At 39.8% G+C, this 60948-nt stretch overlaps 1 protein-coding gene across 3 annotated transcripts; it reads right to left on the bottom strand.

Moving 5' to 3' along the window:
- Positions 1–341: 341 nt before the first annotated feature.
- On the bottom strand, positions 342–44099 carry LOC134638376 (transducin-like enhancer protein 4). Of its 3 annotated transcripts, none has more exons than XM_063488887.1 (20): positions 43574–44099; positions 43146–43243; positions 40982–41045; positions 40787–40831; positions 23532–23594; positions 18661–18735; positions 17985–18186; positions 13990–14006; positions 9194–9316; positions 7162–7215; positions 6920–7072; positions 6438–6570; positions 6003–6190; positions 4554–4630; positions 4159–4408; positions 3800–4047; positions 3447–3594; positions 2418–2568; positions 2124–2200; positions 342–1305 (listed from the first exon to the last, which is right to left on the bottom strand). In XM_063488887.1, exons 1-20 carry the CDS (start codon positions 43616–43618, stop codon positions 1198–1200), a joined length of 2319 nt encoding a protein of 772 aa, XP_063344957.1. In that variant the 5' UTR covers positions 43619–44099; the 3' UTR covers positions 342–1197. The 3 variants fall into 3 exon arrangements, with proteins under 3 accessions (XP_063344957.1, XP_063344958.1, XP_063344959.1); XM_063488888.1 differs by having other exon boundaries at positions 17985–18183; XM_063488889.1 differs by having other exon boundaries at positions 43146–43231.
- Positions 44100–60948: the final 16849 nt, after the last annotated feature.

Here is a 60948-nt window from a genome sequence, read left to right as displayed (position 1 = left end):
GTTGCCTGAAAATCTCACAGCAATGAGCAGATATCTTGTAGTAGGCATAGTTGAGTATCCATACTAATCTGAGCCAGGCTTAAGTCCTCCTGGCTGCATCTTCACATCTAGCATTCAGAAAAAAGTCTTATTGATCTTATCTCTAAAAAAACTGAATATATGAACATGTTTAATAAGAAACTATTCTAAACTAATTCTTGATGGGCAATACTATTTTAAGCACAACCTTTTTAGATAGATTGTTATGAAATTTGTTGATGTTTTTCACAGGTGAAAGCTTTTTCTTACAGTTATTTAAAATAAAAAGAAAAAAAGAAAAAGGTGTGTATCTTCATAGTCCAAAGAAGGAAAAATCAGTATGATGAAATAACACACTGTACATGAATTCAAGCCATAACTAACAAATTAAAGATGAATATACTGCCTCACAAAATAATATCGATACTTTAAAAAAATGGAGCCTCTGATATATTTGCTTGAAAAACCCATTTACATGTGCGCAAGTGCTATATTTATGTGTGTCCTGCACCCTTTGGATGAATGTGCCATCGTCACAATTAAGGCGACACATCTGCAGGATGCAGTTAAGCACAGAAATAATGAGGGGATGTCAAAATGTGAAGAAAGCTCAGCTGCAGACTCAAAACACATGGCAATATAAATGGCAAAAAAGTAACTAAATTGTTGCTATTATTAGCGTTGCCCCTTTATTTACACCATCAGCATTAGTTGTGTGCAGGTTGGCTGTTGATATTCCAGAGTAGCCCAGAAGCACTATGGCTCTGATCTGCCACCTAGTTTGCATACATTTTAGCCTCCATGTATGTATAAAGTACACAGGCAGATTAGTATGTATGTGAACAGTAACGCTTGTTTTACAGTCTACACACTGAAAAAAGAAAAATGATATAAGAGGCTTAAGTCAAAGGTAACATAAAGGAATGTTAACAGCCCAACAGCATTCACTCATCCTCACAATAACACAAAGTCACTTAAAAGAAAAAAAAAGGAGCTGTGCTTGGGTCCGCTTGTTGGTTTTGATCCTCGACTAGCCAGAAGGTCAGGAAGTCATGGTCCAAGAAAATGTTTGGTTTGTTCCTTTTAAGTTTATCCTATACACATAAAAAAATGTACACAGATGAAGGAGACCTCACGGTTAGATGGAAGGATGGCCTTGTTGTTTAACAAGCACAGCTCTCAGTAGATGACCTCATAGACAGTTGCCTTCTTATCTCCTGATCCCGTCACAATGTACTTATCATCGATGGAGATGTCACAGCTCAGCACAGAGGATGATTCTTTTGACTGTCGGGGGAATAAAAGATGCAAGAAAATGTATAAAAAGGGCGAGAAAGATGAAGGCCACGCAGACACACGACTTTATTGTTATTGTAAAGCCACAGAAGGTTGTTCAACTCACAATAGCTGCAAAAGTTCAGTCATACAGACCTCTCACTGCTGTATTTTCATTAGGAAAGTAATTTCATCCAAGGAATACCCAAGAATTACTTGTTAAGAGTTCTTATTTTTCTTTATTAACAATAAGAAATAACACCCCCACTTGCGTGTTTTTTGTTTTTAATCTAGTAATTCATTCAGTCCAGTTTATTTATTCCCATAATTGATTCTCACCTGCTTCACTTTCCCACCTGCTGCATCACCTGTTCTTCCTTGTTCCTCTCCTCATATGTTTTCATACATCTAATCAGCCCCATCAGCAGGCTACTCCCAGTCTCACATTACCTACTGCTACTGCTTTAGCTCTTTGGTGTTCTGCTGCTCAATTCCGTTTTGCACCAGATTAGTCCCAATATTTTTTTTTAACCTTGGAAGTGCCCAGGATTCTGCATCAGCTGCTCCCTGTGCTTGTTTTTTTATAACCTTGAATCTCCTTGTGTGACTAAAGCTCACCTTTTGCTTTTTACCATCTGACTTTTGTGTCATACTCTTGGGTCCTCTATATAGAACCCTGATAGCTAAGCTTTACAATCAGTGAGCAAAAGCGGTGTTTGATATGTCTCCCTGGGTTATTTCTCTAAAATCCATAACTCTTGGCTATTACGCTGTGCTGCACTTGGCCTCTCAGTTGCCTTTCATCCATGGTTGTGTTCTTGCCCACTTACCTGGAATATGCTGGCTCCATATGGGGTTCTCCATGCATTTAGCAGATTGTCTTTTCCTGTACTTACAAACCACTTCCCTGCAGAGGATCGACAACTGCATTAGGCTACGGCAACGAAAAACGCTTTAAATGTTTAAAAGCCAAAGTAAATTATTTATGTGAAGGTTAATTTGCTCGCTCAGGTGCTAAACCCTTATCTCATCGTTAACATCTCAAGACCTGGCACATATATTCATTTCATGTTGCAAAATACTGGTGACAACAGAATCATCTCAATAAAGTTGTTTATTCTTACCACAGTGCGCAAATCTGAGTGACAGCACACAGCTTTCATGCAGGTGGAGCTGGTATTTGTCAGGTTTGGTGACATGCAACACCTCCACATTACTGTTCTCCATCCCAACTGCCAGCCACTCTCCCGTTGGACAGTATCCCAGTGAGAAGATCTGCAACCAACACCAACATACCCATTTTAATGACAGCTATGTCTCCCTGTATTCTGTGTAAATAATACTCAGTATATCTCTTCTATTAGGGTAAGGTATGCATCTGTCTATGGGAGGTGGGCACAGATAGATGTTCCAAAAATATGTCATAGTCCCATACCTCAACCTTTTACATTACAAAGAGGTAGATGAATAGTTAAGTCCTTATTGTTTTTTAAAAATCCCTTTTTTACACCATGGAAGAGCAAAATGCATGCACAGAATACAACTGATAGCTGAAAAATCTGGTAAACCATTACTTCTTTTCTCTGTCAAATGGTTCTAGATTTGCTCAAGCTGTAGCAGGGGGGAATGGGGCTAGACCTGACATTACTGGAAAGCCTAAGAACTCTATCAGCCATGACTGTCCTCTCTGAGCTCTCTTTACTGCACACTCACCTCCTCATGTGCACACTGAAATGGCTCTATTCAGGAAAATTGCAGTAATGGTCTATTATTGCTGCTTTTCTACTCACAAGGGGGAAAAAACTAAATTCTACCTGCACATATTATTAGTGTTAAAAGTATTTGAGGACAGGGCTCAGCCGGGCTTTTAGTGTGGGTTAAATGTTCTGAACTGAGCTTGTAAATGACTGCAATAAATCAAAACCCGAGACAGTAATCACACAAACTGCAAATGGCAGTGACTTGTCCTGGGGTGCACAATTTTCATCTGTGACATTTTACCACCAAATAATAATAGACGTCTGTGCAAAACCCAAATTTTTGAACCCTGAACACACACCTGAAAGCTGCTGGAGGAGTGGAACAAATTCCACACTGCTTCATTATGATCGCTCCCAATAGTCACGTGGTGCAGTACGTGTATAAATGTGTACCTGAGAGGTGAAGTCGTGCTGTTGCAGCTGGCGTCCCTCTCTCAGGTCCCAGGACCGGACAGTGTTATCCAGACCTCCGGTCCAAAGCTTGGTCCCATCATTAGAAATGTCTATACAGCTGGCTCCATCTGTGTGGCCCTGGAACTGCCTGCAGAGAAACAGACAAACCCATAACTAACAATACTGTTTTTCTTTCAAGTTGGCTTGACATCAACCAGATCAGCATCTTGACTAAACTAATGGGTAGCCAACATGTGATGCTGTTTTGGTTTAATAGCAGGTTCATTTTTTTTTTTTTTTTTTTTTGTTCAGCATAATTCAGTAACCTTAAATTACATTCCCCAGCTCTTTACCTAACCAGAGTCTGGTTGTGAAGATCCCAGACGGCAATGTTTCCATCAGAGCAGCAGGAAAAGCAGACTTTGGAATCCGGGCTGATGGCCAGAGCATAACATGCAGGTGCAGACGAAGTTAATTCCGCTTTGATCCGAGGAGTCGGTGTAGCCAAATCCCAGATTGATAAAGTACTCGCTTCTCCCCCAACGATAAGAGTTCGTCCATCAGGAAGTAGCCGACAGGATCGAATGTAGTTATCCCTGTTCTGATGTGCCAAAAGAGAACTGTCATTGAAATGTATACATGCAGGCAACTAGTGGCTGTAAAAGTGGTATTCTAAAAGTATGTTACATGAGGACCAATGTGTTGCACTCACAAGGCAGTCCAGCTGGGAAACAGGGGTCTTGTTGCCCGGGTGACTGATATCCCACACCTTGACACAGCCCTTGCCGCCGGTATAAACGTGACGTGTAGGGTTACTGATGGTAACGGCACACACCACCTCCCCGTGGGTGAGAGTATTGATCTGTCTAGCGTGGCGCGGGATGCCAGGGCCGATCAGTGCATCCGGAGGAAAAGGCACAGGCTGCATTTGTCCGTCAGCGCTCACATGAAAGGAATAAGCTCTGAAGCAAAATAAAAGGGTCGTGTGAGGTGATAAAGGGTGATGAGAGAAAAGTAAGAAAACATAAGCAGAGGGGAATATATGTGTGTTTCTGTGAACTTTTTCAGTATGATTATGCCATTTAAGAAAGACTAAAAAAGACTTACGGTTTTCCACCAGGAATGCCCGACAGGTTAGGAGGAAGTCCAGGAACACGTATGTGGTGGTGAGGATCAAATCCTACCTAAAGAACACAAGAGTGAGACATTTTTAAAATATACAAAAATGCTTAAACAAATAGAAGACTTGAATGAAGTCAGGTGTGCAGGGCAGGAAGGCATTTATAGTGACGTGACAGGAAAGGAAGTGTGTTTTCACATCCAGCGACCTCATTTATAAAATTAACAAATGATCAGTTTTATGACTTAAGCAGAAACCAAGCGCAAGTAGGTGTTTTAAAAAAACACTCTGATGTGGAAATTATTTTGTCTCTCAGAAAAGTCTAGACTTAACCTAAGTGATTTTCCCACTGTTTATGTTGGGTCATTACAGATACCCAGTAGGAATTAATTGCCAGACATCAAGGTGTTTTGAATTAACAGGAGGATTAAAATTAATTAAGAGAAGGATGTTTTATAAATAGCATGTCAAATTAGAAACAAGTGCCCTCGCCTGTTCTTGCATTATTGGAAAATCCTGGTAAGTGTGCTCTAGAGGCAGGAGATTTTTCAAAGGCTGCAATGACTTTTTTTTTTCGTGAATCATGATATGTGGTTAATAACGTCAGAAACAGTTCAGTCTTTATGCTCTACCTTGTCCACACTCCTTAGCTGCAGGTTTTGCTTTGCTCATCAACTCTTTAGTTGAGTAAATACCACATGTTGCCCTGCTTCAACCTCCTCAACCATCGCCATGAACTCCAAACAATTTTCATTTCTTTTTTTGCACAATGTTTTTAAGCATTTTTTGCTCATTGAACATAAGCATACCATTGAGATTAATCTTAAAACTAATCAAAAGTTGAAATGCTAAATACATTTTTTATAAATGAAGTTTTACTCCTAAATTATCTTGAAGTAAATTTCCAATTAAAATTTTTGGTACAAGATACATGCCAGCATTTCAAAGCAGATTTAAGCAACAGTCAATTGAAAAATAATAATAAAATCCTGGTGAGACCACCATTTTTAGCTTTTATTCTAATTCAGTTTAGTTTTCAGAATGAGTTTGATTATTTCAGTTCAGTTTTTAATCTCTCAAAAACGCTTGCATAGTTTCAGTGGGGATGGTAGTTAACGGTACTGTGTTTACCTGCTACCTGGTGAAAGATTGTCATCACACAGAGAATATTTGTTCATACATGGTTACCATTTTAGGACAGTTTCTCATTTCACAACTGACATAAACAGTTGAAAATACAGTCGTAAAAACGCACCTAAATGGAATAACTTGCAAAAAATTGACTAATTATTAGAATCCCCAAACATCACTACTAAAACAATATTAGTTGTTTTCCACTAAATCATTTTTGTCTTTAAAGTACATTTTTAACACTGACAGAATATGTAGCTAATGTTTACGTCTGCATCTGCACGCTTTTGTGAGTGTTCAGGTACCACTTGTGTGCGTCCGTAGGCTGCCACAGCGGCCGCGGCCACTGCACTCATCTGTGGGGAAATGTTATGCAAGCCAGTGTAGGCTGCTCCTGTTCCACTCAGCTCTCCATTCATACCAGGGTGAGGAACCATTCCGAATGGGCCAGGGTACGAGCAGGGCACTGCCAGGGGTGTGCGAAGACCAGGAGCTACAAAACAAGACAGCCAGATTGTGACACAAACATCTTTTTCAAATGTGGTGTACAAAGGTTATTCTTTTTGAAGCTTTAAAGCAAAGGTTTAGTCTTAAATACAGAGATTTTTTTAAGCTAGTCTATGGTAATAGGTTTTTTTTTTCAGTTTTCAAAAACAAATACTTATGTATTTGCACTGAGTCATATCCACCAACTGACAGATGCAGGCAGAGATGTTTTATGTTATGCTTGCAACACTTACTCAGTGCCTCAACTCCTGATGATTTACTGGGTGCAGACCTCAGGCCTGTGGTGGAGGCACTGCTGGGTGTGGGGGCTTCAGAGCGGGATGTGGGAGTGCTGGACTTGGACACGGGAGTTGTCGACTTCTCATTCTACCGGACAAATTAACAAAGAAAGATTTCTACATACAGAAGGGTTTTAGAGCTGAAAGACATGGAAATAAATCTTTATGCTTTTTTTTTCAAATATAATAACAGTGCAGGAGCATTCATGCATCAGATTATTCTAAGACTCATTAAATTGATATTCTATAAAAATGTCGAATAGTGTCCTTTATCTCTTGGATTTTATCTTACATCTTTCATGTGGTTTACAGTTTGCCACATTTACTATTTGATAATTTTTACTCAAGTAAATAAGCATTGTTTAACCCTCTAAATAAAGGGTTAAACAATGCTAGAAAAGAAATTAAATGAAAAGGAGGCTACACAAATGACTCACCAAATTAATATCTTTAGACTTGGAGGAAGGTGTGCTGCTGGAGGAAGCAATTGAGGAAGGACTCAGTGGTGGGTCTTTCTTCAACAGGCGACTTTTGTCCAACCCATTCTCCCGAGGAGAGTGTGCAGGACTTCCTCGGGGAGACACTGGATCCTGTAAGCATTAAACCGAAATAATTCACATTTTCTGAACAGGTAACACACAGGATGGTAGACTGGTAGTGTGCAGGTAATATTTTGTACCTCGTTGGAGACGTCGACGACCAAGTTGTCATCACTCTTTTCTCCATCACTTTCCTGGGTCAAACACAAACAAGGACCATACAAAAGTAAATAAAATAGACATCCCAGAATGTAGATTTGAGAATAGGCAACAAGCTAATTATTCTGTGTTGAAAAGTGTGTGTGCTCATGTCTGTGTGTCCACTTTTTTTTTTACATTTATTTAAATTAATTTATTATATGAACACAAATCAGAATCAGTTTATTGAACTCAACACCTAATAACAAATTCATGTACAAGTTCAGTTTAATGAATTTGTAATAGTGTAATAATATATTTTAGCAGAAGTCTGAGGCCACACCCCCCACATGTGTTATATTTCCTGATGGGCATCATTAGGTACACATTGCTAATACTGGGTTGGACTCTTCTGCCTTCAGAACTGATGTAATGGTTCATGAAATAGACTCAAAAAGGCGCTGAAAATATTCCTCAGAGATTTGGGTCAATGTTGACATGATAGCAACAAACAGTTGTTAGCTGCACGTCCATGATGTGAATCTCCACCATGTCCCAAATTTCCACCACGTCAAATGGCCATTTGATTACAGTGAACTCACTGTCATGAAGAAAACACTTTGATCTGAGCTTTGTGGCATGGTATATTATCCTACTGGAAGCAGTGAGAGGATGGGTACACTCTAGTCATAAATGGATAGACACGGTCAACAACAATACCAAGGTAAGCTGTTTAACCCATTAAAACCAATGGGGGCATCAAACTTTTAGATCAAACTACCGTAACTCTTGAACCAATCAGAAAATTCCAGTGGTTCCTGAAAGCAGCAACTCTGTGCTTTACAGTAACCCCATGCGGGGCGCCACAAATAACACAAAAAACAGCAAAAACAAAGCAATAAAATGAACCCAAATCCCTGATAAGATGTCTGTTTTCTGTAGAGCACCATCAAACCACTCACTCTGTCTTGTTTCAACCAACCATCAATGGTGCTGCGACGCGTGGGATTACCGTAATGACCCTAATATCACTGAAAAGCGCAGAGTCACTGCTTTCAGAAAGCAACTGTTACCTGTCTAACACCAGTGACGAGTTAGGCTTTAGAGGGTTAAACAATACCTATTTGCTACTGAGGGGCAGAGTTTGCCAAGAAAACATTAACCACATACCATTATACTAACAGCAGCCTGAACCATTAATACAAGGTGGAATGGGTCAATGCTTTCACATCATTGGTGCCAAATTCTGACCCTGCCATTCAAATGTTGCGACTCATAAGACAAGCAAACATGCCCGGTTTAGACTTCAGCAGGTCATCTTGACCATGTCTGCATGTTACTGACTTGTAATTGGTTGATCAGATATTTGAATTAACATGCAGCTGAGCAGTTGTACCTAACAAAGCGGCTAAAGGTGGCGTTTGTGGGGTGGTAAGGTTTGAAACAACAGGCAGTGCTGCAGGGCAGCAGCAGCACAGACATATCAGAAGATGACATGAGAAATTTTGCAGCTTAAATAAATGTGTTGATAGGTATGGTTGGTATATAACATGATGAGAGTGAGGGGTGTTCCATGTGTACAGCATAGCGCAGATTGACTTGCCTGCCTGAACTAGCTCACAGGCTACACGTCATTTGTAAAATATAATGGTCAAAACGGATTCACTAGAAGCATCCCAGTGGGTCATCTGACTGAGTTACAGGCCATAAACTGCATCATCCTTGGTTCAAAGACCTTTGGTGCGCCATGTTTCTACAAGTCTCTAGCATCAGCTGGGCAAACATGAAAAATAATGGTGGATTCTTTATAAAAATACAGCTCTCCTAATCTCATCTCTGAAATAAAGAACAAATAATCTCAGTTTACTTCATTTAGACAAAAAGTGTAGTTACTGTAGATATGACAGTACAGGGCCATGTAATCACAAGAGAACTCCATAATTGAGCTCTCCCTGTCCCTAATCCTTTCTAATGAGCTTAATAATAAATCTTCTCCGCAGCTCAAAAACTATTCATTTTATCATATTCACTCACATAGCGTGTGGAGGTCAGCTCCTTATCATCTGTCTTCTGTTTTTTGCTGTCAGAGGAATAATCGCTTGAACTTCGATGCTTCTCTCCAGTTCGAAAATTGGCTGATGGAGAGACAGATGAGCTCTGGAAGAAAAAAACAACCATTTACTTAACTGAAGCTGATTAAAACTGATCTTTTTTGTTTCTAAAGTACATAAACCCTGCACTGAAAAATCATAATAAAATCAGAAATCAGGCAGAATCAGACAAGAAAAGGCCAGTTTTCTAGCTCAGACATTTGTGGAAAATAGTTATTAGAGCACCGGTTTTTGCTATGCCAAACAGAAAATCATTCATTTCCATTGACTCAAGGCAGGAATTCCAGAAACACATATAACTCAAACTTGTGCTAATAGCACCAAAACACACTTCCGGACAGAAGGAAAATTAATATAAAATTACATTTGTTTGTATTCAACAAAAACATAAATTTAAAGATTCGGTTACATTTTCTGGGATGTGAAACCCAACCCAAATGGACACAGAAAGAATCATCCAAGCTCCACTGAAGAAGATGTGATTATCAAAGGCAAAAAAAGTTGAGATAAATTACTAATCTTCCCCAGGACAGACTGATAGGAAATATGTACGCTGCAGCTTTTACCGTTAGAAGAAACTTTTGGAATGTGTTGAGAGCCGTGCGGTCAGTCAACAATCTGAGCAAAAAGACAAAGCTGAGCGGTGCAGACACAACGTACGCCGCGGCTAGATTTCTGTATCGCTTTTAAAATATCCCCTGGCTGTCAAAACAATTTCCTTTTTACTGTATCACACAATACAAAAGCAGCACTGCAGCCTTGACAGTTTGACTACAACATCGCAGCTTTACGGGGAGGGCTTCGCTGACGTCTCTCTTTCTTAATCAAATATGGCATCCTTTAAATACCATTACTGAAGGATTAATCTTCTTTGAGAAGCAAGGATCAAAATAAGGTCAGCTAAACATTTCCCCTCCAGCTCTGCCTGCCTCTGCTGATCTCTCTCTCTCTCTCTCTCTCTCTCTCACTCACTCATTGGGAGGTCCTTCTTACCCAGCAGACGATGGACAGAGAAGAAAAATAAAGCAGGACCTTTAGCTCGACCTTTCCACTAACTCACGCTTGTAACCTTTCCGCTGCCCTTTGCCGTGCTGCAAGTGTTGATGACAAAGATTCTGTGGGGGAGGAGTGAGGGGTTCACTGTTTGTGTGTCTGTGTGCGTGAGTGTGCTGCTCAGGCAGCACTTGTACCTGTTTACATTTTAGTACTCCATATGTGCAAACAGTGTTAAGGAGTCAGGGTGTGTACAGGTGTGTGTCTCGTCTTGAGTGAGACGAGGCAAACTGAGCCCCTGACTCTGTGTCGCTCTATTTCCAGGCTGATTAGATTAATTAGCCTGCAAATTAGCTCTTTCAAAAACATCAAAGCAAATTAATTTTGCCGCAGAGACAAATGAAGGCGCTGCCGACAGCACGAGCATTATGAACGCGAGGACCTCTGAGGTGTGGTTGAGTGAGAGTATTCATTTTCATTCACATCATAATTATATTTGCCTCCCATTTCAAATTGATTCTGCAGGTCCTGATAATGATATCTGCAACCTCGAGTGTTTTGTATTTTTCAGCTTTACAAACAGTCTCGCTCCCTAGTGTCTCTCGGGTAATTAGGAGCACGGACGTCCAGGATGAGCTTGTTTCTGCAGGTTAGTATGCTGTTGTTAGGCACCGTAAATTTAAGACCGACAAAGCTCAGCGTGGATGTTTGGGATGCATCGCAGGGTTATAAAAATAGAGTTCAAATGCAGTTCAAATGCAGTTTGACACTGAGAAGTTGCTGCACCTGAGTCTGACACCTTTTCCAAAAAATCTAACTTTGTCTGTCTTCCGTTTCTAGTCTTCCACTGGGAGCAACAGGTCAATTTTGAGGGGGTTCTGGTGTAGCCAGTGGACACACAAGACTTTAGGTACAGTAAAGGTAATAAAAAGACTAAGCTTTTTCAAGATTGCATTTGAGCAAATGTGTTTTTTCTTTTGCTCTCCACAGAGACTGTTTAACTAGATGCAACCAAATCCTGCTCAGGATTAGGGCTACAAGCAGACGACCAGATGGAAGCCAGAAAGGTTCCAGGTGCCAAAAATCATACATTTTACTTACAAACTGCATATTTATAAGAAGATATGTTTTTATAGAGATTACACACAGAGCCACTTGTTCAATCAAATTATTTCCAAACTTTATCACAGAAAATACTAAATAGCATGCTATTTGAAAATCCTGTGTCATCAACACGCACAAAAACACAGAACCTCCCCAGGTGCAGCATGAAAAAAAGTGTGTAAATGTGTAAATCCTCTCATATTGTTCTCCAAAGAAACAACTTCTTTGTTCAGAGACATTTTAGCGACAACCACATTGCCCAAGTAAGTCCAATTTATCTAGATCTAAGGGTAGATTTACCTCACAGAGTGTCCATATTTGTGCTATGACTTCAAAACCAGCCTTTCAGTTTTAAACTACAAGGGACGTTCTTGTTCTCTGAAGTCATCAGCAAATCTGCACAGATCGAAGAATTGTGAATTTATAAACGAATAATTTTTTTCTACGCTGGACCACAGGGGGCTCTGCACAAATGATTTCTGTAAAAACCCCAAATCTTTAGAACTCTGGCTTGATGTAATTTTGTCTAATAGTTCTCTCACTCTGCTCAGCTCAATTTGTCACTTATTATTCTGCAGCCAACACAGCATGGGAAGCCAGACTGTACATTGTATGCAGAGCTTTTAAAGAGCATCCCGGCATAAACAAAGACGAGCAGACTGCATCTGTACAGCTTGTTTACCAGCGACAAAATTCAACACAAAAAGCATAGAAAGAGAAGACCACTGTAGCGATCACACAAACAACAAGCTGCACTGCATTTATACTTCAACAGGTGATTAACTGTAAAGGTCAGTCTAAACTTGAAAGCGACCTCATTAGAAATGCATTCCACCTTTTAAAAAAAGACAAGAAAAATCCCGCAGACAGACAAAGATGGTTACAATGTTACTATGTGATTCTACGAGTCTAATTCGATTTAAGGTAATTAAAAAAAAGAAAACCTGTTTGTGAGAATTTGCATTTCAAAAATGACTAAAAGAAAACGTCACAAACACCAAAAACACAGAATTAAAATAAAATTGTCATTGACCACTGATCCAGCAATTAATGTGTACTCATAATCAGGTCTGTGAAGTTGTAGTCCTTGAACACACCATAAAGTAACTGCATAACTGACTGCCTGTACTGGCGTCTATACACACATAAACACACACACAAGTAGCGTTTACATTCACGTAGCTTTATCAGTGTGTGAGGTGCTAACGCCAAGGACATTAAGGCACAGATGTTCATGCAATTCACACACACTGTACTCTGTGGACTGTTGCCAAGGCAACTGCAGACCACTGACAAGGGGCTTATTGGTTTCATGAAGTGACTGTTGGCCGCCATGTCAAAGAGCAGCTCTGCATGTGTGTGTGCGTGTGTGTTCTCACAGGGCACTAATGAAAGGCATCCATCATTCTGGCCTCTCTCTATCTTTATCAAAGCGTTCTTGTGACCTCACACTCACACACACACACACTGCTAATCTCTCCCATCATGGTGCCTACACCTCTGAGCGTATGTGCGTGTGCATCCAGGTGTGTTTGAACATGTGTGTGTGTGGAGGAGGAGAAAACTACATGGGGGGCAAGAGATAACAAACATACCTCCAGTTAGAGCATTCCTCCTGTTTCCGCCTACTCCAAAACACCAAAGAACACACACACACACATGCACAGGCTTCTAAACTAATGCATATTTGTGTAAAAGTGTGTGCGCTTGGGCTGCTGGTATAAAGAAATGCTAATCTGCTCATTGAGTATTCAACAAACCAAATGTTTGCCTTGGGAAAAACGCTGCGCTTAAGGGACTAATTACTACAAGCGCTGGATAGAACAGTGATCTGTTGCGCTGCCTCTTTCTGCTCCCTCCTTCCTTCACTAACCATACTGTGCTTTTTTCCCCCCACTTTCTTCTCTGCTCACCTTGGGGTTTCTCTTTCACACTGTTTTGTTTTTTCTTCCCGAGCTGTTACCAGTTTCCCATATCTGATATTTTTATTACACACAAAGCGCAAGTGAAGAATATGAAAATGACAATAAGATCAGAAGCTTCTAATGTTTTCTTTAAGCCTTAGTGTGGTCAGTTTCATTTCCAATTACATTGACATGCATAAAATAAAATTTCATAATAGCACATTTGTGTGAACATCCATCCATCCATTCTTTTTCTTAACCACTTATCCAATTAAGGGTGGCAGGGGGGCTGGAAACTATCCCAGCTGTCATTTGGCGAGCGGCAGGATGCACCCCGACATGTTCGGAGCTTTGTGGGAACATATTAACAATATCTTTTTACAGTAATGTTTTAAATCAAATACTACATGTGTAAATATTTAGGATCTTGGAAATGTCACAGAACTGTTTTCACTTTGTCTCCAACAGTCTCTTTTACATAAACACAGACGTGCACATAGACATCCTTAAAGCCAACATCAAGAGTTCATCACAGACAGGCTTTTTGTGTGCGTTATGAATAAAAATCAAAACTTGTCTATCCTTTTATATCAACAAAAAAAAATTTCAAAGTACAAAAATGATGCAGAGAAGTTGAGCGAGCAGAAGTGAAGCTATGCTCTAAACATGTCTTTTTTATTTTTTTTTTACAAAGGGAATAAAGAAAGGAAGGACTTACCTTGACTGAGTCTCTGTCTGAGAGGGCGGAGGGCATGAGATAGAAAAAAAGAATGACAGATTCAATGTCTGAAGCACAAGAACACACTGGAAAACACACAAGCACACACACTGCTGCATATAACAGATACAAAAGATACAACAAGAGAGCTAATGGCGAATTTATGATATTTTTGATGAGGATACAGGGGAATTTCATTAGTGTTTATGGATCTAGAGGGATACTATTAGAGTACTACTGCAAATAAATAGCACTTACACATCTTTTCCAAATTAACAGATAAATCTCTTACAGTTTTGCTTTCAATTAGCCATTCACGCATGCTTTCACACATTGATAGTGACAGGGGTGTCTTTGAAGGCACACGTCTACACATTGGAAAGTCTAAGTTCATTGTTTTGCCAAAGGCACTTCGACAAATGAACAGGAGCAGCTGCAGATTAATCAATCAACCTAACTTGCTCTAAATCCTAATTGCAAAGTTGTGGAGAACCTTTTGAGGATTCAGATAAAGTAAGAAGTGGAAACCTCCATTTTTCGGCTTTAAGACTTAAGTTTTGAAAATGTCTTTTTTTCTGGTTGTGTGCTGATGTTTGCACCTTTAGTGGGGCAGAACTCAGCACACTGGTAACACTAAGGCTACGTCCACACTCACTCTCTGTTTTGGCCTCCCGTCCACACTGAGACAGTGTTTTCGCTGATGGATAACGCAGCGTTTTGAGAACGCTCTCAAAAACGCAGACATTCTAAAACGATGAGGCATGTTAGTCATATGATGCAGTCATGCGACCAGTTAAACTAAGATAGCGGAGGGCATTATACAGCAGTTGTTTTGTTTGCTCTGAACTTTGACAGCCCTATTAAAGATTAATATCAGTTTGCACATGCTCCAGATGGCTTTTCTTCAAATTCTTTAACTCTCACTCACTTTTGCAACCCTGTATTTTTGTGTTACTCGCAGCAACAACTCCACCTCATTGTTAGTCCATTTAAAAAACTTGGTGCTTTTCCTCAACATTTTGCTGCGACGTTTCAAAAAGCCGGAAAGTAAAAAAGCGGCAGACTAAATGAGGCAGGTCGAATCTTCTTGTGTTTAATGCATGCGCGGTACTGGAACGTAAGCATTTTCGGCCGTTTGTGGACGCACAACTCTGTGAAAAAAACTGAAAAACGCAGACGTAGCCTAAATGCTAACCGAGTGGTGTTGGTGCCTAAACCAAAACATACAACACAAAAATAAAAGTGGGCAGTAAGATAAAAACAACTAAAGCAAGAAAGTAGAAAAAAACAACTCAGATAAATGTTGGAGGATTTGTTGGTTTAATTTGTGTATGCCTCAGTACTCTGCTCTCAGCTGATATAGTGAATAGATTTTTATTTATTACAGTTTGTACATTATCCATCATTATCAGTGTCAGTCTTTTAACACATTAATATTAACCATTATTACTGACCAGTGAAATTTCTAAATGTGGAGGTGAGGTTAGCACCACAGTCACACAATGTTCAACAGTGTAAACTGCGGAGAAAATGCTTTTTAAAATACTAAAAGGAGAAAAAAGAAAGTTTTTATTCCCTTTGTTCACATAGTCATTTCAGGAAGCAAGCTGTAGCTGGAACTGTATTCTTAGTGACTGTGCTCCTTAGGTGGGTAAGTATTACCTCAGTTAGCAGCCGTTAGCTTTACTGCAGCTACAGTGCAAGGTTAACTGCTCTGCTGCACTGTAAAAACCCTCACTGACATGCTGCAACAGAGTAATTAAGTGCTGGCACACAGTTTCAAACCTACACACACACGTACACACATGCACACACATAGTCTCAATGAAGAGTAATTAAATGCTTGAGCTCAAAGTCAGCTCAGAGAAGAATTAGAAGCGCTCTGTGTGAACAGGAGAAAAGAGGCATCATGGTGGTTGTGTATTGCTTCCTATTAGGCCAATTAAAATGGCATAAAGACAAATCAGTTTTTAATTGTTTAACTGCTGTTCATTCAGAGCACTAACAATTAAGCATCAGCCATTACAAGTGGTAATTCGTAATGCTGGCTGAATACTTTGACATGTAAAAGTGGATTTGGATCATTAACTGAACAAAAGATTTAAGCTTTGATGTTTATGTTTACCAAATATATTTAGCATCTGTCTGTGAGTAAAATAAAACAGCCAAGTTGTTGCGAAGTATTTTAGTCCGCTTCAAACTATCTCACCAAGAGTCACGATAAAAACAAAGTTTATTTTCTTCCAATTATAAGGCTGTACACATCAAGGCATAATCAAAAAATCTTGTCCTCAGCGGGTTTTAAATGAGGGAAATAAACCTCAGCTGAATGACAACACGTGATATATTATACTGTGCAATTATTTGTTGAACACAAATAAAGCCAAAACGCAGAAGCAGTGTGTGTAAATAAGTAGCAGTCAGGTTGTGCACACCCATTTCATTAACTGATCATCAGCAAGTGTGAGCACCTCTATAAAAACAGAGGCTTTGGCAGTTTGCTCGTCGTTAACATTCAGGGGTGTGTTAAAACAATGCCAAGGAGGAAAGACATCAATAATTATCTTGGAGAAGCAACTGATGCTGCCCATTAATTAAGGAAGTCTTATAAGGCCATTTCCAAACATTCTGAAGTCTATCATCATCATTAAAAAATATTCACAAGCAGGAAACATTCAAGAATGCTGCTAATCTTCCCAGGAGTGGTTTTCCCAGCAAATTTTACCTAAGATCAGACCATGCAATGCAATACAGAGAAAGAGCTACATTCCTGACTCTGCAGCCCTCAGTTAGCATGTCAACTGTTAAAGTTCCTGACAGTGCAATTACAAATATGGCTTGTTTGGAAGGTTTGCCAGGAGTAAGCCCTTTCTCTATAAAGAGAACATGGCAGCACAGCTAAAGTTAGCAAAGTTGCTTCTGAACAAACCACAGCATTCCTGGAACAATGTCTGTGGACATACAAGACCAAAGTGGAGATGTCTGGCCATGATGCACAGCGCCATATCTGGCATTAACCAAACAAAGCATATCCAAACAAACACCTCATATCAGCTGTAGAACACAGCAGTGCAGGATTGATGATTTATAATCACAGAATCTGGGCACCTTGCAGTCATCGAGTTAACCACAAACTCCTCTTTATAATAATATAATAATATAATAATATTCTAGTCTAATGTGAGGCCATCTGTCTGAACGCTTAAGCTTGGTTAAAACTGGGTAATCCAACAGGACAATGATTCTAAATACAACAGCAAATCTACAACAGAATGGCTAAAAAGCAAAAAAGATGCAGCAATGGCACAGTTAGATCTCAGACCAACTGAAATGCTATGGCAGGACCTTTAGAGAGCAGGAGATACAGGTCTGCTCTCAAATCTCAAGTGACTGAAACAATGTTGCAAAGATGAGTGGGCAAAAATGTCTCCACAATAATGTGAGAGACTGTCATAAGGAAGGCATTACTTTAAGTTATTGCTGTCAAAGGTGGTTCTACAAGCTATTGAAGCTTTTTCACAGGCTGCTTCTGCGTTTTGGCTTAGTTTTTGTTAAATAATGACATGATGCAATATATCATCTGTTGTTGTTTAACTGAGATTGTGTTTACCTGATTTTAAGACCTGATACACCTTGGCTGAAAAGACTAGATAGGTTTATCCCAATTGGGGAAACCTTAGAATTGACAGAGGGTGTGCTTTCTTTTTGCCTTTACAGTAAAGAAACTGAGAGCGTATCTTTGCATCTGCCTTTCTCTTGTGTAAGAATTTGCCCCTGATAATCAGGTAACTCGCTTTTTGACTAAACCATAATTAGAGTAAACCTTAAAGCAGTACTTTGAAAACTCAAATTGTGACTTTGAACATACAAGCAGATGTAACAAATGCAAGGGTAATTTCAGGCATGAAGAGACCAAGACTCACACAGAAACAAGCACGCACAAACCAAAATCAACACCTGCTATATAAAAACAGCACATACAGAGCAGATCTCACCTCGTGTGTGTTCGCTGTTGTTATCGTGATGCTTCCTCTCATCTTTGAGTGGCAGCTGGTGACTCAGGGCAGAGGACAGAGCCAGCAGGCTGGCAGTACTGGCCCCAGGAGGCAGAGGGGGCTGAAGGCCCGCTGGGTGGGGTGTTAGCGGGACAGGGATGGCATGGCCATGAGAGAGGTGCTGAGCCTGGAGTTGCTGCTGCTGAACCAGACACAGAAACACCAATTAAGACTTGAAAGATCATGCATGATAAAATACAAATAAGTAGGTGGCAAAAGGAAAGAGAAGGAAAGAAAAACACATTCAAAGTGAGCGGGGAAAAGATAGCAACTGAAACATGTAGACTACAGCTAGAATATATCAACATAAACGGTGATATTTATATAACTGACATTTTCTCTGAAAGATGCTAAAACATTCAAATTTCTTGCAGAAAGAAGTTAGCTATTACTACTATACAAAATACTTTGGTTTTATTGTATATTATTATGAATACATCTGACTTTGTACTTACTCTTCAACCTCACATTATTCTTTTTCAATTAATCTCTTAAGCTATTTTCCAACATTGCTGTAAAAAATAATCTATGCATTTTGTATTTAATTGTGTGTCTGCGTGTGTGTGTGTGTGTGTGTGTGTGTGTGTGTGTGTGTGTGTGTGTGTAATACACCCACTCCTATGATGGCGTTGAGTTCAGCCATGGTGACCTGCTTGGCCCTCTCTACTGCCTGCACCACCTGCTGCTGATGCTGAGAGACACACAGAAACGGAAAAAAAAACCCTGAAACTGAAACAGCAGCTGAGACGGAGAAAAGAATGATATGAAAAGAATTTTATAGTTATTACAAACAACATCTTTACAAAATTCAAACAACATTTAAAATGGACTGGAATGGACACGTAAAATGAGCAGGATCTCGTTTCATCACATTGAACTTGCATATGCGTACAGCAATCATTATAATGCATTCTGTGATATCTTTTCACCTGCTTTCCATCTGAATCCATCATTGTGCTTTGCCTATCAAACCTTATTCACAGCTAAAAAGCAGCTGTCAGTTAGTTGCACACTGTAACTTCACACAGCCTGCAATTTCTTCAGAATTAACAATGCACTGACTGTCAAATATGCCAATCTCATTAAAACAGATATCAATGTTGAGTAACACGAGCGTGCTATAAAATCACCTGAAACTTGAGATATATATTTCTTTTTTATTAAAACTCAAGGTTCTGACCAGAATCAGGTCAAATGCCAGACAGACAAGATTCCCCGAGGCCGTTGAATCATGACTGCACTTCAGTGCTTCGCTTCAGAATCTGAAACCCATCAGTGCATTCATTAAAAGTCATCAGGCAGAAGAAGCAGCTAGCAGCTAATTAGGGTATACTAGTTAGTCAAGTGTAACCTGCACAGGCTGGTTGATTTCCTCTACGTGGAGGAGAATTTAAAAAAAACAAACAAGTGGATGTCCAAAGGAGGCAGTTAAAGATGTGTATTACAAGTGGCCAAAAATTCAGTTACAGACTCATACAATATTTTGTGGATTCTGTGATTGGTTTAATGTTTCCGTTTTGAGATTGTTATTAAAATTTTATGCAGCACTGTTTCCTTTTTTTGCTCAGTCTGCTCACACGTCTCGAGACTGAACAGCTCCAAAAAGTTCAACACATAGGGAAAAAAGATGGGTACCAAGAGAGGCAGACAGGGCAAAGTCATACAAAGGGTACAGAGAGAGGAAGACAGATCCAGACAGTGAGAGAGCAGCGAGATTCATCCAGGAGCGCAAAACATCAAAGTACGCCCGAGATGAAAGAGCTTATCAGGTGTGGAAATGAACCTGACCATCGAGTTCAGCTACACCTCTGCAGGCTCAGACTAACCTGCCTGAATGTGACACACACACACGCACGCACACACACACATGGAATGATCCACTATATAAATTGTGCCAAACACTTTTTATGCAACAGTTCTAAAAAAATAGAACAATCCAAAATCAGTCGTATAATCAACACTAGAGTTCAATCTGTGCAGATGCTTTTCATTTCTTTGTATATTGTTACACCATAGGCTCCACTGGAATGTCACACTTGGGGAAGCAGTTTTAGATGTGCAGATGTTGCTAGTATAAGTTAAAGGCTTGGTGAGGTAAACCATTTTCAAAGAGGTATTGAACAGATGCCGGGGGAGGGGGGACAAGAAAGAAATCAAAATAATTTTGTGATCCATCACTGCGAAGTCTACCTCAGACATTCTGCAGCAGTGTTTCCACTGTGATGCATTTCAAGAGTAAATACGAAAAGCTGAGAAAACTGAAAAAAGTTGAGAAGGACGCCATGATGCTCGATACTAATGAGATGGAGTTGTAGAGGGTCGTATCCTAGCAGCCTGTTAAAATTTGCACAGGACTGAACGTAGATAATCAGTGATAGTTTGCATAATGCCTCTGCACTCTGACAGAGGACATCTGAATTTAGAGGCTCTATATTTACCAATGTACATATTCTGTTGCATTCAGATGGCACGAAGGATTCAGTGCACTGAAGTAGATTTTCTTACAGAATAACTGTTTCACCATTGTTTTTGTATTTGCCTAAAGAGGATTGATTACTTATGATTTCTTGTAAAACTGTAAGGGAAAATCTGACTCCAAATATGAAACAATACCTGCAATCACAGCAAAACTGTGGCTCGATGGTTTAGTGATTAACATATTCACTTTACACCTGTTTTGGGACTTGGAGGGGACAAAAATCTAGCTTCGGGGTGGAGATTACACGGTAATGTATTCCTAGTGCTGGTTGTAAAACTGGATAAATGAGATGGTTCTGTTGGGAAGGGCATCTGGCATAAAATCTGTGCCAAAGTGAAAATATGGGGATCCATCCACTGTGGTGGCCCCCTTGGGAAATAAAGGAGTAGCCGAAAGCACATACAATCATACAAAATACTTTTAGATTTTACCTATTCAGTGATTAATTATTCAGGTTAATAACCAACAGAGTAAAGCAGACAAAATTTACTAAAATTATTATATCAAATTAATTGTGCATTCATTTGGTAGCTGAATAATAGCAAAAACTGACTTTCTGACTGAGAAAGTTCAAATGAAGAGCTCAGAAATCAGCTCAGAAAATTTTGATACATGATCTGCTGAGTTGTTAATGTCATACATAAAAATATGGTGAGTTTAAGTAAATATCTGGTTGCTGTTAACCACAAGGAGGGAACTAGATAAGCATGGAGGTATTTGTTTGAGGTAAGTCAAGTAAGAAGTCAGGCAAAGCAGTTATTCGCAGAGAACAACATGTCTTTTTCTTTTACTCTGAGCAACTGACTTAAACACATCTTGGTGTCTTTCCAACTCAAAAGCACATGAACACCTTGAAGTCAGAGGAATGATTCCTCACTGGGGATATGGCAACAACCGAGGAACATGTGAATAACAAGTAAGTAAATGCCAGATTTGACAAATTATGCTCATTTCCAGTTTCAGATTTTCATTTTTGAAAACTGCTACAATAGCTTAGCGTAATTCCTCACCCCACCCAACTGCACCTTGAAAACAGATGGTAGGAGAAGCAGGTGGACTGGGTCCCTACTATGCACATCGCCAGAGCTGTGTACCAGACATGACCAAGTACATAACCACCACTTCTGAGAAGAGCATATTAAGAATATTTCCTCTCTTTGACATCACAAAGATCCAACTTAGAATATAAGACTTAACCCATAGTTTTAACTAGCGGCCAGGTGGTGTGCCCATTTTACAAGTGCTCTTTGAATCAGCCAACCCCCCAGGCCACGCATCGGTACCAGTCTGTGAGTCGTTTGGTACCGGGCCGCGAGAGTTGAGGCTCGGGTGTGAAATTTATGGTTTTCAGGGTTTTTATCGTTATTTGTTTATCGTTTTTATCGTTAACTCGGTTTCCCTGGGTCTTTTCCCGTGTTTTATGAATAAATCTTCTTTTTTTGGGACTGGTTTTATTTTGTTGTATTTATCCACGACACCTTAAAGGTTCGTGAAAATATTGTCGGACATATACCGGTCCGTGGCGTAAAAAAGGTTGGGGACCGCTGCTTTAAATGATCATAACTCTGTTAGCGATGTGCTAGAGATAAAATTGAAATGGTTTCATAAAGAAGAGAAGACAACATTTATGGAGATATTCTGTGTGTCGTGGTTTCCCACTGTATTCCTGAAGTACTTCTGTCTGAACACCGACAGAAAAATTAGCTCCAACTAGATGCTATCATGTGTGCTTCACATTACTGTAACTCCTCAACCATTATAGGTAAGAGAGAAAATTTAAATGGTTGGTGAAATATGAGAATTATTTTGTAATTTTACAGCCAAAACTCCAAAATAAGTCCAGCTGGTATGTATGATATTTGTTTGATAAAGAGTTAAAATAAGAAAAAGTATAACTGGTCCACTTTAAGGACATAGTTATTCCAAAACTTTCAGAAACAGATGGCACTTTTGTTGCCTTACCTTACTTGCAAATGTAAATGTCAATCAAGGAATGCATATGTGATCTTAAAAAAGGGGCCCTTTTTATGGCAGAGACATAAAATCTGCACCATGATAATGATTCTATTTATATGTTATGTTAATTGGGGGATTTTATTTACTCGAATATATTTTTTCTTTATAAATTTGTCAGAAATAACATTTTTCTCAACTGACTTAACACAAACTTATTGCCTTTGCTGTAAATGGAACAATCATACTTACATGGCCCCAAAGGCCAATGAAACATTATCAGAAAATGACAAAAATAAAAATAGAAAACAAAGTGCTTTCACCAAAATACACAGACACAGTCGATGTGATTTGCTGCACAACAATAATATGAATGTGTTACATTTTACTTGCACATGCAGTAAACAAGGCTGTGCACCAAAACAAAGCAGCTTCCTCTCCCTGCCTCCCCTCTCTGCAGGCCTCAGGGCTGTGTAGCAGCACCACCGTCTAATGCCATTATTCCTAATCCACCCTAAACCCTCCTAATCCATGGCTAATCTGGAGGAGAGCTTTTGGAGTCCACACTCACTCCTTCCTGCTGTTCCCACCCCTCAGCACACACACACACACACACACACACACACACACACACAGTCAGCTCCTCAGAGGAAGGATTTATCAGCTCAACACATGCACACCTAAAAATTTCACAATAAACACTGCATAAAAACACTTCTCACACCCACTGCTGTATGTGCACACAATTATAATGTATTTTAACACAAAAAGTATTTTCTCACACACACTCAGCCGCTGGCTCCTGCATATGTTAGTGGGAGACATTTGATAAGTTCAGAGCATATCTGTCTATCCTGAGCAGGGGGGATTAGCCCAGGATAATCTGTACGAGTGTGTGTGTCTGCGTGTGTGTGCGTGTCTCCATATTTTTCTTTCTCTTGCTTTAAAATCCACCACACACTTCTCCCCTTTCCTGTCTCCCTTCCTCCCGCTCTCTGACTCTCTCTCACCCACCTCCTTCTTAACTCACAGTGACAGGCATTTTTGAGTCTTACCTCTTGAGAGAGGAAGGGGATGACTTGGGCGCAGATTGCGTTCAGCCGTTTAACGATCTCCGCCTGCAAGACAGAGAAGTGGGAAGCATAAAACACAATCATTTTTTACATTTTTTAAATTCTCTAGCAGACAAGAAGGCGTCATCCTGTTCACACAGCCTTCAATTCCCGATTCAGTTTACATTAAAGTAATAGCTCACATAACTTTCATTTCAAGACCTGTTTACTTCATCACATGAAACTAATAATTTGATGAACTTCTCTCATAAACTTGTGTATAAGAATAAATACAGTACACAACTGTACAGAATAGAATAAAATAGTCTAAATCTAACCCATAACCAGCATTTTCTAAACAGCAACAACTTTTTTACTAAGCCTAATTTTTGCTAAACCTAATTACCAGGAGTAACCTTATTAGGTACACCAGTTCAACTGCTCATTAAAACAGATTTCTAATCAGCCAATACCACAGAAGCAGCTCAGTGTATATAAGCATGTAAGCACAGTCAACATGTCCAGCTAAAGAGCAAACTGAGCATCAGAATTTGGAAGAAAGGTGATTTAAGCTACTTTGAATGTGGCATGGTTGCCATAACCACTTGTTGCAGTAATACAGAAGAGCATCTCTGAATATGCAACATGTCAAACCTTGAAGCAGATCAGCTACAGCAGCAGAAGACCACACTGCATACTACTCGTCGGCTAAGAACAGGAAACTGAGGCTACAGATTGAACAGGCTCACCAAAACTGGGCAATAGAAGACTGAAAGAGTGTTTCTCACTCATGGTTTTCATGAGTCTCAATTTTCAGCGTAACATTTAGATGACAGGGTTACATATGATGGATCCAAACCTGCCTTGTATCAGTGGTTCAGGCTGCTGGTGGTGTAATGGTATCTGGTACTTTTTCTTGGCACACTTTGGGCCCCTGAGCATCATTTAAACTCCACAGTAGGGGTGGGCGATATAAATGATATACGATAGAAACGATATAAATTTGGCCAACGATAGAGAGTTTGACTATACCGCTCTATCGCGATAGCACATGTTGATGATGTCATCAAGCTGCGCCTGTTTTGGTCGAAAGCATCGCAGCGGCTACAACCATTATCATCTGCAAATTATGCCGGGCGACAGTCATAGCAAAGAGATGAAGCACTTTTGAAATATGGGGAAAGCCAAAAACTGCGCTTCCTCCACTTCCGTAACATTGATTCATTAATGTTGAATTCTCTCGCAGCTGTTCTATTCCCATGTTGTTGCAGTATATTAATAACTAACCTTGTATTGTGGATGAATAATCTCAGTTGTTCTCCTGACTGAAGTTTGGCCCGTGTATAGCATCCTGCTATGCGATTGCATTTGTCCCTAACCACCAGAAACCCTCACGTTAACTTTTATCGAGTGGAAAAAAAGTTGGCGTTCATCCTCCAGCTTCACTGTGCTAATGTTATGCTAACATAGCTGTGTCGCTAGCAATCACGTAGCACAACATTATATACCAGGTAGTCCAACTTCAGTAACCCTGCAAACGCCACTGCTGTTTAGTTTTCTGTCTTCATTTATGTTGAAAGTGGTAGCAGAGCTGTACGTTTTAATTAGTTTCAAAAATCTCTCAGTCAGAACATGGTATGTCATGTTTAGATGGAAACTAGCGAGCAAATTTCCTGTAAACTTGTAACTCCGTTAAATTTAATAAATTCTGTTTTCATGGATGCCTGGATGTTAAACTTAATTGTTACACCTGGTAAAGCAGCAACGCTGATGATTTTATTAAAGATGAAAGAATTTAGACCGTTTTTAATTCTCAGTATTCGTTTGAATTTGGGACCTGAAGAGGACGGAGTTTTGGACCCGGATTACTCCGCGAAGCTCCTCACTACGGCAGCCGTAATGCTCTAACAATCCATCAAGCAGTGCGGCTTACCAAAGTTGTACTAAAACATTTTTAACAGATTTCTGCACGCCAAAATCGGTTCGAGGTCAGTAAGCACAACCAGAATTCATACACAAGGCACACTCTCGATTTTTGAGAAAATTAAAGGATTTTAAGTGCGCCTTATAGTGTGTAAAATACGTTATACAGAAGAAAAGAATATATCGCGATATATATCGTTACCGCACGTGCTTCAAATTATATCGCGATATGGATTTTAGGCCATATCGCCCAGCCCTACTCCACAGCATACATGTCCATCCCTTTATAACCAACGTGTACCCATCTTCTGATGGATGGTTCCAGCAGCACAACATGCCATGTCAAGCTTAAACTATCTCGAACTGCTTTCTTGAACATGAGCATGAGTTCTCTGTACTCATCAGATCTCAATCCAACAGAAAACTGTTGGGATGTGGTGGAAGATTAGCATAATCCACGTGTAGCTGAAATATCAGTACAAAAGTCTCTGAGGAATTTTCCAGCACCTTGTTAAATCTATGCCATGAAGAATTCAAATGATTTTAAAAGTAAAGACTCCAAACTGGTACTAGCAAGACAAAAGTTCCCAATCACACAAGCATTCATCCGAATAAAAACCAAAACCGTTTTATAGATTTTCTAACACATTTATATACACAGTCACGCCATACATTTCCTGTTTTTACCATTTTATCACTTAAATGTAAAAGGAATTTGCATGCACCTCACACACAAATACAAACAGGCATAACAGGGCTCGCAAAATTTCAAAATCCCTGGTAGCCCTTCAGGCAGGCACTCTTCAGTTTTTGGTAGCCCAAAATAAATTTAAGTAGCCCGAATAAAAAAAAAGAGGACAATTTTTTGATTGATGTTTTGTTTCCTTTACAATATTATACTTTAATGTATAATATTGTAAAGGAAACAAAACATCAATCTAAAAATATTTAAAACACAAATTACAACAACAATTTCAACTATCAACTCAAATATTTGGTTCTAATTGAACAGAAATTTCTATGAACTTGCAAGAACTGTGTACAACATGAATCAGTCTGTGTCAGATCCTGAATTTGAAATTTCAGCTGAAATCACGGGTAAGAGGCAAGTGGAACCAAGCAGTGGTAGTTCACTCTTTGCAACATAGTACCCTATTCTAAACAGATTTTTCAGGACTTCTTGTTATGCTTGGTTTACTTTTAGTATGCTTTTTGCAATTGGTGTTTGTTCTGGGAAAGATACTGCAGACTGAGCAATAATGTATTTCTTGCATTTCTCATGGGTTCTGATGGGGTCTTTCTGAAAATGACTGGTCCCAGTAACAAAGGCGCTTGTCGACTCAGAAATCGAGGGAAACTCACAACACACCCGGCAGAACATTATGTTATTTAGCTCGTCATATTCCAGCCACATAAATTCTTTTGTCCATGAAACCAAAAAAGCTGCGCTTTCTTTTCCCCTCATTGTCTGATTTGTCATAACTTTTCCGTTTTGTGGTCGGCTTTTCTTTGGCTGCCCCTTCTTCACCCTGACCTCTCTTGTTTGGCTCTGCAGAACTAAAATACCTGCCTAAAGCCATCTGCTCTTACACACATACTTACCTAACGATCAGCAATTCTCTGCGCAATCAACCTCTATCACATGTTTAAGCTTGCTGCAGGAGATTTCACTTGTCATGTTTGATAGTAAGCTAACAATTGATAAGACGATGTCAGAGGAATTGGTGCGCAGTTAATCTGTGACTTATCAATTAGTGGTGCCGCTCTATACACACAGTTCGCGCGATCGCAAAGTGAAAGTGAAAGCAAAAAACAAGCGCAAATTCAAACGCGATTTCAATGTGTCACATATTGACAGTGGCTCATCGATGCCGATGACATAATTACTCATCTACATTTGTGAAAGAATGCAAAAGCATTGACATATCTTTCATTCCTATGATAGCCCGACGGGCAGGGCTGAGATGGATTTTGGTAGCCCGACTGGAAAAATCGCTAGCCCCGGGACGTCGGGCTAGCGATTTTGTGAGCCCTGCATAATGTGTATGCTCTGCACAAATACTTCATGAATGAGAAAGAATAAAGCATTCATGTACTCTTATCCTGATGTATCCTGAAAAATGTCTATCGCTCCTTATATTTTCACCCTCTCTCAACATGGACATTATCTCTTAGTTACAAATCTTTTTTGCAGTGTTGGTGAACTTTATCAACTTTGAAAACAAATGCAGCTGAATTCTTTGAATAATCACACAACATTTTTGCTAAGATGCTGAAGATTTACCTTGGACCCTGCCATCTAAGCCTCTTGACAGAATAATAATAAAAAAAAGTGTCACTCTGTGAAAGAAAAGGTACAAAATCGAACAATGTGGTTATTTAAGAGACTTGTAATGGAAGCTGATAGCAAAATGGAACATCAACATTATCAAACTGAGATATAAAAGGAAAAGTGTACCAATTCAGCACTGAACTCCTGTAACTCACAATGTGCAGTATTTAAAAAATATCAGAATCAGTGCAGCAGAGTGTCTCCCTTTTTACAAATCCTTCTTTGCCAAATATGCCACGACTGCCAACAATGGACAGTTCACTGCTTTAATCTAAGATTATTGTCCTAGTAGCACTGAAAGAAGTCTTCTGCCGCTAGCCTAAAGCAAATCACGATACAGAGTTGTGGTTAGGTCATGTCTTTGTACAAAGATCGCGTTTAATTCCTGAACAAGCCCCAATTTGATATGACCACTTTACCAGACCAGACCAATGGACTTGTAAAGACGTAATATAGATTTGTTTAACTCAGTATAAATCAGAATAATCGGTATTAGTAGTGTAACACAATATGGAAAGCTACTCATGAGGTGCATGTTGAAAGTTAAAAACAAACCAAAGGGTAATGATTAAAGTTGCAGCCACACTGCAAGGAAGTTGCTCATTGTATGTCTCTTTGAAGCTGACATCTGTTAACTATAACACTCTAATGAATTTAATACTAGGTTATATATTAGACTGCATTCTCATTGGTAGTCCCTTCAATCAGTTGCCTGGAAGTTGTCAAAAGTTTATCTTGGGTTCTGCCCAGGTTACTTTGCCAATGGTTTCACCTGGAGTCGCTTGAAATAGCCAAATATTATTCACATTCTATGATTTCTAGTCGCTGCCCTGCTTCCAGCGTGGGTGCTGCTTCAGAGATGGACACAGTAACTTAGATGAAGTTTAAAGTACCCCTGCAGAACACTGGTCAAGTGGCAAGTCAACTTAGCTCTGCAACATAATGGGAAAAAAGCACATACACAATGCACTATTGCTCACAATTCCATAATACTCACCAAGACCTTTAAAGTGACTCTCCTTTGTAACCAATTGGAGTAAACCTTTAAGTACCAGAGGAATGATCGCAGCACTTAATTTGAAATAAACTGATAAAATGTGCCTTAACATTTAATGGGTGTTAGAGTCACTTGTAACGACAACCTCTGCAAATTTTTTAAAGATATCTGAGAGACAGTTTTCAACAAGATTTAGGTCACTTTAAAAGGCATCATAATTTCATCATATGCCCATCAGAAAGCTATGACATATCCATTTTTCATCTGTAAAGACTGGATGTGTATTTATTTCTTTAAATTATAGCAATTGTATTTGATTCATTTAAATTCTGCTATGCTAAAGCTAAATGTCTCATTATTGGCCTCAAAAGTCCAACTTTACATTATCAGATTTACTCCTTATCCTTCTACATCCCTGAAAGGTTATTCTCTGCTGCACTCTTTGAGCTTTATTCAGTTTAAGCTAAATGGATGATTTGTAAACATAAACCCAGAGAGAAAGTGGGGTATAGAAAGTGTAATCCTTTGCAGACAGATAAAGGAAAGTGTAACATTTTTGTTGACTTAACAAGTTAAATTAAGACCCTGGCTACTGAAAAAAAGCAATCAGAGTTTGAGATAATTTCTCCAAGGCCAACACAAATATATAAGTTACATCCGTAACCTTGCCAAGCACTTGTTTTATGTACATAACCTTGGCAGAGGTGAACTTTGCTCTGGCATCAGTGGTAACAGAGCCCCCAGAGGCAAATAAGGCTTCAGACAGCAGCACAAGCAACACTGCGGCAGTACGAGACACATAAACACAACCGTGTGCGCAAATACATGCACATGCACATACACACTCCAGCTTCTCTGTATTCATCAGATGTTTTATACTGAGCCCAAGGGCTAGCTTTTAAAGATTACACAGCACTCTCTCTTTCTAGATCAGGTAGAATTTTTTTAACAGGAAATTGCCTGATCCACTGTCCCAAAGGGAGTGCTAGTAGTGCACCTCAAATACAAACACCAACACAGACAAAAGACTCAGACTCACACAGAACCGCATACTAATGGGTACACAAAGATGAACACCACCTTCTTTATTTGCAACACTAAGTGCATAAAACTACATAACTGACTATTTCCTCTCGTGATGACATGAACATTATAGAGTCAGTTCCCATCAAAGCCAAATTCACGTGTGCCTGCTGGTGACAATTTAAGTTCTAAGTCCTAAACAATATCTCTGTTTCTGTTTAGTAAACTTGAAAGCACATAATCCAATAAAGTACTGAATCAAAGGTAATGGCGAGTAACAGTGTGAATTTATATGCGATTAAACTTGGGTTATTTTATTACTTTTTTAACTGGTAATGAACAAAGAAATGGCAATTCATAATGTTAGCTAATTATTTATTAGCTGGTTTGAGCATTATTTCAACTTTTATCATAAAGTTTCAACTAACTTTGATAAAAGATGTTTTAGAGCCTGTATAAGGAGACAGTTTGGGTCATTAGGTTGTTAGGGTTGCAATATTAATGACTACCAATTATTAATAGTCAACTGATTGTTTAACATTCAAATAACTCTAAAGTTTACAGTATATGAACGGTGGGCTGATAATGTTTCTTTTTCTTGATTAATCAGTTTATCTTTAATCTATAACCCCTGACAAAATACTGAGAACAATAAAACCTTCTCCTAATTACTATTTCTCAAAGTGTGCCCTATTTTTATGACGAGACACATAAACTTTAATAAAAACGAGTAACTGATTGTCAAAACAAAGAAACTAACAAGTTTATTCAAATTCAAATTTGACTAATGATGTGACCCAGAAATTTAGTGAGAATACTTTAATGTTCTGAGAGACAATCTCATCTCAGCATTAAAGGACAAGCAGAAATAGTCATTTTTAGGAAAACCACCTCTGTGCCATCTGACCAGAACAGGTCAGATGGACTTGAACAGACAGTAGAGATGTTTATGAAGTGTAGGGAATCACAGTTATTCAGAAGACAGAAGTTTAGAAAACTGATGCATGGGGTATATATCATTCAGAAACACTGAATGTGCATTTAGTTTGTTAGGTCACTCTAGCAAACAGGATGGAATGACAGGAAATTGGCAAAGAAATAGACGAGAGGGCGTTTTGGCCCATTAAACCATACATAAAGTGGATGAAACCACACTCAAAAAAGGAAAATTGGGCGGTTGTTACATTTATAAAAGTCTAACTTGTAATTTGAACAAAATAATTTCATGTTTCTATGGTGAACGTAATTAAACCATGTAGGATCTGTATGAAATTCAACAACTTAATTTGTTCTTGTTGAGAAGACATGATATAATCTAGTAAGAGTGGTTAGTTGCCTGGACTCACAAAATTCACAAAATCGCATGAGATTTCAACCACAGGACAATCACTGGGGTTATAAGAGGCAGACAACTATACACACACCACGTGTATGCTATTGCTATTTATTGTGGTTTAACGTGTCAAGGACACAAATGTAAAGAAAATTCTGCATCAAGCCTTGTAATAGCTTTCCTACTTTTGTTAATCCTGGATTGACAGCTCGGTGGCGCAGTGGTTAGTGCCGTTATCTCACAACAAGCATGGCCAGGGTTCAAATCTGCAGTCTAGCTAGTTTGCAGTGGGTTCTCTCTAGGTACTCTGGTTTCCTCACATAGTTAAGAGTCATGAAGTTATTGGGGATAGGTAAATTGTTGATTCTAAATTACCCATAAGTATGAATGTGAGTGCAAATGGTTGTTTGTCTCTGTGTTTTAGCCCTGTGATAGACTGGCGACCTGTCCAGGGTGTACCTTGCCTCTTACTTTACGATACAGGCTGGGGCACAACTTCTGGGTTATGCCCTAACATAATGTTAGCCAGACTCTAGACTTTGTTGAACATTATGTAATATGAAGACAACATGTAGTATTTAAGTGACCAAGTAGTATTGGGGTAAAAGTTATTAAATAGTGTTGGAATAAAGTGAGAAAATTGTGAAGGATTAAAATATTCCAAGAGCTCAATTTACTTCATCTAAACATGTTTCAAGCACATTTTATCAACACAAAATGCACAGGTTTATTGTGCATTTTATGGATAAGTTGTGTTGATTTAACTCAGTTGTTTAAGTTGCTGCCAAAGCAAAACATCTGTGTGTAACCAATGTACACTATTGAATTAAGTAAATCCAATATGCTCTTTTTTCAGTGCATATATGCAATTCTGCAATCTGAACAAATTATTACAACAAGCTCTAGCAAAACCTGAAGTGTAAAGAAGAAAGGTGCAAGCAAAGGCGAAAGTGCCACAAGACCTGTGGATCAAGGTGAATAAATGTAAGCACTAAGTAAGCAGAGATCTTGACTATCTGGAGGCTGTGTGCAAAAGCCTTTTAACTTATCCATGTGCAGAGGCTATGTTATTTGGATTTTTTAAAGAATACTTAATGCAGGAGCTTGAAATAGTTTCCCCCATTTCTCTCAAAGACACCGTTTAGCAGGCAGCAGCTGTGTCTCGTCTCAATCGTCTAGTCAAACAAAAGTCCATAAAAGCCCTACATGCCAGTTGATGACTGAAAAAATAAGCTAGGACTCGGTAAAAATCACAAAATTGCCAGTGCAAGGTCTAAAGGAGGTGGACTTGCCCATCACATACCTAAATCTGCCACTGGCTGGAAGCTGCCTTTCACATTATTTCAACCAAGGCTGAAGTATGAAGAAATATAATGCCAAAGAAGCAGCACTAGCTCAAGTGAAGATTTTACAAGTTTAGAGTAGATGCCACAGAAAAGGCATTTATCTAGAAAATATATATATTTTTAAAGTACTCAACCAGGCAGCATGGATATATAAAACCATATAAAAAAAACAGAAGGACTACTTCAAAGCGAGCCTATTCACTCTTGAGACTAGGAGACCTGAGGGGTTATTAACTCAAGGGGATTCAGAATAACTTCTTCAGAGTTTACTCTTGATGATTCACTTACAAATATCTCACAAATTATGACACTGTGTTAGAAAATAGCTTTAAACATATTTGACACTCAACTTTTTATCCTTTTTTCATCAGTAGTGCTAAACCTTAGAGCTGAAGTGCCAAACAAAAGGTCCAGGGGCCACAGCTGGCTTTCCAAAGACTACTCCAAAGGCTTTGTGAAGAGGACATACATTTTAGACCTGTAACTGTATTTACTGTATGCCCCCCCCCCCCAACCTATCAATGGCAATTTATACTACATGAAAGCAAATAAGCTCTAGACAAGCAGTTAAATAACAGAAAGTCCCTGTTTTTTAGAAAATATTTTACAGAGTTTTCTCAGTATAAGACATCAGAATGAAATTCTGTCAATTAAAAAGTTTCCGTTTTATAATTACGAGGCAATCTGTGCAACAAGCTAACAAACCTTTTTCTGTAATTTTACACCTTTATTTGTTATAATTTGAGCATTTCTTTATCATATAGAAACACTAAGACGTCGTTTTGAAACTGACATTCTTTTTCTTATATTAAAATATCTCAGGGATTAAATGTATAATTAAACTTCCTTACACTGGCCGAAAGCAGAGTTTCACTGCTCCAACCCACTTAACATCAAAGTGGGTTATACGTGGCCCACAATGTAAAATGGGTTTGACATCCCTGCTTTAGACTATGTAAATTAAGAGCCTGCAGTATTCTTTAGGATGGCAAAGGAAGCACACAAAGGAAACCATTTAGTGTCATGTACACCTCAAATTACCTTCTAATGCATAACAAGACGGCATAGAGGACCTAAAACACTGACATTTTAATTTTATATTTATCGTTTATACAGGAAAGACTTGCTGAACACACATGCCCTTTCTCAGCTAGGCTCTTCTTCACATTCACGCCCTGGGGAGCTGCCCAGTGTGTATCAGACCCAAGCTAGTTGATGTTCAGCTGCCTTACTAAAGGGCGCCTTAAATTTTAGTGCTGAAAATAAAAGCAGGAAAGGAAGACATTCTTTTTTTTTAACAGCCAGGAAGTTATCTGGCAATTCTCTGTAAGGCCACAATTTAATTTGATTATTGAAACTGTTGGGCATTTTTGTTTCTTAGTAGACAGAGAAAATTCCTAAGGCTACAACATGCTACAAACCCCCAAAAAGTTGTGTATACAATGATTTGTGTATCAAAGAACAAAGACAACATTTGATGCGATGCCTTTGTTCTTTGTTAAAGAACAAAGACATCACATAGTGTAAAACTGGGATTTGTTTAAATATATACTTATTGATGCTTCAGACACATTTCTTCAAAGTTGGGTCAGGGACGTGTTTACCACTTTGTTTCATCATCTCTTCTTTTTACAGCAATGTAAAACGTAAAGTGTTTGAGAACTGCAGAGAAAAGTTGCTGTAGTTAAGAAAGCAAAATGTTTTCTCTCAAGTTTTTTTTTCTCTGTCCATCACCAACACGGATTTCAAATCAAATAATCGAGATGTGACTGATTCAGCTTTAATTCAAGGAGTTTAACAAAAGTACTTTATTACTGGTTTAAAAATTAGAGTAATTTTTAATCCACAGTCCCCAATTTTGAGAGGCTCAAAAGAAATTGGACAAACCAACATAATTTCAAGCTTGAGAATTGTTTTTAACAGTCACTCACAACCCTTTGAATTCTAGAAGCCAAAGTAATCATCAAATGCTGTTTTTCCACCTTTGAGATGCTCTGCAAGGCCTTTTATATAACTGCCTTCAGTTGCTGCTTGTTTGTGGGTCTTTCGGTCTTTAGTTTAGTCTTCAATAGCTGAAAAGCAAATAGTAGGGTTTAGATCAGGTGACTGACTTAATGAATATCCCATTTCTTTGTCTTGAGAAACTCTTGGGTTCCTTTTTCAGTATGCTTTGGGTCATTGTCCATTTTCACTGTGAAGTTCTGCAATCACATTTGCAGCATTCGGTGGAATCTGAGCAGGGAGTATAACCCTGCACACTTCATAATTCTTCCTACTACTTCTATCAGAAGTCGCATCGTGAATAAACACTAGTAGCTCAGTTCCAATATACCTAGGCCAAAACATTGCATCTACAATGTTTGACAGATGATGAAGTATAGTATACTTCAAATCACAAGCCATTTATTTCCTTCTCCACGCTTTTCTCTTCCCATCATTCTGTTACAAATTAATCTTGACTTCATCTGTCCAGAGATTAATGTCCACAACTGGGCATGGTCATTTCAATGTTTTATGGAAAAGTCTAATCTGACCTTCTTCTTCTTAAACACAACAAGTGATTTGCACTGTAGACAGTTATACTACTTAAGGTGTCCCTTGCTTTTGGAGTGTGACAGTAAAACACCAAAACAATACCTCCTCAAAAGTGTTTTTGACTTGGAGAGATGTTATTAATGGTTTTTCTCAACCAAGCAAAGAATCTGTGATCATCCATTTTAACTGGCTTACAAGGACTCTGGGGCCTTTTGATGTTGCTAAGCTGGCCAGTGGATTTCTGCTTTTTAAGAAAGTACCAGATTGTTCTTTTGACACTCATAACGTTATTATCTCTCTAATAGGTTTATTTTGTTTTTTCACCCTAATTATGGTCACCTTTACTTCCATCAACAACCTTTTGGACCTCAATTCGTGCAAAGCTACAAAAAGTGGAATTTAGTCAATTGCACGACTTAAAGCTGAAGCGCTGCACTGTAATCACATTGTCTGATTTAGAATCTAATGTGGTGATGTAGAGATGCAAAAATGACACAAAAAAATTGCCACTGTCCAAAAGCTTATAGATGTAACTGTGTATAAGCATTTATTTTGAAAGATTTCAAAGTTACAACATCACTTGTAAAGATGCAGATCTTCCCTAACAACTCCAAGCAACTCATTTGGAAGAATTGACCCAAAGATGTTGGCATCAGAACAGAAACAAAAGCACCAGAGCGGAAAAGGAAATGGAGGTGTTTTTCCATGAGGCAACACAACCAATTTCAGGTGACATTTTACATCAATGGCAAAATATTGTGTCTGGCGGCCAGAGTGCAGGGATGTCAGCCCGTTTGGCCAACACGTCTTTTCACCCTGAAGAGACTCAAAGCAAAAAAAGCAAGGCTCCCTTTTTTCCAAAAAATGTCCTGCAGTTCGTGCAAACCTGGAGAATTTGTTTCTGCAATTATCAGGACCCAGCTCTAACACACACTATTCACCTTGTTGACAAAAATAAGAAACAACTGGCCAGAGATTGCACTGAGGTTGGGACTCAAACTAAGTCAATTTATGGAGCCTTTTGCTAGTTAAGAGTCTGCAGTCACATAAAACAGCAGCAACCCCTGAGATCATGGGTACTGGATTTTTCTTTGAACCTGTATGTGAGTCGCTGCAGAAATGTTCTACCAGTTAAAAAAAAAAAAAAGAGAGAGAAAATATCTTTCATCAGTAGCTTTGCAACATCAAACTTCAACAATACACAGAAAATGCAACTAATGGTGTGATCTTCCTGAGCTATTGAATTTCATGACCACAAAAATTGGCTTCTGTAGAAATTCCTACTTATTATTTCATTATTTGCCAGAAATAATCCACTTGTTATCTGTTTTCTTTTAAAAAAAATCTCTTTGTGATAATGGGGTGGCAACTAAGCTAGAGACAGAGAAAAAAGTGTTTTGTTTTGTTTTTTTAGTTGAATTGTTATCCAAAAGAGTAAGAAGAAGAAGAAGAATATGAGAGGAAAAACAGCCCAAATACCCTCACTTTAACTCCTAACAACAAAGAAATTAGATCAGGCAAGAACCCTGGAGTCAGATTGGGTCAGAAAGAAGATCAAATGTCCATCTCCCCTGTGGAGCTTTGTAAGCACCACATCAGCACCACTTTTCACCACCAGCTAATACACCTAATGGACCCCACCATATAAAGGCTACTCTCTCTTGTGACTCTGTATGTATGTGTATGTGGGTGGGTGCGTGTAAGAAACAGCTAGATCAGTGGAGAGAAACAGAGAAGAAAAACAAAGGGTGCTATACAGACAGGTTACAAACAGTTCAAAGGAAAGGAGCACTTAATGTAAAGTTTTCATTCCATCTTTCAGTCTGACATGTGCGCCCCTTTCGTGCACTCCTCCCTTTAACTGACAGCATAAAAATGTCTCAGCTTCATGTTTGAATGAGCACCCCGGTCATATTTGCTTTACTTACTGGGTTTGGCCAATTAATATTTACATATTACTTTCAAGTCTGAACTGCGTGAAATCAGGATATGCACAAACTCACAGCAGTGCATGTCTCTGCCTGACTGTATTTTGTCCAGCTCACTAAATGCATGCCTGTTTTGCAGAATGTCCCGAATAGCAGCAGCATGTGTGTGATAACATATCTCAAAAACTTAATTTCTTAAGTGCAATTCGTTTGAGACATTTATGATGCTTTTTTGTAGAGCAACCTCTCTCTCTCTCAGAGATTATGGCAGTGGTGGGGTACAGGTTTCTTTCAGCTCAGTGCAGCACACACACAAACTAAGACCCTGCCTTACAATAGAGAAGAGAACCAAACATTCAAAAGCCTGATTAATTTTCACCAGACCAATGCTGACAAGGCTCATTGCCACATGTGCAAATCTTTTTTCCCCCCCAATTACGTGGCTTTCTCTGTTGCTGTAAAATAATGTCTACATGCAGCCTAGTTTCAGATGAATTATGTAGGTTTTATAAGACTGACATACCTACACATAATAAAAATAATCACACAAAAAAATTTAGGTCAACTTTTACAGAATGGAAGCCCTGAACAAGCTATATATTGAAAAACGTGGAAGAACAATCGTTCATTCCTCAACATAAAAGAGGGAATGGAAGTGAAAATGGCTTATTCTGGAGCTGACTTGGATTGTGAACTCTCTGCTGTTATTACCACACAGTTATTGTTTCTAGGCCTTTAATTCGACACCCTCCCACCCCGGGACCCATGCATTAGGGACTGTTGTACTTTTAATAAGTTTTTAGCTAATGCATGTAATAAATCAACTATTATCATTAATTATTTTTCACAATTAAAAAAAAACTTTCCCACAGCATTAGTAGAGATTAAAAAGATAACGAAAAAAGTTTAATTTCCACTTATGTTTACGTTACTTAAGCATGGTAGACTAAATCATTTACCTTTCCTCTCTCCTCACACTAGCAGCAGATAATGTCATGACATGAAACTGAAGTGATCTGTTAACCTCACCACCACCAGGTCTTCCTGCTTTTCTGGTTGAAACCCAACTTTGCATCTTGTGCAGCTCCTGTGGTTACTGTGGTACTACACTTTTTCACCATCAAATATGAATTTTATGGCAAAAATACTGTTACATAGTGAAATTTAGGATAGAACAGATTATCGTTTTAACTATGTATATGCAAGTTTTACAGTTTATAAATATTTACTGATTTAAACTGCAAATACTGTCACTTTGGATTACAGTGCTGCCATCCTGTAGTGGTTTACACATTTGTCTAATAAGGCAAAAGGCAAAAGATCCCTGGTTTGAGCCGGGCTCGATGTCCTTTCTGACACAACCTGGCATGAAAATCTGCAAAATCAAACATGGAACAACCTGCTGTGGCAACACCTTGTGAATAAGGGAGTAGCTCTACTGTAGTTTTATATTACTAATTTAATGTTGTTCTCAATGCATTTCTAAAATCCCAAATTCAAAGTACCACTGGAACACTATGTGACCAAAATCCTCAAATCGAAATAAATGGCTCCCTGTCTGCACCAGTAAAATGAGCTGTCAGACCTCATTGAAATCGCTGCCAGTCTTCAGTATCAAAACGTCTTATTACTTCCTTCTTTTACCACTTTCTCATCCCTTCTCCTACCCATTTTCTCCGCGTCCTTCACTTTCTTTATTTCTCTTTCAGCTTTGCTAATTTGCAATTGATTAGCTGTCCTCTCAGTCAGCTCAGTCCCATGCTCGACATCCCTCGTACCCTCCTCCCTCCTTATCCCTCGCCCCCCTTCCCCTTACCTCACAGCCTATCCTCTCCTCCATCCGCGAGTCAATTTCTCTTTAACGAGCATTGGTACATTTCACTCCCCGGGCACCGGGGCCCTTCTGTGTAAATAAAACACAGAGCAGAGTCAAAAATCAATGGGCCTATTACCCTCCGAAAATGCTAAACAAGCAAAATTAGTGTCTCGCTTGGTGGTGGAGGCCTTAATGTCCTCCGCCCTCCCCTTCCTACCCTCAGGATCACCACCAGCAGCCCCCCTCTCTTCAATCTCAGCATCCACTCAACAAGCCACATACTTTGTATCATCATATTGAATGCCATGGATAGAAAACACATATTTATGCCTGGGCATGTTGGTGTAATACTCAAAATCATTTGCTTCCAAAAGTCTCTCCCTCGCACAGGGACAAAACATGCACCGCACACTGCTGGCAGAAATGAGGGATTCACTCTTCTGAGAGAAAACATTGGGCACCACACGGAGCTACAGGCCACATTTAACCGCTTTTTATTTTGCCTGCCTTGCCCATATAAACACAGCACACGCGCACACAAACAGCAGCAGCCAGCAGGAATTTATAGTAGGGATCCCATATTTTATCAGACGAGTCTGATTAGTGTGGCAGTAAAAAGCTGCACGTGTGTCCAACATTTGCACGCAGAAATACACACGCGTACTGACAGAAACAAACACTAGAGCACACACAAGTAAATGTCTACATTGTAGGAGCACACGCACAATGTGAACAAATACACAAATAGTGCACACAAAACTAAATAAACAACGACAGTGTGCCTACAGACAAACACAGACCAACACACACAATCACACACGTGTGCCCACACACACACACACACACACAGAGTAAACATGTACAGTATGTACAGGCTGTTAAACATACACACACACGCGTGCGCGCATACACACACACAGCAAAGTAAACACATAGTATAGATACAGAAAACACACACATACACACACACACAGAAAGACAAAGGCCAAGAATTTATCACTTCCACTCTCTCTCACACACACACATACGCACGCGCACACAGCCACACACACTACACACACCATTTGTCTGGAAATGAGTGTGTAGCTGGTTAGCTGTGGTTCATTTATCCTGGCAGCTGATGTGTGGTTAACAGAGACATTTATGCTAATGACCTTCCGTGTTTAAAAAAAGGCAGCAATAATGTAAAGGCTCGTTAAAGGCCAAATCCTCGTTCGCTTGAGTCATTTTTCAGCCCATTTTCTTGTTCAATTAAACTGATGAAATTATTATTCGCATGTGAAATGACTATTCAACCTCACGAGGCAACCGACCGCTCGAAAATAGAACAGGGGACAAATGGATCAAATTCTTAAATGTTGGTGGCTGATGTTCTAGCCTTATCCTGGGCTGCTCCCGTTTCACTATGACGTTTACATTTCTTTACAATAATTCAGAAAGTTGCTAAACGTGTGCCTTGAAGGAAGTTTTTTTTAATGTGTAACTCATTTCTCAAGTTGGGAATTCTAATCCTATTTTATCAACATATTGATAATGTAACTTGTTTTATGTCGGAGAATTTAATGGCAATGCCACTTTTTCAGAGCACTTTGTAAACTGATAGCAGCCTTTGATGACATCCAGAAAAAGCAATAGCTATACTTGGGAAAATCAGCTGCGTTATCTGTATTATGGAAGCACATGAACCTTCGCTGTCAAAGAAAATGGTGAAAGAGAAAAGGTAAAGACCTCAAAACATATTCTTCCAGAATATTATCAGCATGCTGGGACATTTTGAAAACTGAGATATGTCAGTCCTCTGCTTAAAAGCTGTCCTATGTAATGGCGTGAATAAATTAAAGTGCCTCCAAGTTTGCTGGACTTTGCCCAGCGAGATATTTAGAATTTAAAGGCACTTACAAATTGGAATAAAAGTCCCATTTCCATTTGCATTCCTTTTGTCACACAGTACAGCGTGGTTTACGTCAGATGTTTTGTTTTGTTGTTTTTTTTCCTTTTCATCATTTGAGTAAAAACATCTCTTACCTGCTTGTGCATCTCGATGTTCAGCCCGTATGACATTTCGTAGTACTGAAACAAAGATAAAAGCAAGGTCGATCAAACATGTCTTCTCTGTTCCTCTTTTTTCACACACACACACACACACACACACACACACACACACACACACACACACACTAATAAAATACTAATGGCAACACATGAAGTAAGCTGTCTCACCATGACATAGTGCCTCTGCATCTCAGTTTTCTCACTGGCCAGTTTCTCACATTCCAATTTCAGACTGCGAGACAAATAGAAAATGTTTTGTTAGCACGTGTCACCATCAAACACACAGCAAGCTACATCCACGCCACACGCAAACACATGATCAAAAGTAAAACTAAAAGACCAAAAATCTTTTCTGACTTCTGACTTCTAACTGACTTATTTTGTAGGGAGTGGATAAAAGAGGATGAGCGAGAATGAAACAAGACTTTAGCAAACTGAAAGCGGAGATGATACTTGCACTATACTGAGCCTGCAAGTCACTGCATCCTGCCACTTTAAATTTGCATTTCTAAATATGAGAGCTACAAAAGAAAGACAAATAAGTTGTTGGATCGCAGCAATTTCCTCTGCAGACACAGGCACTTACTCAGCAGGTGTAGTGCAGTAATTAATGGATCAATGGACAACCACACAACCCTCATCATATATTCTTATAGTGCGAGTAAAAGCCTAAACTGCAACATCAACAAAAAAAGCAACCATAACATTAGGATCCATTTTGCGGAAAAGCTTAACTCTTTTGCGTCTGCCAGTGTATCGCTCCTCATAAAGTTTTTGTGCATCTTTTAAGAAGGAACTCATCAGGTTTATATCATCATCAAAACCATTGCGTGTACACTTCAAACACAGCAATGTAAAACATGAAAAAAACTGAGAAATTTCAACATTTGCTTAAATAATAATGCTAAAATCAGCTGAAAATCTGGGGCATTGCCAGACTTTAAATGTTTAATACCTCAACTTTATTTAAGTTTGATGATGACGGTGTCCTCTTCTTTATTTGTACTCTAAGGTTGGGGAATATTCTCAAACAGATTTATGGTTTTAGTAAGGTCCATAACATGTTTACATTTCTTCTAAATAAGAACTATCGTAATAATAAATACTAATAAATTCATCCTTAAAAAACATGAAACATGTGGGACCACAGTAATTCTTATTGTAGTGTATTCCCAGAGTATGTCTGACTCACTGCTATTTAAAAAAATGAATAAATAAAATCTGATCAGCGCCACCCTCGTTTTGGATTTCAGTGGAACGAAAGAGTTTGATCTGTGCGGCTGTAGCATTAAGCATGCAGCGCACCATTCAGCCTGTTCAGCCTCAGGACTGGCCAACAAACTGGACCACTGGTTCATCTCACCAGGTGATTGGGTAATAATTATGAGGTGGCCAGAAGTGGGTGATTATTATGCATTGGTATTGTGCCTGTGGTTCAGCCCTGAGCAATGTATTTCACACTTCATCATGTCAGGTAAAAAAGTATTTCACACCACTTGCATTTGCAGAGAGAGAGAGAGAGAGAGAGACGTGCATGCAAAGGTTGATGGGGGTTTACCTGTGGTTAGTCACTAGTAATAGATAGACCTTAGACAAATACAGGCTACCACTGTTTTAGCTGCATATGGTGCATTTGAGAGGAATAGCAATATAACATCCCTGAATATAAATGTCAAACTCAACATACTGTATTTCTTAATCGAAACTTAAATTAAAAAAATACATTTCTGTCTTGTATTTCATGTTCTTGCATCACACATTTCCCTAATAATTTGGTCATACTTCATGACTCATACATGACTAGTACACAGCAGCACAGAACTCGACCATTTCTTTAACATTATCTCGGGTTTTTCGGTTTACAGTGTGAGTCAATCCACAGTCAATCAATCAATTAATTCTTTTAGATTTATTATTTCTTTAGTTAGCTTTTTCTGTGTGTGGATGGGGGGGAAGGGGGTCACTAGTATAAGCTCCTGATATCCAAGGTGACTCAGGAAAACTGGTTTCAAATGACCAAAAGTGCAAGAACCAAAAGGTAATTAAGAAGAAAAAAAAATTATAGGTAACATTTAATAATCTAAAACCAAACGTATTTATTAATTATTAATTGTGCATTTTACATGTAAACATTTTTTAACATTTAATTTGTTAAATTCCTGCTATTAAAGTGATTAATTACTTCTAATGTGCACCCAGAACAACAGGGATCAAATTCGCAATCGCTTCTATTGTGGGGAATGCAGAACGGTTCGTAAGTTTACTGCCGTTCTGGCTGATGAGCTGATGTTTCCATGCAGCCCAAATGTCATGCTCGTATCCGAAATCCTACCTGTGATACTGCGCCTGCAGGAACTGGAACTCCTCCTTGATCCGGTCGCAGGACTCGGTGACAGTGAACTTGAACGGCTGTCCCGGCTGATGAGGGACCTCAATCCAAAGCAAACAGCGTGCGAAGGAAGAAAGGAAGAACTGAGCCACCAAAGTTCAGCGTCACGACACACACACAGGCAGGACTGTAGCTGACAATAGGCCTCTGTGATAAGGATGGCCTTTTTGGTTTCACTCAGTCTCCTTACACGTTAACTCACGCACACTCAGAGACACACATGCAGCTGTGGCAGTTTGACAATGAGCGCAATTGTCCGTGAGAGCGCGCAGTGGCACGGAAACTTGATCTAAACTGATTACGCATCAGGCGCGACTGTTAATCTGCGCTGTTTTGACACACTGCTCTTACCGCTACTGTTCTGTACTTACCGGATGCCGCGCCGGGGGGTACATCTTGCTCAGATCTCGAATCATTGAAAATGTATTGCAATGTTCATCCAGAAAAACACGAAAACAAAGTGTGTGAGAACCGAGCTTTCTCCGTGCGTAAAAAGTCAGTCAGTGGCTGGTTTGCGGGCTAAATGCAGGTTCCGCGAAGAGTGGAGACATCCTCGGACCTTTGGCTGACCAGAGACAGCAAGACAGTAATTCAAAAGTCCATTCAGCGTAATAGTAAAAGCAAAAATTGTCTCAGTCTTTTCCAAAATCTTCAGCACCTTATTCTAAGCGCTTAACGTTCTCCTTCTGAACTAACAACAAATCCTCTATCTTCTCAGATTTCTCACAGAAAACATAAAAATCTCGCACACCATGACCCTACTTGTCTGCGAGTACGCTTCTCCACAGCGTCCCGTTGTCACGCGTTCATTGGTTTATTTCCTACAGTCTCCGTTAAAGGTTTGCATCCTCATTCAGCACCGGCCGACCGACCATCTCTCCGACTACAGCAGCCTGCCTCTGCGACGCCAAATTTAGAAGCAACCAGTCGTACGAGCTCAATTACATATTCACTACAATTACAAGGACCCGTAGCACGACGTCGGGACGTGTAGTTTAATTCATATTAGTCGATAATAAGCCCTACAGATGTGCGTCTGCTGTAAAGAACTACAACTTCCCAGCTCCTTCGCGAAACCCCCAAAGCCAATGGTGTGTGGTCCGAGGGAGGAGCGGCCATTAAAGCCAGCCAATAGCGACAGCAAAGTATACACGCTCCGTTGCACCCCCCTGCCAATCATCTATAAACTATCCAATCACATCCAGCAAGACGCGATTTATGCAGACCCCCACGTGGGGGCTGCTCTGGTACAAAAGGATGTCACAGGGATTAATCTGAAAACTATCTGTTGACTTATGTGTTCTTTTTTTTTTTCCAGAGACTTTGGGGCAGAAGCGAACATATGGCCCCTTGGTCTCATGTTTTTTTTCCTGTTTCCTAATTGAATCACCTATTAAACAGTCTGCTATCATGTCCGCAGATTGCACCTATAACCCTGCAATTAAATTCTCATGCAGCCCCCTCATCTCTCACTTCACATTATGTAAATCATACAGAGGGTGGACAAATAAAAAACTGATTATGTTAGAGCCACAAAGGTGGCATCAATATCAGGCTGGATGTCAATTAGCGATTCAGCCCGTTCTATTTATTCATGTCTAGTTGGAAAAACATTTACACAAATTTCTAATTTTATGTTTTTTTCTTTTAAATTAAGTTTTTAACTACATAATAACAATCTGGTTGGTTATGGTTGGGCTGTTTTTAACTTCTTCTGCATTTAAACATTTAACAAATTTTAGAAATCCCTCAGATCTCAACTTGAAAAGTGAGTAGCATCTGTGACTGCCAGCTAAAATATACCGCAGGCAAATTAAATCTGGTGAAGTGAAATTATGATGTCAGTACTTTATGTACTTGAGTTGCCTTTGGCTTCTGATTATGGCTGGAAAATGCTGCTAATACACATTTAGGCTCCCACCATTCTTTCGTTTTCTCAGTCTCTTTTTTGTGATCTCATGTCTCAGACAAATTCCTAATCCTAAATGCTAATCCTGCTGTTCATATTTCAGCATACACTCTAACATACAGCACACATGTGACATTATCCTTTTTTTTTATAAGTACAAGCAGAGTTAATGCATTTTATGTATTCCATACGTGTGCACTGCTCAGATAAATGCCGCCTAAAAGAGCTTGAATCATTTGCCTAATTTGTCTGCCCTTTAAGTAGTACAACCCAAATGGAACACCTCTTGCTAAGTAAATTGAAATATTATGACTAAGACTCTCTTTCTCACACACACACACACACACACACACACACACACACACACACACACACACACACACACACACACACACAGAGTTGACACCATTCATTTTGAGCGAACAAGTGCATATAGTCTGTCAGCCTGCATTTGTGGCTGTGAGAAGATGTTCAGTGTGGGTAGATGAAACACACTGTTGCTGGGTCAGCAGCTCTCTTCACTGCTGCCTTCGGTCATTTAGCAGAACTAACTGACTGTGTCCAGAAATCTTAATCATTTTGTGCTGCACTACACTTTATATTTCATGTCCCTTTCTCTGAATTTATCATTACCCATTAAAGCTATTTAGGATCACATTTGTTATAATGTGTGTGTCTGCCTCACACGACACAATAAAATACATTTCAGTGCTTCAGTAGTATATGTTGTAATGTTACTTCTATGATTAATAATAATATTTGTTCAAACATACTAACAGGTGTATGAGTTACTATCCACAATGTGACACCACATCAATCCACTTTCCTTGTCAGTCTGTCTGCTTCTGTCTTGTCTGTTGTCTCTGCCTCTCCCTCAAACATACATGGGATTGTGCGCACAGAGACACACACACACACACACACATCGCCTCAGCCATTCAAATACACATCTCTATCTACCACACATACAAACTAATATCTCAGGTAAGCACAGAGCCTAAAGTGACCTGCTGTCGCGGTGCGTGAATCCACCAAGGCTGTGAAAAGGTAATATCATGCCCTCCCTCTTTTCTCCTCCAAGGGTTGAGCCATGATGTGGACGAGCAGAGGAGGTGCAGAGGTGAGGGAGGGGGACGGGTGAGGAGGAATAAACAGATTTATTTGCCTGTGCCCCTCTCTGATTATTTTGCCCCTGTCTTTTGTTCCAGACCTTATGAAACCCAAATGTCAAGTGAGGCGAGGGCCTCATATCGAGTCCTGTCAATCATGACCCTCTGCGCACCTGAAGCTCTGACGCCGGATTATTGGCTTCAACACAAGGGCTGCCTATGCCGCCAGGCACGATGCCTCAGACGATTCGACAGCCAAGGCTCTCTCTTTTTTTTTTCTAAAGAGGAACTTCATTTGGCAGCTGATGCACAGGAGATTGCACAGGAGCGGATTTTGAGCCTAGATGGGTAGCAAGCTGGATGCTGGATGTCTGTGTGTGTATGGAGAGTAGCTTATACAGGGAGGGGGGATTAAGGGGGAGGCTTGACATGGTCTGTGGTGGGGAGTGGGTGGCAAGGAAACCCGACCTTAACATCTTGCTCAGTGCACTGATCCCAACTAGATATCAGTACCTGTACATATGTCCCTCCCTCCTTCTCACTGTTGCACACACGCAGATGCACACACATCACTGCCTACTGCTTCTGCTTATCTTTAATATTATACTCCCTCACTATTACTTTTCAACATCGTGCTCTTACAAATACAGACCACTGGTCGAGGATAGCATACCCTTGTTTAGCTTTCCATGCAGCATATAAAGACTAGATGAGATCTTTGTGTACACTCAGAAAATAAAGTATCTTCCACTACATTTGGGAATATACCAGCTGATCACCATAGCTTTACCCTTTAAAGTACTGCCATTGTAAGCTTGTAGTTTGTACCTTAAGGAGACCAATCTTCTAAATCAGGGTACAAAAACGGAACGTTTAAAAAGGGTGCATCTTTAATTTTATACGTCCTCGGGGTGATCCATCAATAACCCTGACACGGCTGTCCATGAAGTTATTGTAGACAAATAATCACTAATTAAGGTGGTTGCCTGTGTGAGGAAGCCAGAGAAAACTAAACAGGCACAAATAGAACAAAGCTCAATACAAGATACAAGAAAGATACAGAATGGCAAATGTAAGAATTTATTGAATGCTTTTAATTTAACTTAAAGAAACAGGAAAATCTTCCTGTAGGGACAGAAATTGGTTTTCACTTTACTGCTATTTACGTTTAATAATGTGTGCCACATCAACTTTAAATGGTGCAGAAGGTGTTGTTTAGGCGAGACTCCTCAGCAAGCGCATTAAAAACTAATTATCAGTCAGGCTACATCGATTGCTGTAAACTCCACATAACATGGCAGCACCAGCATGGGCTCATTATGATAGCTGCTTCAGTGTGTTTCACTGGACACCAAAGCTTTGTGCAACTGCAAATTAAAACACAAACAACACAGATTTTCATACCCGAGCTAATGATTTAATGTTGTATACGACTAATAGTATTTTGTTGCATCAATGAAATTAACAAGTAGAAGTCACAAAATATTTTGTAGCTCAGCAGAGAAGAAAGCGATGTATACTCGTCATTGGTGCTAAGGAAATGTGGGCTTATTTTAGTGCTCATATACAAAAGCCTAATGGACTATCTCCTAACTATTTATCTGGTTTGTTCATTAGTATGCTCCTTCTAGATTTGCAAGAACTTGTAATTTTGGTCTCTAAATGTTCCCCCGAGAAGAACAAAGATGCATGGAGATGTTCCAGTTTTGATTTATCTTCATGTATTTCTATTATATTTGTATTTTGTTTTTTATTCTCATGTCCTGTTTGTTACCTTTTTTGCAATTTTATTTGTTTTTCAAACTGAAATAGCTGACACAAAGCTTCTGGGTGTGTTCAATGGTCAGCTGAGTGGCACTGAGAGTCAGTGTTATTAGGCCGTGACAACTCAAGAACAACAATAGATCCCTGCGCACTCTGCGATGTATCATCGCACAATATACTAAAGAATTTGCTCGCTTTTAGTTAGTACTTTTATTCCTAACGTGTTTGGTTAACATTGTGGATATGAAAATAGAAAATAAATCAGGAAGAGCAGAAGATTTGTAAGGAGTAAGTGAAGGCAGTTGTGAAGAGGCTAAAGAGTAGAAAGGAAGTTGGTCAAGATGACATACCTGTGGAGATATGGAGATGTCTAGGAGAGAGGAGGTTTTGACCAGATTGTTTAATGCATTCTTGGAGAGTGACAGGATGTCTGAAGAGGAAGAGTACTGGTACCAATTTTCAAAAACAAGCTTTATCACTCATCAGTAACTACAGAGGGATAAAGCTGATGAGCCATGACATGAATATGTGGTAAAGAGTTGTTGAAGTTAGGCTGAGAAGAGAGGTGATAAAAAGCACTACAGAAACAATGTCTGCTTGGAGAGTGTTGATGGAGAAGTACAGAGAAGGTCAGAAGGAGTTGCTCTGTCTCTCTGTGGATCGAGAGCGCGCGCATGATAGAGTGCCAAGAGAAGAACTGTGGTACTGCATGAGGATGTCAAGAGGGCAGAAAAGTATGTGAGGCTGGTGCAGTACATGTATCAGGACAGAGAGACAGTGGTGATGTGTGTGATAGAAGTGACAGATGTATTCAAGATGGGGGTGGGATTACATCAGGGATCTGCTCTGAGCCCCTTCTTGTTGGCTGTGATGATGGACAAATTGGCTGATAAAGGTCAGGCAGGGGTCTGTGGAGTATGATGTTGGCAGCTGACATTGTGATCTGTAGTGAGAGTAGGGAGCAGGTGGAAGATGGGAGCAATGGCAGGTGGAGGAATCTGATGGAGAGAAGAGGAATGAAAATCAGCAGAAGACAGACAGCGTGTGAATGTATGCGAGTGAGAGGAAGGCAAGTTTACTCGTGAAGATCCAAAGAGCAGAGATAGAGGTGGATGAATTTAAATAAATACCAGGGGTCAACATTACAACCATCCAAAGCAACAGACAGTGCACAAGAGAGGTGAAGAAAGGAGTCCAGGCAGGCAGTACTGACAAAGCTTATTTAAAATAAAGATTGATATTTCCTGGTGTAAATTATTTTAAAATGAGAAAGACCAAGGAGAACGGGAAATTCTACATGTGCCATAAACAACACTTTCTAATAACGGTGAAATGTATTATTTATTATGATGCATAACTATAGTGCTAAATGACAACGTCAATATAAATAACCTAGCTTTTCCACTTATTCTCACCTGAGGTGTTGTTATCACATACTAAAGGTTGGTCAAATGTGTTTCTATATTATGAAATCTTAAATGTCGCTTACATCATGACCAATGTTCCCTCTAATTTTTCATGTGTCTGAGCGAACACACCAACTCCCTGAGCGGCCCCTTGGACCACTGTGAGCAACAGCAGACGTGTGCACTGTGGTCACACCACCAACGAATCCATCTAAGTTACATGGTTTATTAAAATAATCAAATTACAGCATTTACATTTATGTTAGACTACTTTTAATTAACTGCTTTAGCCCACTTACAATGAAAATTTGAAAAAATCTTGTTCATGACCTGTGTAGTATGTTAACACTATTGGAAGTAAAAATAACTTGAACTCCAATTTTGAAAACACAACTTTTTTTTATATATATATATAAAGCTCTGACTTGTATTATGAGTATGAGTCTGTGGCCTGGGAGAGAGTCCTGTAACTCTCTGTCTGCAAAATACAGGATATAATGACCAATGCTGTGCAATTAATTATATAGTTACTTCTTCAAAAAGTAACTGAGTTATGCAAACAACAAAGTTTTTTGCAGCTGTTTACCTAAAAATGCAGCCAAGGTGTTTTTTAAATAAACATTTCAAACTATTTACAGAACAATCAGCTGTTCTGCATCAAATTTGATGCCACACAAATTATTTGTGCCACTCCAAAAAAATAATTTCTGTCCACTATGAGATAAAGGAGAACAGCAGCCTGATACCTGCAGGCCTGACAACAGGAGATGTATCACTCCTGTAACACCTGTAACATTCAGCAGTCGCCTCATTGTTCTGACACACACAACAAAACTATTGACTACACTACACACTAACTACACAAGATTAGCGCTAAACGTGGCAAATCTCTCACATCTCAAAACACCGCCGTCACTCCTAAAACTTCCCCCTTCCTAAACAACTAAATGCCATGTTGCCATATCATTTTTTGATTGGTCCACATGGTACATTTTTCCACCAATAGGAAAGGCTGTGGGGAGGGGAGGGGGGTGTTTTTGCTCACAGGCGGAGAGTGCTTTCGAGGGTTTTCCTTATAAAACGCCGTTTTTAGCGTTTCTTCCCGCAGTAAATATAAACAATGACAGTATTCAGGAAGAAAACAAACATTGGATATATTTTTATCATAACTCTGGTTTTACGTGGCCTATCAACACAATTTAAAAACTGTTATAGTTTTTAAATTAAGGTATAGTCCACACTTTCTCCGTCAATTGTTCCGTCTGTCCTGCTCACATCTCCAATGGTTGTACACGTTGTCATTAACGTGGCTTCACTCCACATCAGCCACGCCGCTTTGCTAGCTAAAACATAAGTACGCTGTCATAGCCTGTCAATTAGCTCGATTAGCTGTGTATATACGAATGTGAATCGCGTCATTGGCTGGACTATGGGATAAGGTGGCATCGTTCTAATCCCATACTGGAGCAGCCAGTCACTGACTAACACTGCAAAACAGAATGAATTGTTAACGTATTTATTTTAATTTCAATTCAGGTTAGATTTTTTTTGTGTGCGCAACACAGATTTTCTGTGCGCAGAGACCGTGCCAGCAGTGCGCAATTGCGCACGCGCGCAGCTTAGAGGGAACATTGATCATGACGTGCCAGTTAAAGTTTGAAACACTTCAAATGTTCAAGGAATTGATTTCACAGACACACAACAAGAGAAGATGTTTATAAAGCTCATGACAAGGGAATTAAAAGGTTTTCACTTGGTAATAAATGGCATGGTAATAATTTTTATCTAATCATAAAACTGAAAAATTAATCTCATACATTCACGGCTGACTTTTAATTGTGGCCATGCCTCTTGCTCTAACAACAATCTGCTCTTGTCCCACAGGTCATCGGGGCTATCTAGGTATTTTTACTATTAGACAAGCACATTGTCTCACCACCACAATGGCATCCTCTAGGTCCATAGAAGGTTAATATGGTATCTCGCCTCTCATTGGTGTATGTGGATGTTGGGGGTCCAGAGTCTAACTAATCATACTTCAATAAGCACTAACCACTGGTCCGTGTTCTCAAATCTCCTGTCCTTACAACAAGCCGTGTCTAAATCCCCCATGGTTGCCCCTTTAACACGTCATTAATCCCCGACGGCCGCCCCTTTGAACAGGGAGGGATAACCAGGCCTCCTCAGACAGAGAGAGAACGAGGCAGAGGCAACGCGGAGCTGGATTTACTCTGCTACCAGCAGGTTAATCCTGCCTCCACGCTGAGTGAGTGACTGGAGGCAGTGTGTGTGAGTGTGTCTGTATGTGTGTGTGCGTGTCTTTATTGGAGACAGTTAAAGATCGGCTCCATCTCGGTAACGACTCTGGGGGAACATCAGCATCTGGTGCTCAAAGTCATCCAGTCCCCCGAAAGGAACATACAGATTGCTGCCATTTCTTTATTAGATTACAAATGGATGGATGCAAGTGTTTGTGCTGATAAAAACTGAAATGGCACGGAGCGACCAGATGACAAACAGACCAAGACAGTGAAAGGAGGAAAAAAAGAGGCAGACGTAGATGAAGAATAATTAATTACTGGGGAAGTGGTGACATCGAGAACATCTGAAACAGAAATCCTGAGGGTCCAGACAATGCACAGGGCTCATCAGAGCTACAGCATCCCAAAACGTGCATAACAGTAGATTGTGGCAGACATTGTAGGAGTAGATAACCGTTTAGTATTTACATGCAGCATAGTAACTGTAAACAAGTATATATATATATATATATATATAAGCTATAAGGACATTTAAAAGGCGTATCAAAGATCCCTGCTTGTCAAGAACTTCAATCCATTTGAGGGGATGTTTTATTTCAATGTTTTAGTCTAATACAAAATCTACTTTTATACACCAGCCTCCAATTACCATAGAAGAAATTACATTAGCAATCTAGCAAAAACTACAAAATATTAAAGGCCATTTGTTTAATTTTCAGGAACTTCTTCTCAATGCTTTATACCACAGTGAATTAATATATTTGAACATACAGTGAACTCAATGAAAAAGATGAAACTTTTATGGATATTTTATCTGTAAGAAATTAGTTCACCTCCTTCATCCATGTTTGCTCCATTATAATGAATCAATTCTCTAAATACACGTTAAAAAGTGCTAATTGTCCAGTTTGATGTATCACATTCATAAAACAACAGGGCAGCTGGTAACTTTTCTTTTCAATAAAAAAGTCCTTGCCTTTGTCTGCTGTGCAGGGGAGTCTCAGATAGGCAGTTGGACGTTTAACATTCTGTCTCCTCTTCAGTCTAAAAGACTAATCAGCCACTCGGCAGGGCTCTGGCTGCTAACCAGGACTAATTCTGCCTCCTGCTGGCTGGTGACACACACTGGGACAGCCATGATTGGCTGTTTAGCACCAGGGGGTACACCTCTGATTGTCTGCTTAGCATATTTTCTCCCTTCATTCTGATGGCATATACCAGCTCTTATCCTCATTGCACAGTGCATCGCAAAGGAATCAGGGAGGTTATAGATGGTGTTGAGCATGTGCTTGTGTATGTTATGCACTGCTTGCCCCACAGTTGTTTTTGGGAACACAAAAAGCCAAACTCACAAGCAAGCCAAACCTCCCCATCACCACTTTCCTCTCTTCATTATTGTACCGCCTCTTTTTTCTTCCTCTCTTCCACCGAGGCACAGATCAGATAGAATGTCACCTCTACAAACTGCCGCGAGCTAATTAGCTGTTAGCCATGTTTGTGTTCTTGACTGATGACAGGATCATTTACTCTGGTCTCCAGCTGGCTCTGTTTGTCGGAGCCATCTCATTAGCATGGCAAATTAGTCCCACTCAGTCAGGGTTCTGCCTCACCCAATGAGAAGTGATTGGAATGCAAATCAATCAAGAGGGCGGGCAAATGGAAATCGCAAAATGCGGTGAAGAGCAGAGGATGAGAATGTAGTGTCAATGTTTATTTTGGAGAGGATAAAAAATTCAAGCCGTCTTGTTTACAGGAAATTAGACAGAAAAGTGGAAAAGGTCGAAATTGAGCCAATTTGGGAAGTTTGTTCTTTGCAACGGTAGATCGTGAGGGGCATTTTTGGCCAATACGGGTCTCCTTCCACGGGATGGATGATGCACTGCTCTTTGGCATGTGACTCTTGTTAGCCTGAAGAAATCAACTGTAAATTATATAAACATTACTCTGAATTTGCAAGTTTAATTCCCTTAAAAGCTCAGTTTTACACTCTTTCTAAAGCCCATATTTAATCAGCATCAGCTATTCATCAAATCACTGCCCGGTCAACCAGGCACAGTATCTCTCTGAATCAAATAAAATCCATTGGGGGGTGGGGGGGTCTACCAATAAATAAACAAGGCTCAGCATATTAGCAATCAGCACTGCCTAGCAGAGGAACCTTGTTTGTCATCATTGCTTTGTAATTCTCCTAAGTGAGCTGTTAATACATTCCTAGCGTAAAACAATCTCTTAAATTTAATATTCTGTCATCAGGTTTTTCTCCTTATCAGCAGGAAGTTATTGATCGTCCTCAAGGCTGCTCTCACAACAATACATCTGCATTTTTTCCATTATATATTTTTCTTATCATCAGGTGTACTTACATTTCTATGCTTGTTTAGTTCTTTATTATTTGGCTGCAACTGAAGAAAATATGTGCACCTATATGGTGTTGTTTCTTTGTCTTTTTTTTTCTTGTCCAGCACAGAACAATAGATGACCAAGCCACTGGGGTTTTCTGGGTACATTTATGTTGTTAGAGGTGCAGGAGGTCTCTGTCTCGCTCTCTCTTTTCTCTCTGTGTGTGTTTTACTCCTTCAAGTCAATCTATGTGAAGCTGCTGCTGTCTCTAGTTTCATTTGTCGACAGGCCTGGCAGCACGGAGGAAGGGAGGGAGTAAGAGTGAGGGGGGAAACTGGTGGAGAGAAGGATGGAGGTGGAGAGAAGGAGGGTGAGCAGTAATGTAAGAAAATTGGAGGATTAGACGGCGAGCTCTCTTCCTGTCTGCTGTATCCCCCTCACCACCACTGCCTCTCTCATCTCCTCCTCCTCCTCCACTCTTCTTTCTTCTTGTGCCTCCATCCAACCCTCAGACTATAATAACACAGTATAACATAGCGATGCCCCCACAACACACCCACAAACACACACACACAAACACATTCCTTCCTTTATCCCTAACAGATCTATCATCCCTTTCTAATTCTTCTAAACTTGCATGTTTCTCTTCTTACTTTGTCCTTTTCAGTTAAAAGCACTGTTGCCTGCTATTTGTGTATTTCTGCACCTTGCTCTATCTTTCCTTCTCTCCTTCTCAGTTACTTTTCTTCCTCTCCCGAAATCATCAGCTCCACTAATCTTAAACGAAGGACGTGAACGATCTCTATTTCTAAGGGTCAGTACGTTTCTTTGCGTGTGAGTAACACAGGGCAAAAATCTGGCGCTGACACCACACGAGGCAAAGAAATAGTAGCAGTAGTGATGGTGGAGGGTGTGTGGGGGGGTAGAGGGGTGAGCTATGAGTGAGAGTTTCAGAGTGTACATGGAGGGGTCTGAAAGAGTCTAAATGGATCTGCGATTGGACTCTCTGAGGTCGTCATCAGCCCAGATTGGAGGCCATTAGGGCCTATTTAAAAGAATTACTTCCAGGATGCAATCAAAAACCCTGATAGGTAATCAATGGCAACTAGATCAGGGCACAACGGCAGTCCATGTGTCTCAATCAGCCACCATTCAGTAGGACAGGGAGATCATTCCTTGCCACACGCTGCATTCAGTTGTAGTGTATGCCTGGACACAGAAGCTGCACATAATATACAATCAGGAGTACCTGAGACGCGTGTACGCGATCATGCACACAAGGGCACAATGGTAAAATACTTGGGACAGTACTGTGCATTGTCAGAATATCCACATACACACATGCAACAGTAAGTTGATCTGCCGATGGCCATGTTACTTTTCACTGTTCTGCTCTGCTCTGCTCTGCTCGCAGACAGTGATCTATTAGGAGGCGCATAATGCCTCCAACACCACCCTCTGAGCTTTAAAAGAAGAATTACAGGACATAAAGGAGGGAGCGATGGAGAGAGCAGAGGAGGAAGAAAGAGAGAAAGCGGGGAGCAAAAAGAGGACTGTGAGGAAGGAGGAGGGAGGAGTAATAGGGGGAACAGATAAGAGCAAAGAATGGGCGGAGGCTGTGGACAGACAGGTTGATTTATTAGACCTTCTAGTTAACGGGCCCTCTACACGAACACATCTTGTACAGACATGCGCACACACACACACACACAGACCTGCAGCATTTAGTGGGAGTGATGAGTCGGGAGAGGCTGGTAATGCTGCTCAATGATGCGGGTGCCGTTTAGTTCAGACCGAGCGAGCCCGTCTCGCCAACCGTGCAGGCTCCCAATATGTGCCGGCAGGTGGACAAAGAGAGAGACAGAGGGAGAAAGAGATGAGAGAGAAAGCGCCAAGGCCTTAAATTGGGTCAATATGCCTGGTTCATAAACAGAGCAGAACTCTCAATGCAGCACGGCATGCTGAGGGGCAAAATTAGCACCCACATGCGAGCTGGAGAGACTTCTGGATGCACGCAAACATGCACACATACATATGCAAACAGAGACAGATGCTCAAGAATGTGCAATAACGCGATTTATTAGGTTATATACACGAGTGCATATAAATGGAGAAATACATATACCAATAGGAACAATAATAGTCTTGACATGATAAAAAACTATCAGGAAGGGGATATGAAATACACCGCGCTCCCTGCAATAAGATTACAGGCTATCAGCCCTCAGTAGATTTGCCAGCGGGAGTCCCCAGTATAATAAAATCAGATTAAAGGACAATCATATTTATTTCTAGTATATACAATATATCAAGGCTGCTCAGCAGCTCTTATTGTGATAGGTTGTGAAAAGGCGAGCCTCTGTGTACTCTCCTTCTTCTAAGTTGACATTAGGCTGTGTTTAATGAGCTTCAGGTGTCAAGGAGTCGCGAATGTAACAGGAATTGTTGGCAAGGCTTATTGATTTATTGTTTTTCAAAGAAGTTTTTGTACTTTTGTTATTGCCTGGCTGTCACTGGTAATGTCATTTCAGAATCATTGCAGGTGAATAAAAGTTGAGGGACTGTGTGTAAATGTGAGCGTCTGCACCAGGATAAATTATTAGAAAATAAGATGACTTGGAGAGGTTAATATGACTTCTGACAAATAAATCTCCTACTCTGGGAATAAAAAGAGGTATGTGAACATATGCAAGGGTTTTAATTTATGGGGATTTAAAACAGTAGAAGAGAAATGATAAATTGAACTTGGAAACAACAAGTCTTGAGTTTTGATTCTTCACTGCTGCCACGTCTGCTGACACCAATACACACGGCGCGACTGAGAAGAATATCAAATCACACCATAAAATTACTTGAACAGAAAAAATAAAATAAATTGCTTCACCGGAAAATTTATTTCGGGTGAGACGTAGATGGCAAGATTTGTATGGCTTTGGTGTGGAAGTAAGAATCTTATGTGGATACTTACTTCCACAAAAGGGATTTAATTAGGAATCCTAAATGACTCCACTGCTTGTATAAATGTTAGTGATTAAAATAGTTTTTGTCCAGATGTCCTTTCTCATTAATTACAACCACACAAGGCTACCAAACCAAAGATCCATCCATCCATCCTTTTTCTTCCACTTATCCGGGGCCGGGTCACGGGGCAGCAGCCCAAGCAGAGAAGCCCAGACCTCCCTCTCCTCAGCCACCTCCTCATGCTTGTCCGGGGGAACACCAAGGTGTTCCCAGGCCAGCCGAGAGATATAATCTCTCCAGTGTGTCCTGGGTCTGCCCCGGGGCCTCCTCCCGGTGGGACATGCCCGGAAAACCTCACCCAGGAGGCACCCAGGAGGCATCCTTGTCAGATACCCGAACCACCTCAACTGCCTCCTTTCGGGCCTTAGTCCATGGGGCCCGGCCGGGTACAGCCCGAAAAAGGGACATGGGCCCACCTTCCTGCAGGCCCACCACTCGCAGGAGGTACCGTAGAGGTCGGGTGCAATGTGAGCCGGGCGGCGGCCAGGAGTGGAGGTCCTGGCGGACCGATCCCCGGCTACCAAGACCAAACCAAAGAACACTACAAAACTACTACAAAACAAAGGGCAGACCTTTACAAACCCAAAGTTTATCATTATGCATGCTGTACAAAAACGTACTACAGGAAAGCGAATAAACAATGATTGCATCATCTTCCTTTTTTTCCCTGAATAAACCCTAAAATACTGTCAACATATCAGTACAGCAGTTAACAAATGTGCATCAGTATGAGTGCCAATCCCGGCTGGACTCTAATGAACTTATTTTCTTACTCCTGATATTCTTGTGAAGGTAGATGTTTTCATGTTTGAGAAAACAGCTCCTCAAAGCTACTTCACTCTGCATCCTCAGTATCAGATGGGCAAAGCTGCTACAAAGAGGCAGCCATTTCCCTTCAGAAGTTGAGAATGAATAAAATACTGCAAAAGAAGGCAGTTACGGAAATAGCAACTACTGGACTTTTCCTACTAGTTTATAGTGTTAGTTCATCCATATCTGCACTGCAGGGTTTGCACTTAATTTGCGTCAGTGGACACCTTTCACTGATACCTCATTTTAGACCTGGGAGCTTTTTTCTCTTCATACTTTTGCTACCGCTGAGTACAGGAGGCCCCGTGTATCTGCCCCCAGCCTGCTTCGTGCTTATGCAACCAGCTGTTTGTTTTGCTCATCCTGTCCAGGGAAAGCAACTGTCTAAACAACACTTGGATGATTGGATCAGAGAGCTTATTATCAGAGCCTGATAACACAAAGAAGGTAAAATCCCAACTAGAATTGATTGATTTGACCAAAGAGATTATCACTTTTTTTGCAGTACTTAATAGTGTTTTATTTTATTAATGTCACGGCTAATCAATGGTCATCCAGTTAAAATAAATAAGATACTTCAATTAAGTAAGACGACAAGCTGCATCACTCTAACTATATGTATATTATATGGTGCTACAGTAGTGCTTTTATTACTTTTTCTAGTTTTAGCAATTTAGCTTTTGAAAAAAAAGAAGAAGGTGGAGGTGGGGGGTTGTAGTAATCTTAAAAAATATGAGCTCTATTCAGGGTTGCAACACTTATAAAGCACCTTTTTTTAAGCTTGGGTAATTTGCAGCTGTCCCTAATCACTCTCAAATAACCCCCTCAAATGTAGAACTGAGCGGTGGGCGGCTCAGACTTTTCAGTGGACCACTCGCCCACACGACTAGATGTCCCTTCCCTCTGCCTAAATGCCACACAATTATGAGTGACTCCAGGTTTGGCAGGCCAAGATAGTTGGGGGCTGTTGAGGAGCGAGATTGCATGCGTGAGTGCATAAGCGTGTGTGTGTGTGTGTTTGTGCGTGTGTACATTGTGTGAACAGAGAAGTCATCTTATTTACCCACCTTGGTGTTAGGGGTGGCCATCGCCCGCCCAGCTAAATGCCATGCAAATGCTGCTGCTGCCGTCAAGCTGCCAATCACGCCGGTGTTGGCATTCACGGCATGCCGCCGGAGCATTTACAGCGTCTGTGATCTTTACTAAATGAGAAATAACCCTAGCCTGTCCAAGCTGGCCACGACGTTTAAACAACGCTATCCCCAAATTCCCATTGGAAAAGGCTGTGAAGTGAAGACATCATATTGTGTCAGAGGAATGATAAAGAAAACAAAGATGGTCGAGGGGGGTGGGTAGATGTGTAGGCGGTGAGGGAGGTGTCTTACTCCCATAGTACAGCCTCATTATGATGATGTGATTTGCTGGAATGGCAGCAGTGGCTCTCGTCACTAATACCAGCTCCCCTGAGCCACGAAACAGCGCTTTATTAAACTTTATGAAAGGCTTAGCTGCCCAATTTATGAGCCTGCCTGCTGAGGACATGAGCGTGCAGAGACAGAGGAAACACTGCAGCACTACGACAGATGAGATTACACGGAACAAAAAGTTTTACCCCTGACAGTAGCCTACTTTTTCCTCTCGCTTTATTCAGAAATGTAAACACAACACACAATGCTAGACTGTTCTTACAATAAGTGAAGGATCAGCTCCCAACTAAAATACAGCCCTACCATTACACATTTATAAAAAATATGCAAAGTGAAGCTCTAATAAAAAAAGCATTTCATTCAAGTATATTAAAAAACAGAAAAGTGGTTGTTAATGCATTATCTGTTAGTGTACTTTAGCAATACTATTTAAAGTAAAAAAAAAAAAATCTTAACACAAATGTTTGCAGATTTTTTTTTGTAAAACAGGTTGCAAACGGCTGTAATTACTCTACGTAATAATAAGAAAGTAATAGGTAATTAAGCACATAATCCTGGATCTACTAGATCAAATGTTAGTATGTAAGGAGGCAAGTGTTGGTTGATGTTAATAGTTGACATCACTCATTCACTTTAAATTTGCGTCTAATTAGACAGCAAACATGTTTAAATTAAATACATGATTGGTCTTATTTTCTTAAAGTTGCGTGGCAACTGCTCCCTAAATTTTGAAAATCTTGAAAATTCACAGTGCACCTTGAAGTGAATTATTGGATAATGATTATTTATGTATTTTATTTATGTACATATTATATATGCTGGTTCAATCAAAAAAGATTCACAACCGTCTCTTGAAAAAGCAAAAATTTGATCTCCATTCCTTTTAAGTTTGAAGCTTCACTGCAAACCTTGCTACATTTGGATTGCTCCCTGGAAACATTCTGGCAGTGTACTACATCTCCACTGTGTTAAGATTTAGTATCCTTTCATAACATCTTTTCCTTAGTTTTCATTAATAGGAAACTAAAGTCCATGGTTTACAATTATTTTTTAAGTCCACGGTAATAGGTTAAAATTAGCCTATCAGTTGTTGTTAACTGTAGCAGACATTTCCTTATCTTTTAAGTTGCTCCAGAGAGCATCAGGTGACAGGTGACTTTAGTCAGTACTGCCTAGCAGGGATAGTGACAGCTTGTCCTCAGAGAAGAAAGTTTCCATTTTCTTTAAAGAAAAATATCCATTTTGTTGCATGTGGGAGGCATAAGTTATGTAAGAAATTACCCAGTATAGCTCCACATTTATTAAATATAGTTAATGCAGGTGTATCATAAACTGTTTCATGTACATCTAGAAATGTTGTATTTTGTATTTTTCATCTCTTGTCATATAGAAGGAGCTCCTATCAAGGCACTGCTCAAAGATGCTGTTTATTGCATACGTAGCAAATAGGCAGGTGTAGCACAAATCATGATGGCGCCATTCCCACACAGCCATGCTCTGATATGTTTTGTGTGTAATTTTAGTCCTTTGTAAGTTTTCTAGGTAACACAATGATCATAATACATGAAAGTTCTCTGGGTTTAATTACATGTTAATATCTTGAAATTAAATTCATACTATGCTTTTATAAGTTGCTGTAGGTGCAGAAATGCTACTTGGGTCATTTTCCTAGGTAGCTGGTTGCTAGGTAACATGATGA

Source organism: Pelmatolapia mariae, linkage group LG12 (genome assembly GCF_036321145.2).
Source record: "Pelmatolapia mariae isolate MD_Pm_ZW linkage group LG12, Pm_UMD_F_2, whole genome shotgun sequence".
Lineage (NCBI taxonomy): Eukaryota > Metazoa > Chordata > Actinopteri > Cichliformes > Cichlidae > Pelmatolapia > Pelmatolapia mariae.
Note: the sequence above shows the minus strand (reverse complement) of the source record. Positions and strands in the feature narration are given on the sequence as shown.

What these genes read in the sequence shown, in the direction of transcription:
- LOC134638376 (XM_063488887.1), bottom strand. Translation starts at nt 43,618, where the DNA reads ATGATTCGAGATCTGAGCAAGATGTACCCCCCGGCGCGGCATCCG. An exon ending in AACTCAACGCCATCATAGGA is followed by an intron (nt 18,187 to 18,660) that starts GTGGGTGTATTA and finishes TGTCTGGTTCAG; the next exon opens with CAGCAGCAACTCCAGGCTCA. An exon ending in GGCATTCCTGGTGGAAAACC is followed by an intron (nt 4,409 to 4,553) that starts GTAAGTCTTTTT and finishes ATTTTGCTTCAG; the next exon opens with AGCTTATTCCTTTCATGTGA.